This window comes from Theropithecus gelada, chromosome 15 (assembly GCF_003255815.1).
Source record: "Theropithecus gelada isolate Dixy chromosome 15, Tgel_1.0, whole genome shotgun sequence".
Taxonomy (NCBI): Eukaryota; Metazoa; Chordata; class Mammalia; order Primates; family Cercopithecidae; genus Theropithecus; species Theropithecus gelada.
This window is the reverse complement of record NC_037683.1, coordinates 43,746,671-43,817,941: the sequence shown is the minus strand read 5'-3', so window position 1 is coordinate 43,817,941 and position 71,271 is coordinate 43,746,671. Positions and strand designations below refer to the sequence as shown.

Sequence of the window (71,271 nt, the reverse complement as noted above, 5' to 3'; positions counted from 1 at the left end):
CAGGGTGTGGGGTGGGGGCAGAGCCTGGACAACCAGAAGGCAGGCTTCAGAGCATGATGATGGATGGACAACTTGGCACAAGAGAGGAGAGAAAGTTGGGTAACCTCATGTTTCTGGCTGCAGTCACCACGTGGGGGGTGGTGCCAGCCACTGCAACCACCCTGGAGGTTACACGTTTAGGGACACAGTGGGACTCTTACTTATTTATTCCTTTGTTTAACACATTTTATGGAATGTCGACTATGTGCTAGGAACTATTCTAGGGGCAGAGGATACAGCAGGAAACCAAAAAAAAAAAAAAAAAAAAATCCTGAACATCCTTTCTGATAGAAGAGACAGACCATATGAAAAATAGGTGAAATCGTTTGTCTGTCAGGAGGTGAAGAGTATTATGGAGAATAATAGTGCTGGGAAGGGAATCGGGAAGTGGGTGGGATGGAGTAGACATTGTAATTTTCAGTAAGGTGCTCAGAGGTCGTCTCACCGAAGAGATGACAAAGGAACTGAAAGAGACAGGAGCATGCCTGGAGGCTCCTGGAACACAGGAGAAGGCCAGGTGACTGGCATGGAGCTAGCCAGGTGGGAAAGTAGGACAGAGAAGTCACAGCCTGAGTGGGGGCAGAGGGCTAGTGTTTGGAGGTCACCGTGTGGATGGACTGATGAGGGCCTTTACTCTGAGGAAGGAGCCACCAGAGGTTTTTGAGCACAGCAGCGACATGCCATGACTTGTTTTGGGGCTAATCACTGGGGCTGCTATGGTGAGAACAGATTTTAAGGGGAGCAAAATCACTTGACCTTAAGAATGCCAACAAGGAGTGAGCAGAGAATGAGGAGGAGCAGGAGGAAGACCCAGGAGAGAGGAGGCAGGAAGTCAAGGAAGGTGGATACTTTCCAGGGGAGGGAGACCCCAGCAAAGCCTGAGGCTCCCCAGAGGTCAAGTAGGATGAGCACTGAGCAGTGTCCCTGCGGCAGCCACCAGGACTCCCTGTAGACCTTGGTAAGAGCAGTTGGTGGAGTTGGGCACAGAAGCCAGATCAGCCTGGGTTGAGAGTGTCACTTAATCCTCCCAAGCCCCAGTGATCTGTACATTAATCCTGGAGTTAGGAAGACCCTCAAGGGAAAACAAGAAGTCCTAGTATGAGGCCCTTTGAGAGCCTCTGGTGCATCCCACCTCACTTAGCTGGAAATGTGGACAGAGCAATTTGTCCCAGCCAAGGTTCTTCCCATGTGTATTAGCATAATGTTAGTTGCCACAATGAATAAACCCCAAATTTGAGGGTTCAATACAATGACGATTTAGTTTTGCTTATGTAACAATCTAATGCAGGTACCTGGCAAATTGGCATTTTCCTTCCACATGGAGATTCAGGGACACAGGTTCCTTTCATCTTGTAGTCCCACCGTCTACAATGGTTCCTAACCTTTTTTTTCTTTTTTATTTTTGAGACAGAGCCTTGCTCTGTTGCCCAGGTTGGAGTACAGTGGTGCAATCTTGACTCACTGCAACCTCTGCCTCCTGGGTTCAAGCAATTCTCCCTGCCTCAGCCTCCCGAGTAGCTGGGATTACAGTCGCCCACCACCATGCCTGACTAATTTTTGTATTTCACTATGTGGGCCAGGCTGGTCTCGAACTCCTGGCCTCAGGTGATTCCCCCACCTTGGCCTGTCAGAGTGCTGGGATTACAGGCGTGAACCACTGCGCCTGGCCTGTTCTTAACCACTTTTATGTTTTGTATTCCTTTGAAGAGCTAATTAAAGCAATAGACCTTTTCACCATGAAAAGGATGTACACGTGCACATGCACACAGTTTGCACGCTCTCAAGGAGTTCACAGAATCTGTGAATCTACCTGTAGAACCCCAAGGGGTCTAGGGATCCAGGTGAAGACTCCTGTCCGGGGCCTCAGAGACCTCCGTGTCAGCTGGCAAATGGGGAAGACAGTGCAGAAAAGGCACACTGACTTTTTGAAAGCCCTGGGCTCTGCATGGAACACATCACTTCTACTCACATTTCACCAGCTACAAGACCCAGCCTAGGTGCAAGAGGAGGCAGGAAGTATAGTCTGTGACAGGACAGTTCAACACTGTGGAAGACCCTAGATTTTGCTGGTAGCTCGCCCCGGTTCTGCCGCCTGTGGCACGTCCATGGAGATGTGCCAACAGGAGACTGCCTCTGACAAGGACGCTTTGTGAGTTTAATGCTCTCGTGGGCCATTTGCTGCCTCCCATCCAGCCGTGCTCATGCTGTTCCTTTTCCTTGGAGCCCTACTTAAGGGCCACCCCCTCCAGGACGGTTCCTCTGAACTTCTCATTTAAGCAATCTCACCCTTTGAGCTAACCTTTTGTGCTAACAGCTGTGGCAGCACATGCTCTCTTAGCCTCTGAAGAGGTCTCTGGGCACCCTTCATTTGGTCTTATGCTGAGGCAGCTCTCGTTGGTTGAAACGGATCTAATGTTTCTGTCCTGCTAGACTGTGCCTCACATACTCTGAGCATGTTTGATTTCTCTCCCAGCCCTCTGCCTCCAGCACACAGCCCTCCAAGATCTGTGCAGAACACACAGTGCGTGGCCATTCACACATGGGGCTCTCAGAGCAACAGGCCAGGGCAGGGATGCCCCCCTTCCCGGATTGAAGAGGAAATGGAGGCCGTAAGAGTTGATGGAAGTGACCCAGCCTTGCAGTCTGTGACAGGGCTTGACCTTGGTTCTGGGTCTTCCAACTCTAAAGCTAGTCCCCTTTCCACCCAAGCAAGAGCTGCCTACACCTTCAACCGCAGAGAGACAGGGGCACGCCCCCTGGCACCACAAGCAGCCTCTGTGCCGGAGCTGAGACTCCGAGGTCTGTGAGCAGTTGTAGACCCTTCGCTACCTGGCGATGCCTGGTGCACTGGATGAGCTCTGCAAATGTGTGTGATGCGTGGATTTATGCATGGAGGAAAGAGGGGAGACTGTTTTGCCACTCCCTAGTACTCAGGATTTTTACTCTTCCCTCAAGAATCAACCGTTCCCTAATATGGAGGGGAGATGCAGGCATGAGGAAGAGACAGCCACAGTGAAAGCCAACACAGACAAGTCTGCCTCCTTGGACCCACACACTTCTCACTGCTGGATGCAATGAGGCTGAACTCAAAAGGAGTCCCGGCTTCTAAAGGAGTTCACGTTCCAGGAGAGAGGTCAGCCCCAGGGAGCCAGAGCGTGGGCAAGTGTAGGTGTACAACTCAGCCCTGGGCGCTGGGCTTCCACGTTCTGAATTCATTAAACTGAGACACCAGAGCACTTCACTTTCCCTTAATTAATTAAAATATCACGGAATAATCATTGTCTGATTTAATGTTCAAGAAGCCCTGGTAAAGACTGGGAAGGAGGAAATTCATGAGCAGAGACTTTTAGTGTCGCTGGATCTGCCGTTCTTACTCATTTCTCCTGCACCATCCATCCCTGGAGGAGAGGGCGGGGCAGTGTTTTTAAAGATGTTGGAATTAATTTCACCATAAAACCTGAAAGAAAAACAAATCCACCTTAACTAAAAACTAGCCTTATTTGTATTTAAGGGGGAAAGCAGATACATTTGGGATTGAACATGGGCTGTGGAATTGTCTTCCTCAAGCCCAGTGGACAACAGAAGACAGAGATTCAGGCTGTCCACTGCTTACAGTAACAAGTTCAACCTCCTCTGTCAGCATTTACAGGTGTGGCCCAAAATGACCGCCGCCCACTACCACAGCTCTGAGCAGCAGCAACTGGCCATTCCTCCCTGTTCACAAACTACACTGCATTTCTCTACCCTGGCTCCTTTTTGCATGCTGTTTCCTTAGCCTGGAATCCCCCACACCCACTCCCGCCAGTTCAAATGCCTGCTTCCTCTTCTGGGAAGTCTTCCTTGATCTCCCTCTGCTCTAACCACAAAGCAGACACAGTGGGCTGCCAGGGATAGTGACCTCATCTCACCCATGCCTCCACTGGAGTCTGAGTTCGGGACCTGATTCTACTTACTTTCATATGGGAGGAATCCAGATGATTGCATCCATGATTTTCAGTGTCTTGTACCCGTCTGGCACCTGGAAATTGCTACCTAATGTGTGTGGGAGGGGGCAGAGCACATATCTCAGCAAGTGAATGAAGTACTAGAATGTTATACAGCAGGACACACACAGTCAAGGGCAGTAGTGTAAGATGATTAGGGCTGGTTAAAAATTGCGGGCAAGGTGAACGGTGGGGCCGTGATCATAGCCCAGGCGTGAGAGATAAGGAGGGTCTAGACTAAGTAGCTGAAGTGGGCATGCAGACAGGACGCATGAGGGATGATAAAGGAATACCAGTGGGACCTGCACCCACCTATACAGCATTCCTACAACAAAGACACCACAAAGACCGTCCTTAAAAACATTTATTTTCAGGGTGCAGAGGTCGTTACATCATGACATCTACAAAAACAGTAGAAAAACCCAGGTTTGGTGCGGGGAGGGGAGGGCATTGTGATTATGTCTGCAAATGCTAACAGCTGCGGCAGCAGATGCTCTCTTAGCCTCTGAAGAGGTCTCTGGGCTCTCACACTTGAAAAACCATGAGGTTGGAACAATCATGTTAATATGCCTTTTTGGTTTTGGTGAGAATTTCAGACAGTGTGACATTAATTATTTATCTGTCTTTGCACAGAATGATGATGCTAAAGCCAGCCCCATACAGTCTTGATGCTCAGTACTTCCAGCATGGGCTCTGTCCACCCTGCTCTCTGGGTCCACATCCAGCCCTTCAATTTTCACTAGGCAAATCTGAGAGGAGTCCACTGAGTTAGCAAAATGTGCTTATTAGCAGGTGTGGGATGTTCTACTACCTTCTTCAGAACCACAGCATCCCTGTTCCTTCTCACATCATTTCACTAAGGGTCCGACCAAATCGTCTCCCAACCACTCAAGACACAGAAGAATTAACTTCAGGCCCTCCCACATGGAAGTAAGTCAGTGCGTGGGGAAGGGAGGGGTGGGAGGTGCTGAGTGACAGGGCGATGTAATTAGCTGCAGGCCCTCCCACATGGAAGTAAGTCACAGTGCGTGCAGAAGGGAGGGGTGGGAGGTGCTGAGTGAGGAGGGGATGTAAGCAGGTCTCCTGGCAGCTCCAGACCCCCGTGGACAAGAGCAGCTTCCAGTGCCATCCATTTCAATTCTCATCTTCTGTTTTCAAAGAGAACTTCCAATGTTTTAAAGTTTGAAAACCACTCATCTAGTTTTATTCCCCTTTTACTCAAATAAGGACACTGAGGCACAGAAAGTGAAGGAGACTTGCTCAGGGTCACACAGCAAGCCAGGGATTAATATGCAAATGGATCTCATGTTTCCAGAATCCCAGGCCAGTCTCCTTCTGCTGCATAGTACAGAAGGTGATGCCATCCCAATATTTTAGATATGGAATGGCAGGCTTACAGGCGGAAAGTTCACTTCGAACGAGGACTCCAAAATGTAATGCACGATGTGAGCAGTATGAAAGGGTGCCTTAAAAGTTGGGAAGAGTCTCTGAAGCCTGTGGATTGGCAACATCTGCCTTTACATAGTTTTGAGATGACCCTGAGTAGCAGCACCGTGGAGTAGAAAAGTGACCAAGGAGGGCCAGGTGCCCTGAGTTCTGCTCCTCTTTCAGAGGCCTTCAGACCTTGGGCAAGTAGCTTTTCCTCTCAGAGCCTGGTTTCTTCATCTGCGAAAGGCAGCGACATTAACACCTGTCCTGCCCCCTCTCCCAGAGTTGGGATCAAGCTTTATGAACTTCAAGGACTGTACATAGTAAGGGATCTCAATTCTTTTTTTTTTTTTTTGAGATGGAGTCTCGCTCTGTCGCCCAGACTGGAGTGCAGTGGCCGGATCTCAGCTCACTGCAAGCTCCGCCTCCTGGGTTTACGCCATTCTCCTGCCTCAGCCTCCCGAGTAGCTGGGACTACAGGCGCCCGCCACCGCGCCCGGCTAGTTTTTTGTATTTTTAGTAGAGACGGGGTTTCACCGTATTAGCCAGGATGGTCTCGATCTCCTGACCTCGTGATCCACCCGTCTCGGCCTCCCAAAGTGCTGGGATTACAGGCTTGAGCCACTGCGCCCGGCCGGGATCTCAATTCTTATTTTAAAAATTGTAATAACCTAAGGATCTATTTTTTTAAGACAAGATAGCAAATATTCTCCTTTCTCTTTTCATTAAAAAAGAAAAAAAAAGAGAGCTTTATTCTTGGGTGAGGTCAAAATGTTTATGGGTAAAATATATTCGACTACAACCTAATTCCACAGTCTGGAGATAATGGCTAACCCCTCCTTTTTTTTTTTTTTTTTACAATTTGACCATCAGAAGCCTGGTCTCCACTGCTTCTAACCACCTGTTTAGAGAATGCTAGGCTAAGCCAGGCATAGTGGCTGATGCCTATAATCCCAGCACTTTGGGAGGCCAAGGCAGGAGGATCACTTGAGCACAGGAGTTTGAGACCAGCCTGGGCAACATAGGGAGACCCTGTCTCTACAAGAAAAAAAAAAAAATAGCTGGGTGTGGTGGGGCATGCCTGTGGTCCCAGCTACTCAGGAGGCTAAGGTGGGAGGATCACTTGAGCCCAGAAGGTGGAGGTTGCAGTGAGCCATGATCACACCACTGGGTGATAGAGCATGACCCTGTCTCAAAAAATTTTTTTAAAAAGAGAATGCTAGGCTAACAAATGGATGCTCTGGTCTCCAAAGATCCAGCCAAGGTGCTCCTGAGTCTGGTAAAGCATCCTACCTAAAACTAAGTTTCCTTAAAAGGGAAAAAGGTAGGAATAGGAGAGCTACAGCCAGCTGTCCACACCCTGGGGTAAAGCAATGGAATTTGTTTCTGAGGGAATACCATTTTAGAAGAACACTAAGACCACATCTCCTGTAATTTTTCCAAAGGGCCATCTTACTCTAGGATGGCAGGGCTAAAAGGGACATTGATAACATCCAGTTAAAACACCATACTCACAGATGAAGGGACCAGGGCCCAGAGGTGGGAAGGGACCTGTCCAGGTCACACAGCAAGTTACAGTCAGGCAGAGGACAACTGCGACCCTCATCCCTCCTTCTACAACGCACACTAAGTCACGGAGCACCACTAATAGGTCATAGACAAATGAGGTAAAGAGTCACAGCTGACACGAGCCCTTTAGAAATTGCAAACGTGCCAATCTGTGATCTGCCTGGAAAAGAGTAATTAAAAAAAGACTTCTCATGGAACAATTCATTTCAAAAGTATAAAAAAAGCCACATGCAAATCCGTTTCTCACTGTTTGCCCTGCTAAAAACTACACCTGCATACAAATCTAGTTTGCATCTAATTTTTAAAAACATACAAAAGGGGTCATCTACAAACACAGGTTTTCCAACTCTTCACGAAGCACAAAGATCCATTATTTGACTTTTCCATCATCCTATGATCAATGTTTCTAAGACCCTAGGAAGAAAAGGAGAAAAAGAATTAGCGAAAGTAAGCCTGCTCTGTTACAATCAACTACGTGTTACATGGAAGGTGGGGGAAATGATCCTTCACTTCAAATCTCTCCCCAGCAGGAAATGGTGCCAATGGAGAGTGAAGGGCCCTGTGGAGCCCCGAGAAATACTTTCAAGACCAAAAGCTGGACATTTCAGAGTGGCAGACTCCAGCTTAATAAGAAGAAGACCTTTTCAACCATTGGAAAATCCACAGATGGCTATCAGTGGTAGTGAGCTCTGTATCCCTGGAGGTACGCAAGCCAGAGCTGGCAATACTGTGTGTCACAGAAGGAACCCAAGACCCAGGCAGCAGTGATGGTCTTAAAATTCCACAATTTTTCATGGTATCCTTTTGATGTATTCACACCCCAGAATCATTTCTGCCTCAAAATATATGTGTATTTGAAAATTATAGAGATATATATTTAAAACTGGAAACATATCTATATAAAACAAGTCACATATCATCAGGAATACAATTTTAAGACCCAATCTCCTAACTCTTTGTTGAATTCCTATTTCACAGTTTTACATTTTCATATTTTTCTCCCCATTTCTAGGGCCTCTTAAGTACTCACATACACCCATCCTTCAACCCTAATGCCACCTCCTTGATGATTCTTCCTTCATTTTCCCCAGTTCTAAGCTGCTTTTTGTGCTTTAACATCTCCTCCCATTCCCTTAACATCGCATTCCTTGTATTATAATGATGTCCACTTTTTGTTTTTCTGTGATCCCCTACAGACCAGAAGTAAGGCCTGGCACACAGAAGGCGTGCAACAGTAGTGGCTAAAAGAGTAATATAACTAAAACCATGGCAAAATCCTCTTGCTTTTGAGAAACGCTATCAGACTTGTTTCTAATTTTTCCTGTTCTATTAAGCACCTGTTGATCAGTCTTGGTAATGGTGCCTGTTCACCACTGCTCCCCCATTCCTGTAAGAGGATCATGCAGGCCAGGTGCGGTGGCTCACACCTGTAATCCTAGCACTTTGGGAGGCCAAGGTGGGCGGATCATGAGGTCAGGAGATGGAGACCATCCTAGCTAACACCGTGAAACCCCATCTCTACTAAAAATACAAAAAAAAATAGCTGGGCGTGGTGGTGGGCCCCTGTAATCCCAGCTACTCGGGAGGCTGAGGCAGGAGAATGGTGTGAACCCAGGAGGCAGAGTTTGCTGTGAGCTGAGATCGCATCACTGCACTCCAGCCTGGGTGACAGAGTGAGACTCCATCTTAAAAAGAAAAAAAAAAAAAGGGATCAGGCAATCCTTGCCCTTTTGCCTCTGGCGAGTGAAGCGCACATCCTCCCACACACAGTCCCCACTGGGAATCCCAGACCTATTGATTGGTCTGTAAGTGGGCGGGGCACACATCACATCCCAGCAGAAACTTTAAATGCAATGGTGTGTGCAGCTTGGCCACAGAACGGACATGTTCCATACTGGAGCTGTTCCTCCAGCTGGGTCCTGAATGAGGGGGCACATGGGGCAGAGCCACAGCCAGCTCACAGCTATAACATGGAACATGAGCAAGTGATCAACGTCTATGGGTGTGAACCAGCAAGATTTTGGGATTTTTATGGAGCAAAAGCTGGCTTATAAAGTGATTCCTTTCCCGAATTCCCAGTTCACCTGTAGGCAGGGAACAGATGCAACCCCAGCTGTCAGCTGTGTGACTACCAACTAGGAGGGGTCACACAAAGGGGATGCGGAGATTCTCTCTGCCCCCACCCACAAGGGGATGTGTTGCGAAGCAGCATATAGTGTTGAGGACAGGAAGGCAAGGCCTGAGCCCCAGGAAGGAAGCTCAGGCGTCCTGAACAAGGAAGAGCTCCAGGAACACACAAAGGAAGCTCAGGCATCTTCTTTGCGGGAATATTTTCACACAGATGCGGTCACAATGACACTGTCTGCTACCTCTCTCAGTGCTCGTTCTAGAAGAATACAGAGGAAATATTCCCTCCAGCCCCAAAACACAACTGGTCTTTTCATCTCATGGACACACATCATGTTCACTGCTCTTGCCTTTGCATGCTAAGAAGCTCAGAGGGAGCTGTGTGCAGAATATACCAGAGATTCTACTGCTCATCTTAGTATGTTCCTAATCTTCTTTTGCTCTCTCCCTGGTTTCCTCCATTTATGTATTTTTCTTCCTTTTTCTTACAGGTCTTATAAGCCACTTCAAATATCTCATAACTTGGGTGTAAAATACTAAAAATGACTTAGAACATGTACATTTCTCCATCACATGCGGTCATCGGGAGCTGGGAAGCGGAAGCTCCTGTATTTACTCAGATCTAGAACCGTCACCGTGCTGTGGGACTCAGCCTCTCCCACCATGTTGGCTGCATGGCACTGGTACACACCCTCATCCTCCTTTCGTAGGGGGTTGATCTAGAAATACAACAGGCAAGTTTATACAGTTATATAAGGTACAGCAAAATGACTTCCTTAGTTCTTAATAAGTCTGCACACCTCCTCCTTTTCAGAATAAGGTAAAACTTGCTCTACTTCTCCCCTTGCCTTGGCTGCCAAGGAGCATGAAGGTAAATTTCCTTCCCAGGGACCCTCTTGAAAGGCACGCTCCCTACTGTGGCTGTCATCTGAATGATTCCTGCACATGCCTGCCATGTACTGCGAGCTACCTGTAAATGGTATACCATTTTGTATTAAAGGTGCAAGGTATAGATTATTTGGAAAATACCTCAAGTTAAAAAAAGAACAAAAATCTACTGACCAAAGAATTATCCACAAAGTATTCCCTATAGGGGCAGCCTCTACAAAATATCACCAGAGATAATCTCTTTGTCCCTGTCTTTTCTCCTAAGAAAATGGGGGAATGTGCTTGATTTGAAAAAAAACCACATAACCAATTGCATTCCCAATCTCTCAGCTGGGTGGAGAAGAGTCACCAAGCCTCCCAGAGCTGTGGGTGGAATGAGGAGGTTGTCCTTAGGGAGCACCCTGAGGATACTCACAGCCAGGTCCATAACCAGCTCGCTTCTCTTTTGCTTTCTGTTGTTACAACCAACCGCTTCCATCAATTACAAATCATGCTACGGACCACACACTGGGGTATGCACATCAGCTCGTTTTAAACTCATGCCAGTCATGGGGGAAGCGTGAGCATTATGGTCTTCTTTTTACAGGAGACTCACAGGTAAATCACAGACTGTCAGGGCCACAAAGGCCCTCAGAGGTCATTCAGTTTGAAGCCCTCTTTTAACAATAGTGGAAATGGAGGCTCAGAAAGGTACAGTGACTGACCCAACATGGACCCCTATCTCCTCATTCCATCACTCCTTCAAACATGTGGCATTCTTCATCTTAGTAAAAGTGCTGCGAGTGGCAGGAAAGAGCTCTGGAGGAGGACTTGAATGTGCCACCTTCCTCCTTTACCAGCGGGTGACTTTAGGCAGGTGTACTAGTTTCCTTGGGCTGCTGTAAGAAATCGCCACAAGCTGAGTGCCTTAAAACAAACACATTTATTATCTACAGTTTTAGAGGTCGGAAGCCCAAAGGGCTAAAATCAGTGGGCTAAAATCAAGGTGCCGGCAGGGCTGCGTTCTTTCTGAAGGCTCTCAGGAGACTCATTTTCTTGCCTTCTCCAGCTCCTAGTGGATGCTGGCACTCCTTGGCTGTGGCCCTTTCCAACATCATCAAAGCTAGAAATGGTGGGTCAAGTCCTCCTCACATCGAATCACTTCAGTCTGCCTCTGACTCTTCTGTTTCCCTCTTCCACACTTAAAGACCCACCTTTAAATTGGGCCACCCGGATAATCCAGGCTAATCTCTTTATCTTAAATCTCCTTATCTCAGCGGTTTAGCAACAACAACCTCCCTCCCACCACCTTGCCATGTAATGTCGTACGGTTCTGGGGGTGAGGACGTGGACATCACTGTGGGGCCATCACTCTGCCCCTGGCAGCAGATCACATGTGTTCCCAGCAGATCTGAAACCTGCCCTGCCTGCCTCACAGTTACTGGAGGGGCCAGTGAGAAATGGGTAAGAACAGCTTTGAAACATGTAATACGTTGTAGAAATATAAAGGATGGTTTTTAATGGTCAGTCAATAATATCCAATAATCCTAAACACTCACCAAAATCCAGGCCGTGGCCTCATGGTCGGAAGGGCCCCCTCGCACCTGGACAGCTATATTGACATGGTCCCCAGGCAGCTCCTCCAGCGCTTGGGTGCCCTCAGGGGACTGCATGACCTACAGGGGACAGGAACGCCAGGAAGGGCCTTAGAAAAAGCATTTCTGGATAAAAACCATCCCACAGGCTTTCTCACCCTCCTCCTTCCTCCTCCTCCCACTGACTCAAAGACTGAAACCCTAGCACTGCTCATTCCTATGCAAATGACATCAGTCATGTTTTAAACCTACTTGTACATATAGACAGCATGCTCTGCCAGACAGCAAAGACACAAACATCACCACTAGCCCACAGAAGGATTCAGAATTTCAACGCCCGTCTCAGGCCTGCTGACATTAAGGGGACAACATACACTGTGATCCTTGCCGGTCTCTCAAAAACTAGTCTTTAGAAGATTTGGACTTTAGAAGAATAGGACTGAGTCTTCTGCCATCAGCCAGGTCTGTCTGAAACACAGCCCTGAAGTGAAGCAGGATACACACACACATGGCCACCGCAGCTGATGCAGACTGGGTAAAAGCAGAGCTTTCTGGATCCTTAAGTGGCCAAGGGTGTAAATGGCACAGGAAGGGTTGCAATGTCCCTTTCTAAGGGGACAGCTTTGGGGTAGAAGTTTCGAGGCAGAGGAGTGGTATAGAAGATATCCTTTCTTCATCCTCTGGCCCACCTATAAAAGCATATATACAAACACATTTAAAAGAAAAACATTTTACCACTCACTTCTTTCTGTTTCTCCCTGTCTCTTTCACATACATACACACACACACACACACACACACACACACACACACACACACACACACGAGACGCATGAGTTCTTGGACAGAAATACCTTTCTCCACGTGATGACTGGGGTAGGCACAGCCCTCACTTCACAGGACAGGCCCACCTGCGCCCCAGTGACATTGTGAACACTTCGGGGAGGAACGACGACCACAGGAGCTAAGAGGAGGAGACAAGGGGATGCAACCTTTACCCTGTCAGGTTCCAGGCAATCCACCTCTGAATTTCCCTGCCCACTGACAGCCTGCTGGGATGTCCTGAAATGAGGGGAGCGGCACGTCACACTTGGGCAGGAATCCTAAAAGAGAGATTTCCTCAGACCTGGAGAGCTGCCTACCGATCTCCTGATCCATCTTTGTTTTACCAGTGGGGAAACAGGGGTCCAGCAGGGAAGGGCGACTTCCCAAAGTCCCCCAGCACCATCTGTGGCAGAGCTTGGGCCTCAGTGCTCCCTCCCAAGGCCTGTTCCAGGCTCCGGCTGCCATCTGCTATAGCTCAACCAGGAAGCACGGCAGCCGACTAGAGGGGCTGGTGTCACGCCACCAACGGCAGAGTCTTCTAACAGATGGGCCTTTCTCCTTCCGCGTGGAGGGCGTTAGGAAGAAGAATGCCAGGCAGAACAGCTGCACACACCCTGGAGCTCAACCCCCTGTGGTCCATTCAAGATGCCCATTTGCATGCACAGAGTAAAGACTCCACCAGGCTCCGCCACTCCCTCTGCCTCCCCATCCCCAGAAGCCGACCCAAGCCTGGGCAAATCAGGGAATCAGACAAATGTGGTTCTAGACTGCCAGAACATGATGGAGAGGAGAGGGGAGGTGTGGACTCTCTGGACAGGACCCGATGTTAGATGTTTCAAGCTGCTACTCCACACTCTGCCTTCCTCCCTGTGTCTGGCATCTGCTCTGCTCACGCTGGGCTGGAATAATCAAGGCTAGGCGTTTCTACCTGCTGTCACCTGCATTGGACAGCAACTCAGCCACCCCGGCATCCAGCACCACAGTGTGTTGGGCAAGGTGCAGTGTGGAGGCCTGGCCAGAGCATGCTCACACACAGCTGTCATCAATAAGGTGGGGATCACACCCCTGCTTCCTAGGGCAGTCGAGCTGATCTAACCATGGAATGACGGTGAAAAGTGTAAGTTAATGTAATATGCAAGTGAGGGCCAGGAGCAAACAGATGACTGGATGAACAAACACATGACAAATCAAGGAACAAACATGTTCATTTCCAGGTCATCAAACTGCAGAGTCTAGAACTCCTAGGGCTTTGCCTGGTGACTCAAGGACAGCCCTGTTGTTCTCCACAAGCCTGCACCTGCATAAGGCTGTAATACAAAAGGATGGCAAAGGGAGGAGACAGAAGGTAGGAGGAAGGAGGTGACGGACAGGGTCGCATCACACCCAAATGCACAGGAGGATCAGGGTACAGAAAGGAGACTAGTTTGGCCCCTCCAGACAGACTGGGAAGCAGACTCTGTCAAGCCAGTGCCAAAAAAACTCTCTGGAAAATCGCCTTAGAGCCATAGTCTCAAACTAGAGAGGCTTGTTAGCATCCTAATTCTCTGTGATTCTGTGTCTGGCCATGTATGACATGCTCACCCAGCCTCCATTTGCATGCCTCCAGGGATGGAGAACTCACCACCTATCAGGCCAGGCCATTCTGTCTTTGGAGGGCTCTACTGGTAAGAAAGTACATCCTCACCTAGAGCTAAAGCCTGTGACTCCCACCTGTTGACCCTGGGGCGGCCCTCTGGAGCCCCATAGCCCCTGGTTGTCCCAGCAGCCCACCAGGGAGTTGAATGCAGACTACCCTCCCCATCCCAGGCTGCTTTCCTCCTCTTCTATCTGATCCGCCCACTCCTTCAGCTGTGCCCATCTGAGGGCCCTCTGAAGGCTGGTGCCCAATCCATGTGCCTGAGTGTAGCCAAAGCCCCTGGAACCAAGATCCTAGATGTCTAACGTTGCCTGACAGCCACAGAGAGCCACAACACTGAGCTCTCTGGCAGGAGGCCCTATCTGAGATGACAAAGACAGTCTAATTTATTCACATTGTCCTGCCAGCGCCTCCCCAACCACACAAGTGCTGGGATGTTGCCTCCAGGGGAGCCCAAACCGGTGCTCCAGTGGCTCACTGTGGTGACAATCAGGAGGACCTGGATACCAAGGGGATGCTCAGTCAGCGTGGTTTACTTTTGTTCATGTAAAGTCATACATTTTAAATGTGATTTCATCAGTCCCTTCCAGGCCTAAATGAGTAAACCAGTAAATCACAATTCACCTCTCTCTCCTCATATTTCAGTCTCTCTCTCTCTTTCAACAACTACAGTTAAGAAAGACTGTCTTGGAAATACTGACTTCGTAACTGATTTTGTGGCAAAAAATACCAATTCTTTTACAAAAGAGGCCCTGCTTTTAAAGGGAGGTCAAAGCACATTAAAGGGACGTTTAAATTTTTATTTATTTATTTATTTATTTTTACATTTACATAAAGCACAATTCGTTCTTTCTGGTGTGCAGTTCTAGGTTCTGACAAATGGATACAGTCATAATTACCACTATAGCCAAGATACAGAACAGTTGTTCTGTGACCTCAAAAAATTTCATGTTGCTTGTGCCATAATAATCCGGTTCTAATTTTTTTTTTTTTTGAGGCAGGGTCTCATTCTGTCACTCAGACTGGAATGAAGTGGCACAATCATAGCTCACTGTAGTCTCGAACTCCAGGGCTCAAGCAATCCTCCTGCCTCAGCCTCTTGAGTAGCTGGGAATACAGGCATGCACTACCATGCCCAGCTAATGAAACAAATTTTTTTTTTTGTAGAGATGGGTCTTGCTATGTTGCTCAGGCTGGTCTTAAACTCCTGGCCTCTAACAATCCTCCCATCTTGGCCTTCCAAAGCTCTGGGAATACAGGCATGAGTCACTGTATTCCCAGCCCTGTTTTTAATTTTAACATATCTGATTTTAAATTTAAAATATCTTTATCCATAGTAGCTCTTTATAATAAATAATTATCACAGTACCAGTAATAACAGTAATTATACTATCAGCTAGCACAGCGCTCACTGTGTACTAAGCACTTTTCTGCCTACAGGTATTAACCTGTTTATCTCTCCAGCAATCTCACCCGCTGCCAGATGGTGGCGCTGCCCTGGGTTACCCAGCATTAAAGGGTGCAGAGTGAGGAGGCTATGAGCCCAGTGATCTGGCTCCAGATCTCAAGCTCTTCTGAACCACTGTGCTAACACCATCCTCCCTTTTCCTTAGAGGACCCTTCCATGTACACTACCCTTTAATCCTCACACCAGCTCTGTGAGGTAGCAGCTTCCATCCCCATTTTACAGATGAGAAAACCAAGACTGAGAAAGGTAAAGTGCCCAGAGAAACAGGGACTCAAACCCAGCACCATGATTCCATTCACTCCCACACTGGTTTCTGAAGTGGAACATTTGTTATCTGTATGGTCTCCGTTCCAGAGTAAGAGATGAGTTGCTTAGGCATTGTGTTGGGGGATCCCCAAGACAACTCTCCAGTTCAATGATTTCCTAGGAGGACTAGGAGGACTCACAGGACTCAGCATACAGTGGTACTCAGGCTGTGATCTATTACAGTGAAAGGATTTTCCCATCTGGCAAAATCAGTCAAGGGAAAAAGTCAGGGTGGGGGAAGCAGGCACAAGCTTCCAAGAGCCCTCCCCATGGCGTCACAAGCATGTGAAATGCTGTCTACCACAGAAGCTCAAGAGGGACTCGGTTCCCAGGGTTTTTACTGGGAGCTGGCCACAGGGGCACTCTCTGCCTAACTGAATACCTAAAGTCCACACTCTGAGAAGGAAAGCAGGGGTTCCGCATAAACCACATTGTTTGTACAGTTCAGGCACAGTGAGCCACTCTCATCAATTCTGAGAAGAGTGGAACCCCCCTGTAATCTAAGTCCCCAGATACCAGCCCAGGGCCAACCTTGCCAGCAAGCCTTTCTGAGGATATGGTCACAGGCCTGCCATGTTAGCTCTTTTCTATACAATAATGAAACATCCCAAACATCACCCCCAGGGAACAGCTCTTGTGAAGATAACCCCTAACATGAGCAATGTGTCCTTGACACCAGCAGGACATTTCTAGTTCCTACTATCCCCAAGGGCTCACTCCAGCATGGCACTGGAGCGCTCAATGTCATGGCTGCCACCACAGGCAGGAAGGACAGCGTGGCAGGCAGGGGTGGAAGAGTCCAGGTTCAAAGCCTTTCTCTGCCAGGTCTTAGCCTCAGTTTCTTCTTCTTTAAAATGGGCACAGGAATCTATTCCCTCCCCAGCCCACTCCCCAAAGGCTGCTGTGAGGAACAATTGCAAGACCCTTTACAAAATGTAAAAGACCTCTGCAGAGGGACTTGAGGACTCAGCAGGGTGTGCTGTCCCTAGGCAGTCTCCTCTAAAGCTCTTTGCCTGCATGAGACCCTCCTCTGGTCTCAGGTGACAGGCACCAGGAGCCATGACTACAGCCCTTACTCTGGGGAGCCAAGCACATACTCTTACTGTTGCCAGAGCCACCACACTGCTGGAGGAACCAGGGCTTTCCTTTCTGCTTGCCTTTCACAAGAATGATGTGGCTTGCAGGAGGGAGGATGGCTTCTAGCTAGCCCAGTCTGTGAATGTGGAAGCTTCATCCCCCTAGAGCTCTTCCTTGTTGATACTTGTTTCCTTCTGCTTGTGCCAGCAATAGCCCTAGAATTGCACAAATCCAACCATCCAAGGGCTAACCAGAAGGTAAGACAGTCACCCAGATGCACATGGTCACAGGAGACAGTACTGTGGGGTGAGCAAAAACAGTACCAGAGGGAGACTCAAATGCCCAGGGATCTGGCTGCCGACCACTTGAGCTAGGGCAAGTTGTTAATCATTTCCTTTTTATCTGCAAATGAAGATAATGACCACAGCCTCCTATCCTTGGGGTGAAGGGAGAAAATGGATGTGACTGCGTTATTAACTGTGTGGATCTGTACAAATGAAAGGGATCAATATTATTATTATAGCGTGTGGTGCTTTGTCCCCCTACCTCGTCAATTATATCGGTCATTGATGGCTGGAATGAAAAAATCTTCCCAAATGCCTCTGAGATTTCTTTAAAGTTAATGGTGCTAGGGAAAGAAAGAATATCAAGTCATCCCCCAGGACCCTATCTGCTTGTATTAAAAAGCACACAACCAAAGATTTTAATAATCAATGCACTGAACAGCCCTGATAATTTATGCTAATAGTCACGTTATGATGTGGAACGAGAAACAGCTTAATCCTGCTCCCTGCAGTCTCCGCCTCAGATCTCCTCCCTCGGCATGAAAGGGTTTTGAGCACAAACCCCCTTCTTTGTCCCTCTCACGAAGTGGCATTTGCTGCCTCTCCTGGTTACCTGGTAACACATATTAGCACAGACCTAGGTTTCTAAGTGGAGCTGGAATTTCAACCAAGGTGTATTTTCTAAGATTCAGGGTCTCAGGAGCTCACTGAAGCTGCCAGGGCTCAATGCCCTGCTGTCTTGCCGTCTGTAGGATCCCAACCCTTTCCCAATGCTAACAAATAGGGCACACACACTGAACAGTCCAGCCTTTAAAGTAATGAGAGCAATCATCATCATCATAATACTAAGGCCATACCACCTTACCAGTGAGAAGCTCAACCAATAATTCAGAATGTATTGAAGACCCAAGTATGAATAATTCTTACTGTTGGAAATTGTTTTTGCATCCTTCTTCTAATTTTGTTTTTGTATTTTTAGTACAGACAGGGTTTCACTGTGTTAGCCAGGATGGTCTCGATCTCCTACCTTGTAATCCACCCGCCTTGGCCTCCCAAAGTGCTGGGATTACAGGCGTGTGCCACCGTGCCTGGCCTGCCTGGCTATTTTCAGAGGGTCGCCGCACAGCTAGTCTGCTAGCAACCTGATCAGTAAGGTGCTGTGCACCCACCACGCTTGAATCTTGGGGGTTTCTCAATCTGGGTCCACCTTCCTGTTTTTCCCAAGGTTCGTCACTTGTCCCTCTATTTAGCACTGGGCTATAGCTCCTGAGAGAAGCCTTGAAGGATGGGGAGAGCATCCCAAGGCTGGCAAGGGGGAGGCACAGCATGAACTGAGGCTCAGAAGTGGGAACCCTTTGGTGGGTGTGCAAGTAGGCCCATGGGGCCGAGGCCTGGTAGGATGGTTGGGAAAGGAGAGGACACCCCAGAGTAGTTTGGGGTAGGCCATTGCAAGCCTTGGGTGCCAGGCCGAAGGCGGAAGTTTCATTCTGCACTTTGGGAGACTGAGGTGGGAGGATTGCTTGAGGCCAGGAGTTCAAGGATAGCCTGGGCAACACAACAAGATCCTGTCTCTACAAAAAATTCTAAAAATTAGCTGGGCAAGATGGCATGTGCCTATAGTCCCAGCTACTTGGAAGGCTGGGGCAGGAGGGTTCCTTCAGCCCAGGATCACAGTGAGCTGTGATCAAGCCATTGTACTCCGCCTGGGAGACACAGTGAGACCCTATCTCAAAAAAAAAAAAAAAAAAAAAAAAAGATGGATGCAAAAGCAATTTCCAACAGTAAGAATTATTCATATGCGAGTCTTCCATACATGTGTGTGGATCAAAGGATCACTCTCATTATGTGGCAGTTTGGGGCGCTTCAGGGCATAGGAGGAAAGGGCAGAATTTAAGCCTGAAAACTGCTTCCCCAGGCTCCTGAGAGGCACGTATAAGGACCCTCATACACTGTCAGCAACACAATAAATACTTCCCGAGGCCTCATTCCATGAAATCTAGGTGCTTGGGTTCCAAAGGAGTCAGGAGGGGTGATTTTCTTGCCAATATTGAAGCAGAACAGCCCTGCTCTGACTCACAGTCTGTTTCCCTTCAACCGGGGTCCCCAGGGGCATTGTTAAAAAATGCTCCCACTGTGTCTTCTGAATAAAAGATGGCTTTAGGGCAGCACAGAATGAGCTGCTGCCTGGGCTAGGAAACATCCCCTGTCCAAACCTTCATGCTTTATCTGGACACAAGGGCAGAGGCCACACAAGCACTTCAGGACAGACAGTGACAGGCAAACAGTGCCCGGTTCTGTGGTGGATGACACAAAGGCTGATGCAGAAGAAGGGCTGAACCCCGGGGAGGCCTGACGCCTGTCGCTAATGAGATCATGAAAAGCAGTTCTGAGTTGCTTCCGTGTGGCCCCACGAACATCTTTATTCCCTGGGTCTGTGCCTGGGGTGGGCGTCAGAGCCCGTAGATCAGAGTGGAGGGGCTGTCACATTTACTTGTCATTTGGTAATTTTCAGTGAATTAGGGGTATGGAGTTTCCATCTGCCATCTGGCCTCACTCTGGTAACCATGGTAACCACCATCTGCCTGACTTAATACTACCAAGTCCTATGCCGAAAGAGCACTGGACAGGGTGTTGGGACCAGGGAGCTGGTCATCCTTTACTGGTCACCCTGGACAAGGGCTCTGACCTTACTGGGTCTCAGTCTCTTTCTCTGTATAACAGCAGATTTGGTCTGAATGTCTTTAAGGTGCCTTTCTCTTAGGAAGAGAATGCCACTCTGGGGAGAAATTATCTAAGACCATCAGCACCACTTATAGTCTAGGGACCTGGTCAGCATTTCTTATGTCTCCTGCATATGGAGTTAAAGTGTTACCTGTCTGGAGACAAAGAGAATTGCCTGTGAATTAACTGCTGAGGAAAGCAGATTATAAAAACGAGTGATAGGAACTAGCAAAAGGAAAGAGGACTGCTTAAGTGCCACATGGCGGAGACAAACTGTTCCAAGTGAGAGGGACCTCAACAATGACTCCGCTGGGGCTGATATGGCCAGAGAGGAGAAGGGGCCTGTCCAGGGCCACTCAGGGAGCCAGCGGCAGCACAGATGCACCCCCAGCCAGCTCTGTCCTCCATGGGGAGCTTCAGCTAGGAACAGTCAATGGTGACTTTCCTGTGCTCAACTGGCCACACACTGGTTTTACATTTCCCAGGACAGGAGGCTTCCTGCCCCATCTCCAACAACCCATTGTGTCTCCTGGACTTGGGTACATCTACCTGAACTACTTGAGGGGAAAGACTACTAGATCCTTCTTAAGGCTTGGGAAGAACCCCACCCCAAGCTTCTTTCTTGAAGCTAAGTCATTATATTGTCTTAGGCCCTAAAGTCTGGACTTGGTCTCTGGGCTCAGGCCAGAATTATTTCCCAGAAGCCTGAACCCCAGGCTGAAACCTAGGCTCCTTGGGACTCACTGGTCGCCGTCTCACTCACCCTAAACTCTTCACTGCCCACTCCAGACAGAGTACACAGGGGCACTTCTCCAATACCTAATGGGCGGGATACGCTCATGCTTAGGAAGCCGGTAAAGCAGTACTAATGTTTTGGTTTCTTTTTGTTTGGTTTTCAAAAGGTACATAAAGAGAGTGGGCAACTATAGCACACAGAGATGATTTTACTTTGATGTTAATGAAGCTTAAGTTTCTAAGTCCCTAACATTTCATAATAAGTTTCGAAGTCCCTAGCAGTTCTATTCCTTTACTTAAGACAGGATTCTCCAAATTATATATGTTTTAGACCCTCGAAACCTGGGTCTGCCCCTAATAGCACCACAAGATCTTTTCAGATCTTACGTTTCCAGAGGTCTTACTTTTCCTGGGTGGAGCTCCCTCAGCATCCCAGCTCAGCCCCATCCCACACCTGGGGCCCTGGTGCTCTGGTGCTATGGCCTGGTGACTCCTGATTCCCCAGTCTGGAACTCATCCTCCTCCCGCATCTTCAACTTCCCTTCCTCCCCATTCAAACAATCCACCTAGCGCTGGATACCTGGGAACTCTGATCCCCCTCCTCAACTCCCAGTCTCCTGCCCGGCAAACATACCATGCCTACAAATAAGTGACTGCATCAGCAGGTACTTACGTACCAAAAGGGGTAGCAGGCTCACCAAAAATTCGACTAGCAAAAATTCGACTAGCACGGTGAGTGGCGTCTCCAAGGATTCTCGTCCCAGTCTCTCTGAGCACAAGGAGAGATACGAAATACTGCTCTCTAAAGGGAAACTGAGTCCCAGGCAGAGCCGTCCACCACTGGGCAGGGGGATCCTTCGCTCCACACCCCAGAGGTTGGAATCCCCCCTTCTCTACCCACCCGATCCCCGACCCCGACTCACCGAACTCGCAAGGGCCGTCGCGTGCCTTGTGCAGGTGACCGGGGTGCGCGCGGGGCTTGTGCCGGGCGCGCAGGCGCAGCGCGCAGACACTGGGGTAGGAGCGACCGTCAGAGCCGCAGACGGTGCCGCGCTGCGCGCACACGCAGAGCCCAGTGCCCTCGGGCGCCGCCCCCGCGGCCCGGCTCGCGCACACCAGGCCGGGGCCACAGCGCGTGCCGGCTCGGCCCCCGCAGCTCGCGCCCTCGGCTCCCAGGCAGCGAGAGCAGCAGCCGCACTCATCGCGCGCCGAGATCCCGGGCGCCGGGCAGGGCGCGGGCGCCGGGCAGCGCTCCGGCCGGCACAGACCACACTCGGGGCGCCGGCCACCCGCGTCGCGGATCCCGAGGCTTGGTGACAGCGGCGGCAGCAGAAGCAGCAGCGGCAAGAGCAGCGACAAGCGCGGCATGGCTTGCTCCGGGACAGCGGCGACGCCTCTGCTTCGCGCTCCGCTCCGCGCCCGCCAAGCAGCCACCGCTCCCGCCCCGCGGCCGCTGATTGGCCGGGCCTGCACCGCGGGGCGCCCGCAAACCGCTGCTCCAGCCCGGAACCCGCGCGGTGCCCGCGGCCCGGGGCTCCGAGGTGGAGGGGCGCCCCGAGAGCAGCTCCCTGACCTCCGACTGGACTCTTGAGGGAACCGAGACCCAGTCGGGGGAGAACTTGCCCGAGGTCGCTGTGGTAGAGTCAGGATTGGATAACGGTACAGTCTCCGGATCCAAGGCTGGTTCCAGATAGTATGCCCGTAAATCCTCCCAGAAGGATGCGCTGTTTTATTTAATTTTATTTTGCATTCGGTAGTTTAAGAAGTTTTATTTTATAAAGAGAATATATGTTTTAAAATGTATATTTTACATATACATCTAAGGATGAAAAGAGGGGTTTCCCTACCACCTTGTATCACCATCCTCCAACTCGACTCCCAGAGGCCACTCTTGCTATTGGGTTTTTGTGTATCTTTGCAGAAATTTTCTCTATGCCTTTAAAAGCATATGTGCCTATAAAAGCCCTTTCCTTTAAAACACACACACACTGTTTCTCTCCCACACACACGGAGTAGCGTGCCATATACATAGTCTGCACTTGGTTTTTCCACTTAACAATATTTCACAGTTTCCCCACCTCTTGTCATCTCTGAAACTGAGTTTCTTGTACAATCAACGGGAGCATAGTTCATTGGTTCTGTGAGTGTGTTTCTTAATGCTACGTAAAGTCATGGTGCATCTCCGTCCACAGTGACTTTGTTATGATGAGATATGGTGATATGTTTTGGAGTTCATATAGAGTGGCATTTCCACAGGGTTTAGTTGCAGTTACTTAACCAGTTGTTTTCCATCCTTCGGTTAATACGAATAATGCTTTGATGAAGTCTCTGTGCACAAGGGTCAGTGTACCTGTGGATTAGTGGGGAATGCATGTTGGAAAGACGCAGGTTCTTGTAGTCAGTTACTCATGCCGCCGTCGTGCCTTCTCTGGGCCAGGCTCTGTGCACACCATCCTGCCTGAGTCCTGGCAGGACACCCAGATGAGAAACCTAAGAGAGTCTTGGCTGCTGGGATTTGATGTGTTGCCAGGTAAAGGCATTGAATGGAGGGAGGGACTCACTGACCAGGTTTTATGGGAGACTTTTCCTGCCTTTACTGGCCACCTCTCATTTGTCTTGTGCTCTATTGTTTTTTCTTTGCTGAACTCCTAGAGATGGAGAAAGCCTCTTGCAGCCTGGGAAGACCAGCTACAGCATTCTTGGGTGGAGTTCATTTTGTTTTCAAGCCTAGTTCCTTCCCAGTTTGCAGTCTTCTTATTCCTAAAAAGGAACCTCTTCTGAAGCCACTTTATGTGGTGGTCAGAGGAGGGCCATCTGCCTGGTCGACGCTGGGCCTTACCTTACAGTCAGCCACACAGAGCAGGGGTGGTCAGGCACCATGAAGGGGTGGTGGTAAGGAATAAATATAACAATGTTGCTAATGCACTCAGCGCAGCTCTCAGAATGTATTAACGATGACTTTCAACCTGAAGGCTGCTGTCTTTACCAGGAGTGGCCTTTTAAAGTGCTCTCACCCCTTGACCTCTCTGTGCTCTTCTAGGAATCTCTCCTAAAAAAAAAGATCACTATGTGTGAAGATTTCATCCTGGAGTTGGTCACTACAGCCACAAAAAAAACAAAAAAAAACAAAAAAAAAAAAACAAAACGGAAACGACCTTAATGCCCACTGAGAGGCAATCATTAAATAAATTATGGTGCGTCTAACAATAGAGGATTATGTAGGCATTAAAAATTAGAAAGAAGATATGGGTTAATAGAAATGCAAACATGTTTATAATACATTGTTTAGTAAAATAGCAAATTAAAAAGTACACATCTAATGTAATGGCATACTTGTAAATATGTGAATGTGTAAACATGCAAGAATTTAAGATTATTTAATGATGTGAAGGGAACACTTTTTTTTTTTTTTTTTAAAGAAATGATACCTCATTCTGCTCCCCAGGTTGGAATGGAATGTCATGATCATAGCTCACTGCAGCCTCGAACTCCTGAGCCTCAAACCATTCTCCCTCGCTCAGCTTCCTGAGTGGCTAGACTACAGATCAGCACTACCATGCCTGGCTAATTTAAACAATTTTTTTTTTTTTTTCAGAGGTGGGGTCTCACTATGAGAAGGAAACACTTAACAAAGCTGGATTTGCAAACAAAAGAGATGAGCGAACTCCATGCTGCTTTTCAGGACAACTTTGCTGGTAAGTTCAAACTTTCTAATGGTTCATAGTTGTTCAAAGAGAGATTAGGCTGCCCCAGAGATAGTGAGGTCCTTGTCAAAGAAGGAGTTTAAGAATGAGTCTTGGCAAGGAGCATTGAGGGGGTCAGAATTAGGGGTCAGGGGAGTTGATGTTTGATTACCTCGAACTGAGCCACCATTCCCATAGTACAGTGCCTGACCCTGAGACCTGGACTGGACAAAACATGGTCATGATTGAGAAATAAATGTGTATAAAAATGATTTGCCTCCTTTTTATGCAGACATTAAAGGAGCGGTAAGTGAACGGTGTCATTATAATAAAGTTAATGTGTGCTTAATGCAGGTTAGGATACACAATCTCACAAAGGCACATTTACATATGATCTACATTCCTTTTAAATGGTAGGGAGAGTATTAGGTATGCATAATGACTCTTTGGGAATTAAATCAGAAGACTCATTTTCCAACACTGAGCCTGTGGCATCAAAGCCCCTGTATCTGGGTGGAGAAAACATTCCCAAGCTTTGAAGGTGATCAGTCTTGTCTATTTCCTTTTAAAATTGCCCGCAAGCCCATAGCCCAGCAGAGGCTTTTGTGCTCTTTCATCTCTCTGGTTCCCAGGGTACCAGTTAACACTGTGGGCCACACCTGTGGGCCCCCTAAGATGATGGGAGAAAGTAGGGACAAATTCTCCCAGTTGGGAAGGGGGTTGAGGTGCCTCTGTTGTCTGCCAGGTGGAGAAATCCCATGCACCCGGGTAAGTAATTAGGCAACAAGAATGGGTGTGATTTTCTTCCTCTTCAGCTTCCAGCCTGAACACAAACACAACACAGGGAAGACTAGTCAATCCCCCATTCAGAGCAGATGTATGCCCACCCAGCAGCTGCTGAAGTGGGTATGAATGTCCCATTCATTTATTCCTCCCTTGAACGTAGAGATAAATGGCAGATGTTCTCTGTCCTTGGAGAGCTTCCAGCACAGAGGAAGAGGACAGGAGCTCAGTTGAGCAAAGGCCACTCCATAAATAGGCCATGGATTTGAACCTCAAGCTTTCACAGTTAGGGCAATCATAGATAGTCTTTCTCCAAGCTAAGGGAAGGTGAAAGCCCTTTCTCCAGACCTCTGGTGGGCCATTACAGAGCAGCAGGCAAGGTGGGTGTCCAGAGGGAAGTTCCATAAATGACAGATGGGATTTTTAGGGAGACAGATTTCACTTCAATATTGCGTGCAAGGGGGTGTAGCAAGATGTAGAACTCTGCAAAGATGGGAATTCAGATACTGAGCAGACAAAAAAGAATGATAGAGGATTTGCTGTCCTGCTGTAAACCACTATATAACTTTGACAAATTAAAGAAAACAGCTATGGACAGGTACTGGACAGTGTTCTAACACAGGGCTGTGATCCTTGAGAGTGTCAGGGGGCACACAATGTGAGCCCCACATCTACCCAAACTTTCTTCCTGGGGACACTTTCCAGGCCACTGTGCAGGGAGGTGGAGGCCAAGCAGTCTCACTGGACAGAAGAGGTAGACATCAGAATTCAAGACTTAGGCAGAGATTTGGGGATCTAGGACAGAAAATGAGGAACCACAGAGAGGGAGTCCCACAGGTCTTAGACCTTTGGCTGACCCTGTACTGCACAAGTACAGGGCAAGACTTGAGGGCAGTTGCTGGGAGGTGAGAGCTGAGCAGAGATTTGGGGCTCACACCGTCCTGATGAGATTTTAGAGTTCAGGCCCAACCAGAATGAACCGCCCCAGCCCCCCTGGGGTTCTTTCTCCAAGCTCAGTGACACTAGCATCAGCCAAGTGGTTGCAGAGGTCTGAGTTTGAGCTCCAAGGACCCCTCCTGTATGCATCTAAGTTTTAGTCATTCCAACCATTTCCATTGTTCTCCTAGCCCTAATAGTGGTAGCTGCTTCACAGTTGCTACCTCCAAGTTGCCTAATTAATAATAATTCTTCTTCTTCCTTCTTCCTTCTTTCTTCTTTCTTCTTCTTCTTTTTTTTTTTTTTTTTTTTTTTTTTTTTTGAAACAGGGTCTGGCTCTGTCATCCAGGCTGGAATGCAGCAGCATGATCTTCACTTATTGCAACTTCTGCCTCCTGTGCTCAAACTATCCTCCTGCCTCAGCCTCCTCAGTAGCTGGGACTACAGGCATGTGCCACTATGCCTGGCTAATTTTTGGGTTTTTTTATAGAGACAAGATTTTGCCATGTTGTCGAGCCTGGTCTTGAACTCCTGAACTCAAGTGATCTGCCCACCGCAGCCTCCCAAAGTGCTCAGATTACAGGCATGAGCCACTGTGCCCAGCCAATAATTCTTTTTTTTTTTAATTATTATTTTTTGAGACACCCGGGCTGGAGTACAGTGGTGCTATCTTGGCTCACTGCAACCTCTACCTCCTGGATTCAAGCAATTCTCCTGCCTCAGCCTCTCGAGTAGCTGGGACTATAGGTGTGTGCCATCATGCCCTGCTGATTTTTGTATTTTTAGTAGAGACAGAGTTTTGCCATGTTGGCTAGGCTGGTCTCGAACTCCTGACCTCAGGTGATCCACCACCCTCGACCTCCCAAAGTGCTGGGATTACAGGCATGGGCCACCATGCCTGGCCCAATAATTCTTTATATTACATACCATTTGTAGGCTTGGCACAGTGGCTCACGCCTGTAATCCCTGCACCTTGGGAGGCCAAGCTAGAAGGATTGTGCCAGGAGTTCAACAGACTGGGCAACACAGTGAGACCTCTTTTCTACTAGCAAAAACTTATAAAGTTTGCTGGGCATGGTGGTACATGCCTCCAGCTACTCAGGAGGCTGAGGTGGGTGGATCACTTGAGCCTTGGAGTTCAAGACTGCACTGAGCTGTGATCAGGCCACTGTACTCCAGCCTGGGAAACAGAGCTGTTGCTTGCCTGAAAAAGATAAAAAAAGGGAAATGAATTCTATTTGTCATCTGACTAGGCCTGAGTGATCCAGCTAATAGAACCAGGAGTGGTCCCAGGAAATAACTCTCAAAGATGGGTCATAATCAGAGAACTAGAAAGCTTAACTACAAATATGCTTCAAAAATAATACAAATTATTTATTTAAATGATAAATGAGAATACGTTTCTTGCAACTACAGGGTCAATATTGCTGAAAATGACACAAAAAAATGTAATTGTGTGTGTTGCATGATTATAAGTTGAAGTCACAGGCTTGCCAGTCTCTTATGTGAAAGTTAGGGAATGAGAACCTGAGACTTGGAATGGGGAAATCGGGGTAGACTCAGATGAAGCTGAGAATCCTGAACCCTTGAGTCATTCTGAGCTTCCTTTGCCAATGGAAGCAGCTTGCCTGTCATGTCTGAGAAGACTCTCTTTCCCTTGCTTAAGGACTCTGTGTTAAGATCACCCAAGGCAGTTGCCTTGCAAGGGATACCTTTTCTCCTCTGGCTTGTGGCCACTAGACTCTCAACTGACATCAGAACTGTAGGCAGTTGAGTAGGGCACATACAAGATTTGCCCTGGGAAGATTTAGCTTCTGTACCAAAAAAAAAAAAAAGGCAAGATTTTGCTACATGACATTGTAGAAACCTGGAGAATATATGCATGAATAGATTCTTAGGGTATTAGACCAAGGAAGGCAGAATAGAATTTAGCATCAAGTCAAATTTATTGATACAAGTGCACTGATCAGAGATTCTGGATTCAATGTGTTAATTTGTGCAGGGGGAAAAGGCTCTACAGTTTACTTAGCTGCTTGAGTGGAACGGGGATTCAAAGGTGGCCTGTATTTAAAGATACTGAGATGCCAGAACATCCTTGGTGTGTTGTAGGGGATGGGATAAAAAGGCTTAGGGAGATGTTGGAATCGATTTGTTGTAGACAACTCGCACACTCACCTACCCAACCAACCACTACATTCTCCAGGGGGGCCCAGAGGACATTCCCTTCACTATGACATTGGGAAATTCATTAATGAGGGGACCACTACTGTCCTTGAAGACTTGGTGGTGGCTCTCCTCTTTTGGCCACATGTGAAGATAAGAGATGCTGCCACTGAGCTGGGCTCCTTAATCCACTGGGAATCATGGGATCCCAGAATAGCAGAGGCCAAGTGGTAGCATCCAACTGCCAAGGGCAGAGCAGGGCACATACATTGTAATCGGCAGTAAGATGGTGAGCATCACTGTGTTTTGACTCACAGGAATCTTGGCATTGGCTAGTTGTCACAGTGTCCCTAGGACTGAAAGAGATGGGCATCCTACTAAAATACTGTGTGCTCCATATAACAGGGAAAACTCCACACCTGGTGTCCAGAGCCTGTTTTGAATCACCACAGTGGAGAGCCAGAATTTCTTGTCCCATTTTCAGACCTAGTATTAACCCAGAGCCTCTTCTTTGAAAGGATGGCGGGGTCCCCTTAAAGAAGGACTCTTTACAAATGTATCCTATAAACCATCCTGTAAGCCCCTCCCCAGAGGGACCTCTGACCATTTACGAGAGTGACCCACCATAGCCCACAGTTAAAGTTGGGGCATACAGCGCTCAGGGCCCAAGTTCAGATCACAGAGCACACATCCTGTGGTTACTTCCCCACTTCCTAAATAGAATAGTTGCACTTGGCAACCAGCAAAATCCCAACATCAGCTCTGTGACACAAAGTGGAAGCCCCTGGAACTTCCTTTCTGACCAGGAGGGTAAAATATCTGCTGCCAGTTTCCTCACAAATAATTGACAAAGAGTTCATCTTGCCAATGGGAGAATTCACTTTCTTAGAAGGCAGCACAGCCTAGTCTCATAGGAGGAAAGCACTTGCCCCCTTTTACATGCCTTTGGCCCTTTTCCTTTCAAAATAATAATGTGCCATTATTGTGCTAAGAGCATTTGATTGCTTTCTGATCCAGATCAACAAAAAAATTACACAGCAAGTCCTTATTTAACACCGTGGATAGGTTCTTGGAAACTGACTTTAAGTGAGACAACGTATAACAAAACCAATTTTATGTAGGCTAATTAATACAGGCAAGAGGTTGAGTTCCTATGGCATATTTCTGGTTATAAAAACATTACCACACTTCTAAATAAAAACCCCAAAGACTTCTAATCATAAACATTAAAATGAATGTGAACATTTAAGAAAGGTTAATAAGAACAAGGTAATTATTTACTCAGGGTAGCGAAGGGCTGAACCGTATCTGAGCAACTCAGTGCCCAAGGCAGGAACAGACCATGACCAACACAGGGCGCACTCACGCACACCCACAGTCACTCACACTGGGACCGTGCAGACACTCCAGTTCCCCTCACTGGTGCACATCTTCAGGCATCCCACACAGACATCAGGATAATGTGCAAACTTCACACAGACAGTGGTCCTGGCTGGAGGTGGTTTCCTTTTTTCTCATCAATGTTGTAAAAAAAATCACATTGAATGTGACAGCTTTATTCAAGGATCTGCTATAGCTTTTCCCCCCACTTATTCTCAAATTTCTCCCGTATTGGGGAGGGGTACAAGTCTCAGTTCATCTTTCCATGTCACATCCCTAATCTGTAGATTCGCTGATGCATTGACTCATTTGTTCTTCATCCAGCAAGCTCTCAGAAGGCTCACTCTACACCTAGCCTGTGTTGGACACTGGGGAGTAGCTGAGGAAGCCATGCTCTGTGTGCTCAAGAAGGTGGCCCAGGTAGGGTGGATAGGGAAGCAATTGTAGTGCAATGAATGTTACTATTGAAGAGTATTCAGGGAAAAAGAGAGTCAAGGAGACCTCCTGGACAAAGCACTTCCTAAATTAAATCTCAGAGAGCCCATAGGTGTTGGCCTGGAAGGATGATAGAGAGGCGGAATCCACCTGGAGGGAACAGTGTATGGGAAGGCGTGAGGACCAGAGAGAGAACAGCACAGTAAAGAGCAGGAGCAAGCTCAGCACAGCTGCAGTGCTGTGTGGGGTGTGGAGACATTGGAGGGGAAGCCTGAGAGGTCAGTAAGAGCCAGACCACCAGTCTTTCCCAGCCAGCTGAGAAGCTTGGAAATAGTGCAACCTAGGCTTGGCCATGGTAGAGCAGGCCTGTATTACTTTCTGACAGATGGACACTTCACAGGTGGAGGGGAAGGGGACAGCACATACCCACCAGGGGCCAGAGGATGAGCCTTTTGGAGAGTCCTTCTGGTTCTCCTTTCCTCTGTCTCACAGGTGGGAATGCAGTGGTGCAATCATAGCTCACTGGAGCCTTGAACTTCAAGACTCAAGCAATCCTCCCACCTTGGCCTCCCAAAGTGTTGGGATTATAGGTGTGAGCCACTGCACCTGGCCCTTCCTGGGGCTTCTATCCAAATGTAAGGTTTGTGCTGGGACCACCCGTAGGAAATTGCCACCTTGTGGGTAATGCGGGAATTACAGATCTAGAAATGACAATGTTCCTTATTTCTCAATTCAATATGTATTTCCTAATAATTACAAGCTGCAGTGCTGGAATAAGGAGCCATCTATCAGATGGAGAGAATAGAAATGCGTACAGAAGTCACTGAATGTTCAGAGGTATGCCTGAAGCAATAGGTTGGTGAGGGAGGACATTGAAAGCTTCAGAGATGACACCTGCACTGAGTTGGGTAAAAAGTGGTCTTTAGGGGCCATATTCACTTTCCATCCTGCAGCACGGGATAGGAAAGGACTCACGCAAGGTCACACAGCTCTTCAGGGTGGGGCCGGGGCCAGCACCCAAGTTTCTGGGTATCTCAGCCCCGAGCTCTTTCTTATATATGGTTGGCCTTCAGTTTAAATGGATCCCACTCCTGGTGCTCTAGAAATGGCTTTTGCAGAATCTGATCTTCTGCTCCTGACTATTCCCAGGCCCCGTCATGGTAATTGGTCACAGCCAGCTTTCTGATGCAGTAATCTCTTCCTTTGTGATCTGCATTCTGTCTATGTGAAACTGCAAAACACTAAAACTCTCCCTAGGGTGAATACTGTGCTGCAGCCAGGATCTTGTCCTCCCTGGGAAGAAGAAACAAGGTGTGTCCCAAGAACATTTATCCTCAGGGACTAGCATAGTCCTTGATATGTAGGTACTTTGTAAATATTTGTGATATGAATGAATGAGTGAAGACAGGAGAGGTGGGTAGGCCTGAGAGGTTAGTCCCAGCTCTCCTGTGGGCTTATCCAGAGTTGAGTCTTCTCTAGAATAGTCTGGAAAGATTAGTTGGGGACAGATTACAAAGGTCACTGAATGCCCAGCTAAAAAGATTGGCTTTCTTCTACTAGCAGAGGGGAAGCAAACCTGTTAGAGAACAGGGAAGGAGCAGGATCAGAATATAGGTTGGTTTCATTCCTTGTCAAAGAGAGAAAAATAGTCCCAAGTCAAAACTCATATCTGTCCCAGAAAGCCATTGATATTACTTTGTGAACCCAAAAATATCGGAGACAGGTTTCCATCAATTTAGAAAGTTTATTTTGCCAGGATTAAGGACACACCTGTGACACAGCCTCAGGAGGTGCTGACAACATGTGCCCAAGGTGGTCGGGGCACAGCTTGCTTTTATACACTTCAGGGAGAGATGAGACGTCAATCAATACGTGTAAGAAGTACATTGGTTCTGTCTGGTGTGGTGGGACAACCCGAAGTGGGGGCTTCTAGGTCGTAGGTAGATAAGAGACAAATGATTGCATTCTTTTGAGTCTCTGATTAAGCTTTCCCTAAATACACAGTTTATGTGTGAGAGGAAGGTAGAGGAATAGTCACTTGTCCCTTAGTCTGGCTCAGTGAATCTGCACTTTTACATAAACAATAGGGCAGAGGAAGCCATCAGATGTGCATTTGTCTCGGGTGAACAAAGGGATAACTTTGAGTTCTGTCTGTCCTTTGTATGGCACGTGTGAAGATAAGCCATCAATTTACATACCAAGGTGAAATTCGACAGAACTGTTTAGGGTAAAGACCTTGAGGCCCATGAAGAATTTCCTTGTGGGTAAATTATGAGAAAGGTATGTAGCTCTTTTTTTTTTTTTAATTGAAACTTTGTAGCTATCTTATTTAGAAATAAAATGGGAAGTAGGTTTGCCTGACTTAGTTCCCAGCTTGACTTTCCCCTTTAGCTTAGTGAGGGTCCAAGATTGATTTTCCATTCACAACTTAATGAAGAAATTGCACTAGGTCTTCTAGATATCTGAGTTCTTTTGTTTCTAATTTCTACTTCTGGTTTGGTTTCTATTTCTAGTTTCTAGTTTCTATTGCTAGTTCTTAATTTAATAATTAAGCCATGTCTCTAGAGAATAACTAGAAGCTGGCCTGTAATAAGCTTACAACACTCAGGAAACAAGCACAACCTTTGTGATACACTGTTGAATTTCCTTCTGTGACATCACCCAGGCTGTGAACCCTACTACATATAGGGTCCCAGTACAGTAACTCTTCCTAACCTGGGTCTGCTGTAGTCAGTAATCTCTTTCCTCACTCTCTGCCAACTGCGGCACATTGCATAACTCCTGGAAAAAAGTCTGTAGTGGAGTGCTACAGGGCTCTGTTCTAGTCAATGTTTTTATTGGTAACCTAGATGAACTCAGAGAGAGTATTCAAATGCCCCCAAAGAAATTAATATACATTGGATAGGAAAAACAATATTCAAAAAGGCTTGTGTAGCTTAGCATGGTGAAGAGAAATCAAATGTTGAAATGTTCTGGAGATACACGTCAAGTTCTCTGTTTGAGTTCAATGCAAAAATAAGAAAGCCCAAGAGAAGCGAAATGAAATCTATCATGCTGGTTTCAAAAGGGTCCAAGTCTGGAGCATGGCAGCCCCTCAGAAGTGAGTCTTTACTACTATAAACCAAATATTCCAGAATTTTGCATTTTAAAACCAATGTCCAGAATTTAAGCATTTTAAAACCAATGTCTTAGTTTTTTTTTCCCCACTTTAAGGTGGCTGCCTTTCCAATGTCCCCAGAACGGTTGGTGACAACTCAATCATGATTCTTCCTTAATGGTATGAAGAGAGGAATTGTAAAATTGTGAGGAAACTTGTCATGATCATCCAAGAATTTAAAATATCCATTTGAAGTCTGGGAAATGGAGCCAGGAAGCACATTGCGGATGGGCACTCCTGGAAGTGATAGCATCTCTGTGTACCTAGAAGGAGAAGAGCTTTGCAATTATTTTCTATGAACCATCTGACAGAGATGTATCAAGAACTGCTTCTTTCAGTGAAGGAGACAGCCTGGTTTCAGAGGAAATACATTTACAGTGTTTCTTTGCTTTTAGACATCCAGCAAAAGAGGTATGTTGTACTCAATCTTTGTATTTCTCTTTCTCTTTTGTTTTTCTTTCATCATTTTCATTTTGAGAATAAGTATGTATGGAGCCTCCCCTGTATCCCAGACATCATGCTGAATCAGATCTAGCTGTGGCTTCCCAGCCACTCTGGCCTAGAAGGGGGCTGTGACTTTGTGACTGTGTGCCCAATACCTGGCACGTAGTCGGCTCCCAATGATAGCTAATGTTCACTGAGTGCTTACTGTCTGTCAGGCACCCTGCTAAGTATTCTATGTCTACTAGCTCATTTCAGCCCCACTGTCCATAAGGTTGGTATAGCTTGTCTTAGATAAAACTGAGGCTCAGAGAGGTGAACAATGAAATTTGCCTGAGGTTACACAGCTGAGAAATGATGGAGTTGGCCCTCAAGTCCACACTTGGAACCACTGCACCTATTTCTCCATAAGTGTGTGTTGAATGAACAAATAAACATATGACATAAAAGGATGTAGGTCAAGCCCAGACAGAAGATTGCATCATGACAATCAGAAGATACTTCATGGCAGATTCTGCTTGAGGCAGGACTTAATGAACAAGAGCGATGCAGATCAGTAGAGGTGGGAGGAGCCGCCCCAGGCAGGAGTGAAGAGGTCAGGGTTGGCAAACACAAATGGCCTGAGTTTGTCAGTTACGGTGTCTGTTCACTGCCTCCATGACTCTCTCCCACTCCACCATGGCTGATTCGATCTGGGGTGTTATGGACCAAACCATGTCTGCCTCCCAAATTCCTGTGTTGAAGCCCTAACTCCCAGTACCTTAGAATGTAACTGTATTTGGAGATAGGACATTTATAGAGGTAATTACATCAAAATGAAGCTTTATCCTTAAAATAAAGGATGGACCATGTGGTGCTTGCAAGTCCTCTACATTCTGTGCTGTGTCTGCTATGGTAACACCAGCTGCTAGAACAAATAAGCCCCACTCTTCACCAGCTTATTGCAATAGAACTTTGCTTCTTGCTCATACACTAGTCTGTGAGAGGACAGCCTGTGTAGAAGACAGTTTTGTCTGCATGGTGATTCATGGACCCAGATGCCTTCCATCCTGTAATTCTATATCCTTTAGAGCCTTAGAGTCCAACCAACAGATGGGGAAGGAGAAGGTGGGAAAGACACGCTTGTTCCTTGGCCATCTTGGCATAGAAGTGACACACATCACTTTGGCTCACACTCCATGGGTGAGACCTAGTCCATGTCTGTCCCTAGATGCCAGGGTGGCTGGGGAGTATGGCCTGGGATGAAAATATCCTTACTTTATGGAAAGGGAGCAGGAACACCTGGTGGACAGCTAGCAGGTCCACCATGTGGTTGGAATTCAGTTCTGAACTTGTCTCCAGCCTCTTCTCCCCACAAATGGGCTGCCTTGTTTCCAAGAGAATCTAGGAGCCAGTGTTCCTAGTGTATTGCCTTAAGGCAGAGTCCTAGTTTATTGCCTGTAATAATTTTTACACCTGACCAAAGGGGCCATGGCTGCTCGGCAAAGCTCCGACAGCTCAGGGGGATGGTGCCCACAGCAGGAGCTTGAAAGGGCCAGCAAGAGTCCAGGAGAGAGGAAATAGGAGTGTAAGTCCTACGTCTGCAGCATGAGAAGGGGAGCTGAATAGTCAGCAGTGTTCTGGAATGAGGAAGCAGGCTGCCTGCTTGCTTTCATTTCTTAGGTAAATATTTGCTAGAAGTTTGCCTTTTCTCTGAGTTTTTCGGTGCTGTGACGAGAACTGGGCAGAACATCAGCTCATCAGAAGCAGTGACATCCAAGAGCCCTGAGAAACCCGAAGAGAAGTTTTTGAGAGAAGCCTCCTTTGCCAACGCGTTGCCCACCAGGGCTGCACGTGGTACCCCCACTCCAAGATGCTTTCCAAAAACACCAGGTAAGCTTTAAGAGGCAGATCTGAGACAAGTCATGCTGCATAGCTGCATGTTCCTAGCAACTGCCTTCTGTGATGCTGGTGATTAATGAAAACCGGGAGAAAGGCATGTTTTAGCTAATTCATAGATAAGCTGGCATGGAGGAAATAACATAGATAGGTTACTTGGTCAGTGAATAGATTTCCTTTCATCTTCAGTTCAGAGACAGAGTGGAGTGGGCAGAGCCCAGATGTGTTGTTAGGGGGCCTGGGCTCAAATCCTGGAGTTTCCTCATCTCTGAATCAGGTGTGATACCCCCTGCCTTACCTAAACCACAGCTTTGTGAAGATCATATGAGAACAAGAATGTGAAAGGATTCGAGATCCATAAAGTCCTGCCCTGATGGCAGGAATTAAGAATTCTTATTCTAACCTTCAAATGTTTTAGATCCAAGAACTGAAAGCCTACTCCAAAATATAACAAAAAATCCAACCATCACCTTCTGGCGTCACAGTATCTGTTTAGAACTGTGGAGGATCAAAGAGGGAAATGAGCCATGAAAACACCAACAAGAATAAGAGTCACTTGGGAAAGGAGATACCCAGAATCCCACCCACGGGAAGAGGGAGGGAGCCTGAGCGCAGTGAATGGAAAAGACCTGAGGCCGGAAACAGACCAGAGGGACGGCTTGTAGGACTGGTGGACAGGGAGCACAGGAGGCAGCCAGAGGTGGGCAAAGACTGAAACTGGAAGGTCTGAGAGCATTATTCCTTTTCCCCCTCTCTCCAGCTGGCCCCTTGGGCTGGGAGAAGGGAAAGGCTAAGAGGACAATTTTTAGGAAGATCCCTCTGGTCACAGGATGGAAAATGGGTAGGAGATAGGAGCCTGGGCAGGAGGCTACTGAGACAGTCCAGACAAAGGGGGCAGTGGCCGAGACGAAGGTGGTGGCTTTCGGGGTGGAGAGATGTGTCTGGATTTGGCAGGGATTGGGAGGAAGGAGTAGAGGATGACTTTGGGTCCCTGACTTGGATGAATGGGTCTGGGGTAGTGCCATTCCTGAGATGAGGATGCCAGGGGAGGAGCAGGAAGTTGGGGTGTTCAGATGGGACATGTTGGACTGGGATGTTCAGATGGGACGTGTTGGACTGGGGTGCCCATGGGACATCCAGAGACAGATAACCAGGAGGCTGACAATTGGCCCTGTGGTCTGGCATTAGAGGGAAAGTCCAGGATGGACCCAGAGAATTTGGCCTACCGTTTGGTGCCAGCTGTGCCTCTTGGGCCCTTGATGTTCCTTTGAAGTCAGCACCATGCCCCTGAGAGCTTCTCCCCATCCGTCTCAGGGCCCCCTCTCCATCACGGTCCTCTTCCTGGGTATGGCTCAGCTGGTCAGGGCCCTTCTCACAGGGCAGGACCCAGCCTGAGCATGTAGTTCTGATTGGTCTACCAGTGAGGGGTGGGGAAGGGGTGTTGCTGTCCCCACTAAGGACCCTAGAAACCTTTATCAATGTTTTAATGTCATTGTAGTGCCTGAATATGTTTCCTCTTTGGAAAATATAAGAGGGGTTCAAACTCCAGCTCTGCCAGCATCTAGCTAAGTGACTTTGGGCTTTTAGTTAACCTCTAAAGCCTCAGTTTTCTCATCCATGAAGCGGGAATACTAGTACGTGTTACACAGGTTGTGAAGGGTTAAGTGAGACAATAACTATAAGAACCTTATCCAAATGCCCAGCACACAACTCACATTCAACACACAATGGCTATTATTATTGTTACTTTTATTAAGTGAAAAGAAATGAAAATGAATATGACTTTATTAGACAGTTAAGAAAGGAAGGAGGTAGAGAAGAAAAAGTTTTTGTCTTCTTCAACAACCAAGTTTTTTGGTGGTAGCATTCTCTGAACTTTTCAGACATGCATGAAAACACCCCCATGCACATTTTCTAAAGCAGGGCACCAGCCAGAGCTGACCATTCCTAGACATACAGCAAGGTCAAAATGAATGGAGAAGTCAAAGCAAAGACAAAGAGAACAGAGATTTGAACATACAGAGAAGAAAGAGAGAGGCTCCGGGATAAAGTGAAATAAAAACAGGGTGTTTATGTGTGGGCTTGATTGCAGAACTTTTCCCTGATTCTCAGAAGGTCATAGAAAGTGGCAGACACAGAGACAAGCCAACACAGAGAGAGAGAAAGGCAGGGAGCTGCATGTGATGCTCTGAGGGGCTGTCAGAGGCAGGCCTGCAGGGGAAAAGGAGAAACTGGGAAACAACCAGAAAGACAGTCAGCAAGCTTATGTGGGTTTATGGTAGCCATGGACTTCCTCTTATTTTATTTTAAAAATTTAAGCTTTTTATTATGGAAATATACAAACCCATACAAAAGAAAAGAGAATAGTATCATGAACCGCCAGCTTCAACAATTGTCAACACATGGCCAATCTTGTAGCACTGATACTCCCCCATCCCCTCCTCCTCTCCTAGGCAGCCTATTATTTCATCATGAATTTCATTTTGTGTTTTTGTTTGAGACAGAGTCTCACTCTGTCACCCAGGCTGGAGTACAGTGGTGCAATCACAGCTCACTGCAGCCTTGGTCTCCCTGGTCCAGGTGAGCCCCCCCACCTCAGCCTCCTGAGTAGCTGGAACCATAGACATGCACCTCTAAGCCCAGCTAAGCTTTTTATTTTTTGTAGAGATGGGGGGGTCTCCCTATGTTTCCCTGGTTGGTCTCAAACTCCTGGGCTCAAGCGATCCTCCTCCATCAGCCTCCCAAAGTGCTGGGATTATAGGCTTGAGCCACCATGCCCTGCCTGGATTTCATTTTTGAAAAGAATTCTGCTTTCTCCGTGGAATTCTTAAAGTGGTGTACAAGTGATCTCGTACAGAAGTTTGTTCTCAAACCTCCACAAGCCCCTGCCATTCTCTTGTTTTGATTCTGAGAGAGCCCAGACTGCCCTGGCCATAGGAGCTGAAAATTACATTGAAATCAGAACTTAGCAGTCAGAGAGTTCTTTTATGATCATCCAGATTGTTAGCATTCAATGCCTGGCTCCCCAACTTGCTAGCTGTGTAAGTTGTACAATATTCTGGATCTTTCAGTGCCTCAGTTTCCTCATCTGTGAAATGGAGTGATAATGTACCTTTCCCATAGGGCTGTTGTGAGGATGAAACAAGGTGGTAAACATACTAAATGTTTAAAACAAAGCTTGGCACATAGTAGACCCTTGAGGGATGTTAGCTTTCCATTCACTAGTTTAGGAAACATGAGTGAATGCCAACTGGTGCCAGAGGTATGGGCAGGAGCTGGGCACAGGGAGCTGAATGAGAAGGGCCTCTGCCCTCGAAGAGCTCCCCATTCAGTGGGGGACACAGACCTATGAAAAGTTAGCTCCAAATAGTGGACTGGTGGCTGTGACACTGGGCCGTGTTCCAAGCAGTCCATCCTATCCCCTCAATTCAGAAGTGAGCAAACAGAGACCTAGGGGTCCCCTGAGCCTAAGGAGCCACAGTGGTTAGCAGCAGAGCTGGGATGGGCTCAAAGTGGATTTCCCTGACTGGGCCTCTTCACATGAAGGCTTCAAAGGAGGTCGGTGGCCCAGGAGGGCACCTGGCCCATGCTGGGCAAAGGTGCTGGGCTTTGGGTCAGTCTTCCTGCAGTAGGGAAGGGTAAGATTGGTCATGGGGCCAGGCGTGGGCAGCCATTCTGGTTACTGGTTAACCAGGTGGGGACTGCAATGCACTGCATGGTCAGGGGCCCAAAGGTAGTGGAGTCCTTGGCACTTTCCGCCCTAGCAGAAGGCCAGGGATGCCAGCCTGGCTGAGCACAACCATGCATAGCACTGGACTAGGGCTGGCGGATGGAAGGCAGAGCCTGTGGGGAATGGGAGAGGTTGCCACTGCTTACCAGATGCTCTGGGGACAGAGAAGCAGACAGGGTCCAGGCTCCGAGGAGGTAGAAACGCAACCAGTGACAGTCCCCTTTCAGTTCTGTGAAAGGAAAAACACCTTTCTTTTGTCAGAGTTGTCCAAAAGTGGGGAAAAGACAGAATAAGTACAACTGATCTGATACAGAAGTTTGTTCTCAAACCTCCACAAGCCCCTGCCATTCTCTTGTCTTGATTCTGAGTAGTTGAATAAAACTACTCTTTGGGCACAAGTCCAGGCACTTGATTCTCATTGTATCTCATCCACACAGAGCCCTGGAAGGGGGACACTGGATCCATTTTCAGGACGAGAAGAGTAAGACCCAAAGAAGGGCATGGCTCGCCCACAGTCACACAGCTGGCGTGTGGTGGAGCTGGGACTCACTCTCATGGTCTTCCTGGCTCCAAAGCCCACACTTTTCCACTGAGCCTGGCTGACTCAGCAAGATGGCAGGGTTGGCCTGGGAGGTACAGGGTTCCTACCCTTGAAAGTGCCCAAATGGAGCTTCAGGGCTGCCCTGTGGGGAGGGAGAGTGGCAGAGAGTACAGAGGCATTCACACTTCCCATGGGTGGATGCTAGTCTGTGATTCCACTACTTGGAGTGGATGAGGGGCCAGGAGGCAGCTCAGCCCAATGCAGGCCAAGTACACACAGTGCAGAGTGTATGTCTCCCTGGCACCCGCCCTTCCTGCATTCTTTCCTTCTTTCCTTCACTCACTTATTCATTCAGCAAGCACTTACTTGGATTTATTATGTACCTTCCCTGAAGTCTAGAAGCTCAGCGTAGGAGTTGGGTAAGGGACAGTTGGAATTCACAGTTGAATAAAACGTGTTTCTAGCTTTTGAAAAGTTCATAACTGGAAAGTGAGAGATGAGACGTGAAAAATAGCATGAAGAAGATTTGAGGAGTGCTAGAGAGGACCCTCAGCCAAGTTCAGTGGGGCTGGGGGAGGAGAAGTGGGAGGGAGGAGGGAATGACTTTGGGTCAGGGAGGAGTGAGGAGGAGGGCCCAGAGAGGCAATAAGATCTGAGCTAAAGTTTCCACATGACCTCATTTGCTGTTTACACATCTGAGCAGGTCGCAGTGTTTAGGATCCTGCAGTGTGAAGACACATATTTGCAGAATGCATCAGAGGCCTTCATGGACAGATGGCCCCCTAGCAATCATCTGATAGTCAAGTTTGTGTTTTCTTTTTCCAAACACTTGGTTGCAACCCATTAGTGGGCTGTAAAATCAATTCAGTGTTTATGACCAGCGTTGTACAAAATGGAATGGGACAGAGTACAAATGACTTGAACCAAATTAGGACTACCAAAGGGCACTGAGCATAGTAAGGGTATTGTTTTGTGAAAATTCGTTAAACATGCATGCGCAGAAGTTTGTTAAACACGCATGTGTGCACACACACATCTCAACTGGGTCATAGTTGTAACTATGAGTAGTGTGTTATATATGTAACACATACAACTGTGACTTGTAGTTAAAAAATTTTGTCTGGTCCAATGTCCTCATTTTACAAAGTAGAGAAAAAGGATTTGTGCAATGCAGAGCGTAGGGAGAAGAGCATAGGGTGGGGCACTGGCTTTCTCCTGAGTTCTTTTATTTAACCTTGTTGTCTTTCCTCTAAAGCATAGTTAATATTGACCTTGGTCCTAGAAACTCTGACTTCTTCATTATTTTAGGAAATGCCAGAGCCAAGGTCACTTGTGCCCAGTGGTATACTGGGAAATATATCATAACTGGATCTTGAAAAAGTATGCATATGTATATATAAGCTTATTATAAATTATACTGATATAATACATTTTACATAATTGACAAATAAAAAATATACAATATCTTTATTGCAAATTCCATTCAGCCAATTAATTCTCATAGAATGCTTTCCTTAATTTCTGCTGAATTCATCTGTAGCCAAGCTATGATTGCAGTTGATGAGTGAACATAGTTTCAACATGATTACTGGTTGATATTTTTATTTACATTAATGAGTAAGACAAATGGGAAAGAACAAAGACTAGATGTAAGTCAGGACTTGTTTGCTGATTGTCAGGAGTTACTTTGCTGAGTGGGGTAAACGTTTTTGAATTCTGGAAGAATATTTTCTCAATTATTTCTGCTATGCACTCTGTAATAGCTACAAACATATGTTTTTAAATCTGCAGTATTAATATTTTCTCTGTCACTTTACAGGCAATCTACAAAACAATAAATCAAGCCCTGATTTGTAGTGTTTGCCTATTGCCATGATATAAACATTCCCATCATGGCTGATGTCAAGCGAGATGATGTCACTGAATATGGAGTTGGAAAGCGATGCACAACAGCACATCATAACAGTGTTTACATTATACAGATGTAATAAGAGCATATCCCAAGAGCATAGATGGTAGTAAAAGGTAGCAAAACAATTGGAAAGTGATGAGTTTTGTTGTTTAGAGACAGGGTCTCACTGTGTTGCCCAGGCTGGTGTCAAACTCCTGGGCTCAAGAAGTCGTCCTGCCTCAGCCTCCTGAGTATCTGGGACTATCAGTGCCCACCACTGTGCCCAGCTTGAAGAGATGAGTTTTGAGTTTTTTTAATCTTTGTTTATAATATAACTTATTTGCTTATAGGTTTATATAACTTAATTTTTAAAAACAATGGTGGTGCTTCACAACTGGCTTGCAGAATTCCTTACAGTATGACAATTGGTTCCTCCCATTTGGCACAAGCCAGCCTCAGCACCTCTACATCTACCTCAGACCTCCAAGGCAGGATTCTGGGGAATGAACAAGGGGATTCATGGGATTCACGAAAGTAGGGCAGGGCTGGTGCAGAATCAGATATCCCAAAGTACACATGGCTGCATTGCGGAAGGCATCACATGGATGCACACTCACATGCACTCTGCACACACCCCTTCCTCCTTCCCTAACCCACTCTGCACTGAGAAGTGGGAACCATTTCTTCTGTGCCCACAAGGTGGTCAGCGCCCTGCTCAATGAGCACAATTGGGTACCTCAAAAGTCCTGGGCAACTGATGCTTCTGATCTCTGCTCCTCTCTGGGCCTCAGTTCCCTGGGAGAGAGTCCCATGGAATTAATCACCATTCCCTGAGCCACTTGCCAGGCACTTGACTGGTCTCTGAGGACAGAGGTGAGTTGGTCGCAGCCTGGAAAACCGGGAAACTCTGGAGCTCCAAGAAACCACCTGAGTGAGCCAAGGACTGGGGCAGAGGAGGGAGAGGTGAAGGGGAGCCTGACTCCCACACTTGCTTCCTCTTGGGTAAATCATCACACCTCGCCTGGCTTCAGTTCCTCATTTTAAAAAAGGGCTGATACAACTTACCTCATAAGATTCTAGTAAAGGTTGAGTTAGGTAATATAAAATAGCAGAGTGCCTGGGACATAGGGACACAATAAAGTGACGTCAATCAATGAAAGCTACTATCATAGGTTGAACTTACTACTACAGAGTGATCATGTTAGCACCAAAAAAAGCAGAAGGATGTGGGAGACCCCCCCAACAGATGATCAGTGGCACATGTTGGAGAATGGAGGGAGGAATAGAGATAACTGTGTTCTAGAAGCAGCACGTAGGTGTATGTCGCTTTTCAGATTGGCCCTCATTTTATCATTTAAAATACAAATTTAATTGACACATTGTAATTCTACATATTTATGGAACACAATTTAATGTTTTGGTTTATGCATATGCTGTACAATGATCAAATCTGGATAGTTAGTATACCTATTGTCTTATACATTTATCATTTATTTATGTTGAGAACATTAAAAACCTCTGCTTCAGCTATTTTGTAGTATACAATACCTTACTGCTAACTATAGTTACCCTACTGTGCAATAGAACACCAGAATTTATTAATCTTATTTAATTATCACTTTGTAACCATTCACCAACTTCTCCCCACTCTTCCTTCTCCCATTCCCTCCGGGTTTCTAGTAACTACTGTTCTACTTCTGTATCACCTTTTTAAAAGATTCTGCATGTGAGTAAGATCATTTGGTATTTGTCTTTCTGTGTCTGGCTCATTTCACTTAACATAATGTCCTCTGGGCTCATGCATGTTGCTGCAAATGATAGGATTTCATTCTTTTTTATGGCTAAATAGTATTCCACTGTGTATGTACCACAATTTCTTTATCCATTCATTTGTTGTTGAACACATGGGTTGATTCTGTACCTTGGCTATTGTGAATAGTGCTGTGGTAAACATGGGAGTGCAAATACTTTTTTGATATACTGATTTCATTTTCTTTGGATAAATACCCATACTGGGGATTGCTGGATTTATATGGTAGGTCTAGTTTCAATTTTTTTGAGGAACTTCTATACTATTTTCCATAATGGCTGTACTAATTTACATCCCCACCAAAAGTGTGTTCTAATTTACATTTTCTTTGGATAAATACTCATACTGGGGATTGCTGGATTATATGGTAGTTCTAGTTTCAACTTTTTTGAGGAACTTCTATACTGTTTTCCATAATGGCTGTACTAATTTACATCTCCACCAAAAGTAAATGTTCTCTTTTCTTCACATTCTCACCACCACTTGTTTTGCTTTGTCTTTTTGAATAGCCATTCTAACCGTAGTGAGGTAGTATCTCATTGTGGTTTTGATTTGCGTTTCCCTAATGATTAGTGATGTTGAAATTTTTCATGTTGGCCATTTGCATGTCTTCTTTCGAGAAATGGCTATTAAGGTCTTTAGCCCATTTTTTAGTTGGGTTAAATAACTAGTTGTGCTGTTGAGTTGTTTAAGTTGCTTATATATTCTGGATATTAACTCCTTGTCAGATAGTAGGTTGTCTTGTCACTCTGTCAGTCATTTCCTTCACTGCACAAAACCTTTTTAGTTTGGTGTAATCCCGTTTCTCGTTTTTGCTTTTGTTGCCTGTGGTTTTGAGGGTTTATTTTAAAAATCCTTGCCCAGCCTGATTTCATCAAGCATTTCCCTGATGTTCTAGTAGTTTCATAGTTTTAGGTTTTACATTTAAGTCTTTAATCCATTTTGATTTGATTTTTGTATGTGGTGAGAGGTAGTGGGGGTGTCTATTCTCATTTTTCTGCATGTGGATATCCAATGTTTCCAGCCCCGTTTATTGAAGAGAGTGTCCTTTCCCCAATGTGTGTTCATGGCACTTTTGTGAAAAATCAGTTAGTTGTAGATTCATTAATTAATTTCTGGGCTGTCTGTTCTGTGCCATTGTTCTACGTGCCTGTTTTTATGCCAACACCATGCTGTTTTGGTTACTATAGCTTTGTATTAGTAGTATATTTTAAAGTCAAATTGTGTGATGCCTCCAGATTTATTCAGGATTGCTTTGGCTATTTGGAGATTTTTGTGATTCCATATACATATTAAAATTGTTTTTTACATTTCTGTGAAGAATATTATTGGTGTTTTGATAGGGATTGCATTAAATCTGTAGATTGCTTTGGGTATTTTATGGCTATTTTAACAATATTAATTATTTCAATTTATGAACATAGAACATCTTTCTATTTATTTGTGTCCTCTTTAATTTCTTTTATCAATATTTTAGTTTCCAGTGTAGAGATCTTTCACCTCACTGGTGAAGTTTATTCCTAGGGTTTTGTTTTGTTTTGTTTTTTCTCTCTCTTTCTTTCTTTTTTCCTTCCTTCCTTCCCTCCTTCCTTCCTTTCTTCCTTCTTTCCTTCCTTTCTTCTTCCTTCCTTTCTTCCCTTCCTCCCTCCCTCCCTCCCTTCCTTCCTTCCTTTCTTTCTTGTATAGCAATGATATTTATTTTTACATTTTGATTTTGCCTCCTGACACTTTATTGAATTCATTTCTTAGTTCTAATATAGTTTTTTGTCAAGTCTTTAAGATTTTCTAGATACAAGATTATGTCATCTGCAGATAGGAACAATTTGACTTCCTCCTTTCTAATATGAATGCCTTTTATTTTTTTTCTTGCTTAATTATTCTGGTCAGGACTTCCAGTACTATGTTGAATAGAAGTGGTGAAAGTGGGCATCCTTGTCTTATTCCTGATCTTAGAGAAAAATCTTTCAACTTTCCCCCATTCAGTATTATGTTAGCTGTGGGCTTGTCATACATGGCCTTTATTGGATTGAGGTACATATATTCTATGCCTAATTTGTTGAGAGTTTTTATTTTGAAGGGATATTGAATTTTGTCAAATGCTTTTTCAGCATTTAATGAAGTGATCATGTGGTTTTTGTCTGTCTTTCTGTTAATGTGGCATATCACATGTATTGAAATGCATTTGTTGAACCATCTTTGCATCCCTGGGATGACTCTCACTTGATCATAGTGAATGATATTTTTAATGTGCTGTTGAATTTGGTTTGTCAGTACCTTGCTGAGAATTTTTACATCTATGTTTATCAGAGATATTGGCCTGTAGTTTTGTTTTATTATGTGCCCTCATCTGGTTTTGGAATCAGCGTAATGCTGGCCTTGTAAAATGCATTTGGAACTATTCCCCTCTCCTCAGTTCTCTGGAATAGTTTGAGAAGAATTGATATTAGCTTTTCTTTAAATGTCTGATAGAATTTAGCAGTAGAGCCATTGGGTCAAGGGCTTTTTGTGATGAAAGACTTTTTATTACTGATTCAATTTTCTCACTTGTTTCTCCTCTATTCAGGTTTTGTATTTCTTCATAATTTAACCTTGGGGTGTTGTATGTGTCTAGGCATTTATCCTTTTCTTTTATGTTTTCAAATTTGTTTACATATAGTTGTTATTCATGAGTCTCTTATGATCCTTTGTATTTCTGTGGTGTTAGTTGTAATGTATCCTTTTTCATCTCTGACTTTATTTGCATCTTCTCCCTTTATTGTTAGTCTAGCTAAAGATTTGTTGATCTTGTTTATCTTTTCAGAAAAAAGAACTCTTTTTTGCTAATTTTTAAAAAATTGCGCTTTTTTTGGCCTGGTGTGGTGGCTGATGCCTGTAATCCCATCACGTTGGGAAGCTGAGGCAGGTGGATCACCTGAGGTCAGGAGTTGGAGACCAGCCTGGGCAACATGGTGAAACCCCGTCTCTACTAAAAATACAAAAATTAGCTGGGCATGGTGGTGGAAGCCTGTAATTCCACCTACTGGGGAGGTTGAGGCATGAGGATCACTTGAACCTGGGAGGCAGAGGTTGCAGTGAGCTGAGATCACACCACTGCACTCCAGTCTGGGTGACGGAGCAAAACTCCATCACAAAAAGAAATAAACAATAAATGAAATAAAAATTGCTTTTCTTGGCCTTGTTTCATTTATTTCTGCCCTCAACTTTATTACTTTCTTATTTCTACCAATTTGGGGTTTGGTTTGTTCCTGTTTTTCTAGTTCCTTGAGGTGTGTCATTAGGTTATTAGAAATCTTTCTTCTTTTTTAATGTAGATGTTTATGGCTATACACTTCCCCCTTAGAACTGCTTTTGCTGTGTCCCATTGGTTTTGGTACAATGTGTTTCCACTCTTATTTTTCCTCAATAAATTTTAAAATTCCCTCTTTAATTTATTCATTGACCTGGTGGTTATTTGGAAGCATGTTTTTAAATTTCCATACATTTGTACTTCTGTTGCAGTGTTCCTTCTGTTATTGATTTCTAGTTTTTATATCATTGTGGTCAATAAGAAAATTCTTGAAATAATTTCAATCATCTTGCATTTGTTAAGACCTATTCTGTGACCTAATACATACATGATCTATCCTGGAGAATGTTCCATGTTCCAGAGAAGAATGTGTATTCTGCAGTGCTGGGTGGAATGTTCTGTACATGTCTGTTAAGTCCATTTAGTCTATGTGCAGTTTAAGTCTGATGTTTCATGTTTCTTGTTTTTTGTTTGATTGTTGTTTTTTATTGTTTCTTTGTTTTATAGAGGCAGGGTCTTTCTCTGTTGTCCAGGCTGGAGTGCAGTGATGTGATCATAGGTCACTCCTGGGCACAGGTGATCCTCCTGCCTCAGGCTTCTGAGTAGCTGAAACTACAGGCATGTGCCACCGAGATCAGCTAATTTTTAAAAATTTTTATAGAGAAGAGGTCTTGCTATGTTGCCCAGGCTAATCTTGAACTCCTGGCCTCAAGTGATCCTCCTGCCTTGGACTGCCAAAGCATTGGGATTATAGGCATAAGCCACCATGCCTGGCCTAAGTCCAATGTTTCTTTCTTGATTTTCTGTCTAGATGATCTGTCCATTGTTGAAAGGGGGATGCTGAAGTACCCTACTGTTATTGTATTACAATCTATCTCTCCTTTTAGATCTAATAATATTCATTTATATTATATTAGGGTGCTTCATGATATAGTATTCATAATATTATATATTCATTATATATTAGGGTGCTTCAGTGTTGAGTGTATATATATTTACAGTTGTTAATCCACTTGTTGAATTGATTCCTTTATCATTAATGACCTCCCTTGTTGCTTTTTATAGTTTTTAACTTAAAGTCTATTTTATCTGATAAAATGTCTATCTCTTTTATCCTTTATCAGGAGTATGAGTACTCTTGCTCACTTTTGGTGTCTGTTTGCATGAAATATCTTTTTCCATTCCTTTACTTTCAGTCTATGCTTGTCTACCAGTGAGGCTCATCTCTTATAGGCAGCTTATAGTTGAGTGTTGTTTTTAAATCCATTCAAGAGCTTACTTTAAATTGGATAATTTAATCCATTTATATTCACAGTTATTATTGATAAGTAGGATGTACTCCTGCCATTTGATTGTTTTCTGGCTGTTTTGTAGATTCTTTTTTCCTTTCTTCCTCTCTTACTGTTTACCTTTGGTTCAGTGGTTTTCTGTGGTATTAAGCTTTGTTTACTTTCTTTTTCTTGTTTGTGTGTCTGTTTTAATTTTCTTTTTTTTTTTTTTCATAGTTATTGCGAGGCTAATGCGGAGTCTTGTAGTTATAATAGACAACTTTAAGCTGATAATAATTTAACTTTGGTTGCATAAAAATACTCCATACTATTTTTCTCCTTCCACAATTTATATTTTCATTGCCTTAATTTGCATCTTTATTGCATGTTCCTTAGCCACTAATTGTAGCTCTTATTGACCATTTGAATTTTACTTTTCATACTAAAGAAATGAAAGATTTACATAGCACCATTATAACACTGGGGTAGTATCAGTTTGATTATGAATGTACCTCTACTGGTTATTGATTTTTAGCTTCCAGTTGCAGCACTCCTTTAAGCATTCCTTGTAAGGCTGGTTCCCCCAGTTTTTGCTTATCTGGGAAGGTCTTTATTTCTCTTTCATTTCTGAAGGATGATAGTTTTGCTAGATATAGTGTTCTTGGTTAACAGGGGTTTTGTTTTGTTTTGTTTTTCAGCACTTTGACTATTTCATCCCATTCTTTCCTTACCTGCAGGGTTTCTGCTGAGAAATATGCAGTCTAATGGAGATTCCCTTATATGTGACGTGATGCTTTTGTCTTACAGCTTTTAGAATTATTTCTTTGTCTTTGATTTTTGGCCATTTGATTATAATGTGCCTCAGAGAGGATCTTTTCAGGTTGAATCTAATTGGGGATCTTTGTGCTTCCTGGATCTAAATGTCCATGCGTCTCCCAAAACTTGTAAACGTTTCAGCTATTATTTTGTCAAATAAGTTTTCTGTGCCTTTGTTTATCTCTTATCCCTCTGACATTTCTATAGTACAGATATTTGTTTGCTTAATGATTTCCCTTAAGTCTCATAGACTTTCTTCATTCCTTTTATTCAGGTTCAGAAATGTATATATTTTTTACTTACAAATATTCATCTGACCAAAATTCAGTATAACCTTTATTGAACACTTAACAATTGTTTTGTATTTAAAATAACATTTCATTCAAACTTTATATAGTTCAGTAAGGTTTTTATACAGCAAGCAATGCTTAAAACCTGCAAAATCTGTAGAAAAGAGATTTTCACACAAAATAAGAAAATAAAATATATACACACATGTACATGGCCCATGTACATGTGCGTGCACGCGCACACACACACACACACACCTGTGTGTTCACACAGACATATTCATTCTCACTCACAAAGTGAATATGTCTGCAGCATAGGCAAAAGACTGTAGGTCCAAAGGAAAATGATTGATTGTTCTAATAAAGAGTCCATGTAGCTAAGAAAAAACTAAAACAAAACACAGTAATCTTCTGAGGAAATTACTACTTCAAAAAATTGTTCTCAAGGTGAATTTGAGATCTAAGCCTACTAAATTACTTTTGCACAACAGCTCCCTGTAGTCCAAGGCAACTTGTGCAAATAGAAGGAATCAAATGAAAGTAGTTTCTGTACTTTCTTAAACAAGGATGTAGGATGCTCACAGGTGCCTAGGGGCACTCTCATCATGCTGCAGGGCCATTTTTGCCTTGTCACAAAGGTCTGAATCTGGTGGCCGACTCAGTTTGTGTAGAATATCTATGATGCCCATGTCTCATAATTTATCCTGGCATTCTTGTGAACCTTCCTCTTCATTCCATAAGAGGTTTGATATACAAAACATCACTGGAAGCTGCAGTTTGACATGTGAATGGTCCATGTAATATTTGATTTTCTGAAGGATATCATCATTGGTCATAATAGATTATTTTGCTGTTGTCTCATGTTCTATGTTGGCTAAGATGCACGATATCTACTCTTTGATCTTAAAGTTAGGTTCCCCTTCTAGAATAAGGATGACAGCTTGCATAATTTTCTTTCCATGAGTACTCATCATTTTATTATATGAGGCCAGGTCAAGAGGAGATTTCTAAGAAGTCCCAATGTCTTCATCAGCACATTAAAATCTGAATCTGATAATAACCAGAATAGCTGTTCAGTACTCAAGCTTTGTAACATGTCTGCTTTTATTTTTTGTTCAGCCTGAAATGCCATATTCATTAAAGCCCAAATTCTGCTCACTCACAAAGCAGGATTTTCACTCTGGGTTAATCCACAAAGTAGCTTTACAACTTCTGATTTTAAAATTGACTCTTTCCTTGGAGATAATTCAAGAAGATTACATACCATGGAAGATGCTACTACTAGGATTTCATCTGGTACGTTTTGTAAAACCTTCATTAAAGGTTTTTACAGAATGTGATCCTAGAAACTGTTTTGAAGCTGCTGCATAGATCTCGATAAATGGTGCATACATCTGACAGCAGGTAACTGCACCTTGACACTAGACTCAGACAAGCCAGTCACAGTTCAGTCCATCATATTTTCAGTCTCAAGACTTTTCTTCTGAATGTCTTCATCATTTGCTCCATGAGAGTTGTAGAGATTGAATGCAGCCTGGCAGAGTTCATGAGCATGTTTTAAATCATGATCAAGCCTTTTAATATCAGTGATGGCACTCAACGAGTTGGGATACTTGAAATAGTCAGCAAACATGGCAATGAGGTGATCAGTTATGCTAGCGATTCTCTGTACCTCAATATCTGGTTCAATCAGATAGGCAAGTGTCTCAGCTCCTTTAACTCTCTCCTCTAGTAGTCTCTTCTTACTGCACATTTGAACCAAATAAGGCAATGTCCTTAATACAGTTGTTATCTGTCTGAATTGCTCCAGCTGTACACGTTAAACATTTTGCTGAAGTAAACTGTATCTCAATATGCTTATCCCTCTGTAACATCTTCACAAAAATCTGTGATAACAATTCTCCATCAACCAAAACATTTACCAGGGTAAAACTGAGAAACATTTCAGTGCTTGCATTTGAACTTTGTAGAAGAGTGAGCTTAGTAGGTGAGCAATATTCTTAACTGCACCATGGCTAAATAAAATTGTTTGATGATGTGGCCCTTTACAGCAGTGTGAGACGATCTGACAGAGGTACTCCTGAATATAGTGGAACCTGCTAAGCAGTGCCTTGAGGTGCAGTATCACTGTGGCATCTGTAAACAGTAGCTCCTTTGGAGTGACAGGACTGGAGAATTCCAGTAACTTTCATTCATGGTCCAAAAGGAAGCTCATGCAGATTGGGGTCTCCAACAGGCACACCATCTTGAGCCTTCCCGCTTGGCTGCTCTCATTCTTTTTTATTCTCATTTTCTTTTATTTTTATTCTCATTTTCTTTTCTGACTAGATTATTTCAAAAGATCTGTCTTAAAGTTTCAGAATTCTTTTTCCTCCTTTCTCTTGTTATCCTCCTTTTTTTCCTCTTCCTCCTTCTCCTGTGGTCCGTTGCCAGCCCCATTCTGCTTCCACTTCTTGTACTGTGGGTATTGAGCACATCCTGAGTGCTCCTACAGTCTGCGGCCATGTTGGTTGATGCCTTTACTCTGATCTAGTCCCAGTTGCTCTCTATCTTTCAGGGTCTTCTGGTAATTTCCATGTCCCTGATAGAGCCCCTTCTTGCTTTCTAGTATGGTTATGTGTTTTCTCTCTCTTTCTTTCTCTCTCTCTCCTTCTCCTTCCCTTCCTTCCTCCCTCCCTCCCTCCTTTCTTTTTCTTTCCTTCTTTCTCTCTCTCTTTCTTTCTTTCTTTCTTTCTTTCTTTCTTTCTTTCTTTCTTTCTTTCTTTCTTTCTTTCCTTCCTTCCTTCCTTCCTTCTTTCTTTCTTTCTTTCTCTCTCTCTCTTTCTTTCTCTCTCTCTTTCTTTCTTTCTTCCTTTCTTTCTTTCCTTCTTTCCTTCTTTCTTTCTTCTTTCTTTCTCCCTTCTTTCCTTCTCTATTTCTTTCCTGTCATTTTGAGGGTTTTGTATGGGGTGGGGAGACTGGAATATATGCTCTGTTTACCTCCCTAAAAGCAGAAATCTGACTTTTACAGTTCTGTCACATACCTGACAGTTTGGGTCTCACCCACCCCCTCCCCACAACTTATCAGATATTTCAGATTCATGGTTAGACATAACTGTGGAGCACTGGCGTTTTAAAGACGTACTGGGGAATATGCCATGCTTGTGGAATCCCCAGAGGAGTCCTCTTCTCTGAGACGTCTGAGGGAACAGTAGGTGCTGGCTAGGGAAAGAAGGTCAGCAGTTGGCTGGTGGATGCTGTAGGAGCTGGGAAAAGCATGAGCAAAAATGTGGACATATATGATAGAGTGTGCTGTGGTGGCTTTGTGAAGATCAGAGCAGAAAGAACAAAGTGTGGTGGGAGTCCCAGAAAGAGGCATCTCTTTGAAGAGAAGCCATAACACTACTGCCATATGTTTTAGACATGAGACAATGACAGTCCTGTCCCACAGATAATGGGGGCTGGAGAGAACAGAGTCTGCAGCCTGTAGTCCAGTAGTCTCTCTCCTGGCCCAACAGCCCAGCAGCGGCTCAGGTGTGAGCTGATGTTTCTTGACCTTGACCAATGCTAATTTCTTGTGAAGGATGCTTTAGCCCTTCCAAGGCTCTGGGAGAGTGGGAAGAACCCTGATTAGGTGTTTACATGGTCATATGTCTCCCTTAAAATATGAAAAAGTAAGACATTTTATAGTATTACTTTAAAAGCATGCCAAAGTTTTATAAGCTTTGAGCCCCACAGAACTGAATTCTGCCCCTAAATGAAGGACTTAGTTCCAGTTAGCAGAGAAGTTGGTTAATAATCAAGCTGGAGAAAAAAATACGAAAGATTATTCCACTTAGGGAAGACACACTACAGGTGAGCAGCCTTGGCTCTGAGAAAGTGAAGTTTAAAATGATCAGATGGTCTTAGCGGATGGTCTTAGGCCAAACTTCTTGACAGTGATGTTCAAGGCTAAAGGATGAATGACAACAGCAATGACTGATGATATGTATGTGATGTTTTTGGCCATTTTGCAGGACCAGGCAGTTAAATGGCACCTGTACCAGCTCGGTGGACATGGAGCTCTTCCTTCATTACTCCCTCATCCCATCAGTAAGTAAAGGCAGGGGAAGAATGAGGACAGGAAAGGGCAGCTAGGCTGCTGCCAAACACAGACTCCCAAAGAGACCTGAATAGGTCAGAGGAGAGAGATCAGCTGAGTTTCCTTCTAAAATTTCTTATACTGTGTACCAAAAATATGGGAGAAGAAGGCTTTGCGGGCCCAAGAATCAGGCCTCTGGACTTTTAGGAGAGTCAAACAGGCTTTTCCAATGAAGTAATGATGGCTCTGAGGTCAGTTGGAAGATACAGTTAAGGATATCGCAGACAGAAGGGGAGAGCACATGTAGAGGCTCTGGGGATGGAGGGAGAAGGCAGAGTGGGAAGAGCTGAGAAGTTCAGCCATGGCTGGGGTGAAGAATTGAGGCAGAGAGGTCTGGGGAGGTGGGTGGGGCAGGCCAGGCAGAGCACTATGGGGCTCTGTGTTAAGTTTTGCCTTCATTCTAAGTACAGTAGGAAATAATGGAAGTGTTTCCAGCATGAAGGTGGCGTGATCAGGTTTATGTTTTTAAATGATCTCTCTGGTTGCAATGTGGAGATCGAGTTGGAGGTGGGGAAGAGATGAGGCAGGAAGACCAATTGGGAGACTTGCAGGGATCCAGGTGAGACGTGATTTTATCACATCCTAGATGATGATGTCAACTCCAGAAGTTCAGGAGGTGAAAACAATAGGAATTGTAATGGGCTGGATAGGAAGGTTAGGGAGAGGGGGAGGTTGAGGATGACTTAGGTTTCTAACTTGCGCAACTGAAAGGATGATGTTAGCTGCCATTTACTCATTAAGGAACATTAGAAGAGATCCAGGTTTGAGGCAGATATAAGACATACTTGGCCAGGCACAGCGGCTCATGCCTGTAATCCCAGCACTTTGGGAGGCCGAGGCAGGCAGATCACTTGTGTCTAGGAGTTTGAGAACAAGATGGGCAACATGGCAAAACCTCGTCTCTACAAAAATTAGCTGGGGGTGGTGGCACATGCCTGTGGTCCCAGCTGCTTAGGAGGCTGAGGTGGGAGGATCAGCTGAGCCTGGGAGTTTGAGGCTGCAGTCAGCCGTGATTGTGCTACTGCACTCCAGCCTGGGTGACAAAGTGAGACCCTGTCTCAAAAAAAAAGACGCATACTGAAGCTTTTGATAAAAGCTTTGAGAAGCTTTCAATACATTAAAAAGAAATATCAACTGTGTAGTTGGTTAAATAGTTTTGAGCTCATGGACAAAGTTGGGGCTGGAGATTCAAATTTAAGTCTTCTGGGTATTTATTGTCATTAAAACAAGGACATGAGGCTAGGCACAATGGCTCACCCTGTAATCCCAGTGCTTTGGGAGGCCACGGTGGGAGGATCACTTGAGGTCAGGACTTTGAGACCGGCCTGGGCGACATAAATGAGATCACCAGAGAAGATCAGGTAAGATGAGTAGCCCTTGGACTGAGCTATAAGGAACTCTGGAGCGAGGGCTGGGGTAAAGAGTGATCCAGCAGAGGATGCTGAGAAATAGTGGGGAAAAATCAAGAAAGCATGGTTGGTGAAGGCCTAGGGAAAAGAGTACTCAAAGAGGAGGGAATGATCAACACTGTAGAATGCTGCTGAGAGTTCAAGCTAGATTTGGACTTCAAGTATACGTGGGACCAAGCCACAAAACGATCATCAATGACTTTGGCCATAGCTGTTTCAGCAGAGCGATGAGGGTAGAAGCCAGGTTTGGGGTTGAGGAGCCAGTGAGAGGTAAGGGAATGGAGACACAAGTGTAGACAATTCTCAAGAAGTTTCTGATAAAGGCAGGAGAGAGAAAGAGCATCACGTTTGTGAGAACATGACTGAATCCACAGAAAAGGAGCAAAGAAGGCTTTGCAACCTGGTAGTTATTACTGCCTTTTGACAGATGAGGAAACTGAGGTACAGGAAAGTTAAATCTCCCTCTCAACTAGGATGTGAGAGAGACCAGATTTGAACCTACATCTGTTCAGGGCAACAAAAAGGAAAACTCAGTACAGAACATTCTGGTAGCTCAAGGATACATGCAGTCAGCCCACTGGCTCTGGAGTTTGAGGTATCACTAATGTTCTATGCACTCTGCTAACCCACACATTTGTTTTCAGGGAGGGCTCAGAGGCCATGCTGAGGATGAACATGCCCACTAACTCTCATCTTCTCTTCTTACAGCTCTTCATCATTTTGATCTTGTCCTTCCTCCAAAGACGAGAGCATCGTAGACAGAGAGATGATACCTCTTACCTGCTGGGGAACCGCTTTGGCATTATCATGTGAGTTGAGTCAACCCCTACAGCTTAGGGTACCCTGTGGTTGGAGCCAATGCCAATTATGAAGTCAGATAGCTACCAGGACCTCTCCTCCACCTCTATCCCACTGTGCACAGCCCTGCCTCTCCATGCCCCAACCCAACCAAAGCTCTCGGAGTTCAGAATTAGTTTCCAAGCCGTTGCAGCTATCAGCACCCAGGGCTGCTCAAAGATGCTTAAATCATCTCACAGAGACTCAGCCTACTATGGAAAAGACCTTCCCACACTTGAGACTATGGCTACCTCAGGAGGCAGGAAGGAGAGAGCTCCCTGTGACTGGAGACAGCAAAGCTTCTTGTTAGGATGGCACCATGGGTCTTCCACCAGGAGAGCTTTCAGAGCTTTTCTAGCTCTGCCATTTTGAGTCTCTGCAGCTCATATCACATTCTTCCTTGAGTTCTGATTGTTCGTATCTCTGTTTCATCACTTCTTGTCATCATCTTCATCATCATGCAGTTAACATTTATTGCACACCGTCTGTGACCCAAGCACTGAACCATTTGCTTTGCCTACATTATTCTAACAAATCCTCTTGCCAATCTAGCATGGTAGAAGTTGTTATCCTCATGCAAGGAATGAGAAAACTCAAGCTCAGAGAGGTTAAGTGACCTACCCACAGCCACGCAGCTAACAAGTGACAAGAGCTTTAGCCCAGATCAGCCTTATATTCTTTTGAATCCCTCCAGTGTTATAACTTGAGTAGGCTCAAGCCGTGGACATGCTGAGGTCTCAGCCAAGGGCTCTGGAGAAGAGCGAGAAAGCACAGATGTCAGAACTGAGGCAAGGGGTGACCTGAGCTGCAGGTGAAAGATTCATTCTGGATACCACCCATTGGGGCAGTCCACACTTTCCAAGCTGCCAGGTCTGAGACCCAAGCGTTGAGGCATAGAAAGAGACCGAACTGGTGGATAAAGACCTTCAGTTCTGCCCTAGGCATTTAACATGTAGGGGCTGGCACAGGACTTTATAAAAAGTAGGAGGTCCATAGCAGTTACATTCAACTACTTTGAATTACATTGATAATGACACAATTGACTTGCTCCCTGGCTGCTTTCCCATCTAAACCCCTGCTTGTCTGATAATTTTGGCCCACTATCTTCTCTGAGCAATAACCCCTCACATGTGTGTGACACTCTGCAGATGATAAAGCAGTTCGTCATTTGCTGTCCACAATGACTGTGATAGGGGCAGAGTAGGGTATTCTATCTTGGTTTTAAAGATGAGGAAACTGAGTCTCACATAGCTCTTAAGTACTATAGCTGGGATCTTGATTACAATTTGATTCAATTAAACAAAATGCACGTCCACAAACCTGCACTAAGCGCCTACTCTTTCCAAGGTCCAGTGCTAGGTCCCCACCCCAAAGGGGTTTATAGTTTCCTAAACAAGTGGAGAGCCACAGTTATAGGGAAGCAGGAATTCTAAGTCAGAGAGGAAATAATATGACAGACATAGACCCTGTCTCAAAAGGGTCTGGTGTGGTGGCGCCTACCTGTAGTCCCAGGTACTTGGGAGGCTAAGGTGGGAGGATCGCTTGAGCTCAGGAGGTTGAGGCTGCAGTGAGCCAAAATTACACCATTATACTCCAGCCTGGGTAACAGAGGTATGCTGAACAGGGGCATGAACTTAATGCTGAGGGGACACAGATGGGGTAGCCTCACTGGCAGTGGGTGAACAGGGAGGTTTCCTGGAAGGTGTGCTCCTTCTGCTGAGCCTTAAAGGTGAGGGTGAGTGAGTGAGCCAATGGGACTCCCTGCCTGCAGTGCCTGGCTCTCCCTTCCCTCCTGAGTTTTCATTAAGGCCCATTTAAATGGCCCTTTTCATTCAAAGAGACCTTTTTCTTCCCCCAAATGCAATTGTTTCCTCTGACCTTTACAAAGCTGTCTTGGTTAGAAGAAACAGATATTCACTCAAGCTTGTTTACATTAAAGGAAGAGAAAGGATTTTTTTATTTTTTATTTATTTATTTGGTTTTTTTTGAGACGGGCTCTAGCTCTGTCAGCCAGCTTGGAGTATAATGACATAATTTTGGCTCACTGCAGCCTCAACCTCTTGGGCCCAGGCCATCCTCCCAGCTTAACCTCCCGAGTACCTGGGACTACAGGTGGGCACCACAACACCCGGCTAATTTTTGTGTTTTGTAGAAACAGGATTTCTTGTTGTTTCATGTTGCCCAGTCTGGTCTCAAGCTTCTGGGTTCAAGCAATTCGCCTATCTTGGCCTCCCAAAGTGCTGGGATTGCAGATGTGAGCCACTGTACCTGGTGACAAAGGATTTCTTTTTTTCTTTTTCTTTTCTTTTTTTTTTTTTTTTTTTTTTTTTACAAAGTTAGAGGTCTCACATAAACCAATAGAACAGGCCTCATGGGAACTGGATCTCTTGAGATGGGAATCTGTGGGAGACTGATTTTTCTCTCTCTCTTTCTGCCCCTCTGTGTCACTGGTGCCTCCTCAGCATCATTCTGCCATTTTCCCCTCTGACTTAGAATCTCTGCTTCCCTGTAACCTTGGCTCTCCTCTGGCATTGGCTGTGATCCCAGCTTTTTATGACTTTCCAGACAAGTACTTTAACAGCTAACTTGTTCATGTCCTTAGGGTCACAGATTCAAAATATAAGATCAGACATCTGATCAGTCCATCCAAAGACAGGCCCACAGTCTAGTCAACTGTGGCTAGGAGGGCATGATTATGTAGGGGAGGCAAAATTATCTCTCTTAATATTTTCAGCTGGGCCTGATAATTAAATTGACGTAAGACAATAGGAGAAAAGTATACACATTTATTTAATGTAAGTTTTATGTGACACAGGAGCACTTATGGTGAAGTGAAGACCCAAACATACAGTTAGAGTTGAATACGTACACATGGAATTAGACAAAGGATAGTTAAGTTGTGAAAAAGTAACTAAGTTGTGTGGGGAGACTAGAAGACAAGAGTTATTTAAATAAAGTCTGTACCAAATTCTCTTGGCCTCAACTTCCTGTCCCTGATGATAAGAATGTTATTTTCTTTCTGTATAGGGAGAGCATTTTTTGCATAGAAATTTCATCTCCTGTTTTTAAGAAATAGCATGAGGGTCAAAGTGATCTTCTTGTACCTGCTGTTTTTTAAACGTCTTTAACTCAAAATAGCTGATATGCCAGAGTGACATATTTTAGGGTGCCTATTATTTACTTCTTCAAGCACAGACATAGCAAACAATACCTAGACCCTCATCGGGGATATTAGAAGGAAGAATTCTCATAGAATGTGGCTGTATGAGGGCAGGCTTCCCCAAATCTCTCATACATACATCTTGTTTTGGTCCTTGAGTCATTCTGTCTGTGTCTCTTATAGATGAAACTCATTCCATTTTGCTTTCAAGGCTTCTGGTGTCCTTGCTTGTATCTCCTGCTTGTCTTGGAGCTCCTCCAGAGGAAGAGTTTTGTCCTCCTTACTTCACTACCCTGAACTCATGCTTACCCCTAGGCCTGGCACAGCGGGCCCCATGAAATGTCAGTTGCAATGAGCAGCTGACTATTCAATAATCCCTCCTCAGGGTGGGATCGCTACTTTGGCAATGATCTGTGGGAATGGCTCAGAGCCACCTTCTGACCTCACAAACTGTTTCTGTTGTTTGCAGGCCTCTGGACTTCGTGGGCACTTTCAGTAACCGATGGTCCTATGGAATCGCCTTTGGGGCCACAGCTAATAAGGTCATGTTTTTGTTCTCAGAAGGCTACCAGCCCCTGCAGATCCCGCAGTGGGCCCAAGGTACTAGGGCTGCCTCACACCTGCTGGAAACTACATCATGGAAATTCTTGCTCTCAGAGACCACATGGCCCACGCTCTCTGGGATTAGGGGCTAAACTCTGTGAATGGTCATGTTCTTGCCAGCCTGTTACTTGCCCAAGGTCAACACCTAGCCCACAAATCTTCGAAGCTTCTTTGTGGGGCTTTCCCCCAGTTACATTCAGAGGTCCTTTAGATATGATGTATCAAGTCTTAGGAAGTATGTTCTTCCTCACCTACCTGCCAAAAGCTCTCCTGTGTCATAACCATGGCTGCCTTCTTGATATTGATGAGCCCTATTCCTCCTCAAATAACAATGCTTCTGTTTTTGGCCATTTGTCTGAGGTGTCATCTTTCCCCATGCCTCATGCTCCCTCTGAAGGAGTGTAACTCTAAGCTACAAGTTCACTTTTCCTTTATACAATCATTCTCAAACCTCTCTGTCCAGTACAGTTTCCTCTCATGGGCTCCAAGCCTATATGATCAAATGCCCACTAACAGGTCATTAGTCTTTAAGAAAATGCAAATGAAAACCAAAATAATATGTCATTACACACCTCTTAGAAGTACACAGTTTGAGAAGTTTTGGCAAATGTTTACATCAATGAAACCATCACCACAATCAGGATAAGGAATCTCAGAGATTTCCTCGTTCCCCTTTGTAATCTCCCCTTTCGTCCCCTCTTATGTCACTGCCCTCATTTACAAGCAACCACTAATCTACTTAGTTTGCATTTTCCAGAATTTTGTATAAATGGAATCATACAGAATGTACTTTTCTTTGGTCTGGCTTCTTTCAGTCAGCATAGCTATTTTGAGATTCATACACATGTAACATGTGTTAGTAGTTTATCCTTTTTTTCTTGCTGAGTAGTATTCCACTATATAAATTGACTACAGTTTATCCATTCACTTCTTGAGTAATATCTGATTTATTTCCACTTTTGGCCATTGCAAATAAAACTGCTGTGAACGTTTGTGTACAAGTCTTTTCATGCACCCAATTTGCCTTGAGTAAATATCTATGAGTAGAATGTTTGGATTACACAGGCCATATAGTAGATCATACTTTTAAAGGCTGAATTACATAGATCATATAGTAGATCATACTTTTAAAGAAACTGTCAAACTGCTTTCCAAAGTGATTGTACCACTTTAGATTATCCCCATCAGTATGAGAGTTCCAGTTTCTCCAACATTGGTACAGTCTAAATTAAATTTTAGTTTCTAAATTAAAAAATTTTAATTTTTTAAATTTTAAATTTTCTAAGGAGTGTATAGTGGTTTCTTATTGTGGTTTTAATTTGCATTTTTATAGCAACTAATGCTGTTGAGCATATTTTTATGTGCTTGTTTGCTATTTCTATACCTCCTTTGATGAAGCTTCTATTCAAATCATTTGCCTATTTTCAAAAATTGGGTTTTTTGCTTTCTTTTTAGTGAGTTTTGAGAGTTTTAAAAATATATTTTGGGTATGAGACCATTATCATACACATATATGAATTGCAAATATTTTCTCCCAATCTGTGGCTCGAATTTTCTTCCTCCTAACAAACTCCTTTGAGGAGCTGACATTACTTTTGATGAAATCCAATTGACTCATTTTTTTTCTTTTGTGGCTCATGCTTATGGTGTCATATAAGAAATATTTTTCCTAACATAAGATCACGTAGATATTCTCCTATATTTTTTCCAGAGTTTTATAGCCTCAAATTTTGCTTTGAGGTCTGCAATACATTTTGAGCTAATTTTTTTTTTTTTTTTGCATATAGTGTATAGGAGGAGGTGTGGATTGAAGTTTTTTTTTTTTGTTGTTGTTGTTTTTTTTTTGTTTGTTTGTTTTGCATTTGGATTGCCAAATAAAAAGTATTCTAGCACTATTTGCTACAAAAGTCTGTCCTTGGTCCACTGATATGCCTCTGCACCTTTGTTGAAAAGCAATTGGTCACATATGTATGGGTCTATTCTCAGACTCTCTATTTTCTCCTATTGATCTATGTGTCTATCTTTGCACCAATACCATACTGTCTTCATTATTATAGATTTATAATAAGTCTTGAAATCAGGTGGTATTAGTTCTTCAGATACATTTTTATTTCAAAGTTGTTTTTGCTATTCTAGATTCTTTGCATTTCTACATGAATTTTAGAATAAATTTGTCAATTTATACAAATAATGCTGAAATTGGGATTACATCATTTGCACATCTTTAGATCCGTTTTGGGAAAACTTATTTTAACAATCATGAGTCTTCTGACCCATAAACACAATATATATCGCCTTTTGTTTAGAGTTCATTACTTTCTCTCAGCAATGTTTTGTAGTTTTCAGTGAATAGATCTTTCACATCTTCTGTCAGATTTATATTTGTTTTATATTTTTATTGTTCATTGCTAATATATAGAAATTGATTTTTGTATGTTGATCTTATATTCTACAACCTTGCTAAACCTACTTAGTAGTTCCAGTAGCTTTTTTCTGTAGATTGTATAGTATTTTGTACATACTACATCATATTATCTGTGAGTAAAAGCAGTAGTTTTATTCATTCTTTTCCAATATAGAGGTCTTTTATTTTATTGTTATTGTTTTTCTTAATTGCAGAGGGTGAAATTTCCAATACAATGCTCAGTACAAGTGATCCGACCAAGCATCCTTCTCTTGTTCCTCATATTAGTGAGAAAGCTTGTTTTCTAAAAAACACCGATTTTGAACAATTATATTACTATGTGTCTAATTTTCTTGATGTTTCTCATGATTGGGGTTTTGTTGATCTATGCATTTTGATTTTCCTCAAATTTATAAAAATTTTGGGCATGGTGAGGCGGCTCCTGGCTGTAATCCCAGCACTTTGGGAGGCTGAGGCAGGAGGATTCTTGAGCCCAGAGTTTTGGGACCAGCCTGGGCAACATACTGAGATCTCATCTCTACAATAATAAAAATAAAATTAGCTGGGCATGGTGGCACATACCTGTATTCCCCGCTACTTGGAAAGCTGAGGCAGGAGGAGCACCTGAGCCTGGATTGTCAAAGCTGCAGGGAGCCATGATTGTGCCACTGCATTCCAGCCTGGGCTACAGAGCAAGACCCTGTAGGAAGGAAGGAAGGCCAGTCTGAGTGACCTTCCTTCTGTAATCCCAGCACTTTGGGAGGCTGAGGTGGGTGGATCACTTGAGGTTAGGAGTTCAAGACCAGCGTGGCCAACATGGTGAAATGCCGTCTCTACTAAAAATACAAAAAAATTAGCCAGCTGTGGTGGCATGCACCTGTAGTTCCAGCTTCTTGGGAGGCTGAGGCAGGAGAATCACTTGAACCCAGGAGGCAGAGGTTGCAGTGAGCCCAGAGTGCACCACTGCACTCCAGCCTGGGTGACAGAGCAAGTCTGTGTCTCAAAAAAAAAAAAGGAAGGAGGAAAGGAAGGAAGGAAGGAAGGAAGGAGGGAGGGAGGGAGGGAGGGAAGGAAGGAAGGAAGGAGGGAAGGAAGTAGAAAGAAAAAGAGAGACAGAGAAAGAAAAGAAAAGAAAGGAAGGGAGGAGAAATTTTGGCCATTATTTCTTTAAATATTTTTTCTCTCTTTTTCCCTCCTGAGGACTACAATTTTAGGGCATTGGAGTTGTTGCATAATTGATGCTCTGTTCCTTTAAAAAAAATTGTAGTAAAATATATATAACATAAATTTTTCATTTCAATCATTTTTAAGTATACAACCCAGTGGCATTAATTACATTCACAATTTTGTGCAACCATTCCAAATATCTATTTTCAAAACCTTTCATCACTCCAAACATTATTAAGCAATAACTCCTCTTTCCTCTTCTCCTCAGACCCTGGTGTAGTAGTACATTCTCATGCTGCTATAAAGAAATACCTGAGACTGGGTAATTTGTAAAGGAAAGAGGTTTAATTGACTCACAGTTCTGCAGGGCTGGGGAAGCCTCAGGACACTTACAATCATGGCAGAAGGCGAAGCAAACAGCAAACATGTCCTTCTTCACATGGTGGCAGGAGAGAGAATGAGAGCCAAGCAAAGGGGGAGGCCCTTTATAAAACTGTCAGATCTCGTGAGAACTTACTCACTATAGTGAGAATAGTATGGGGGAAAATCGCCCTCCCATGATTCAGTTACCTTCCACTGGATTCCTCCACCACACATGAGGACTATGGGAACTACAATTCAAGATGAGATTTGGGTGGGGACACAGCCAAACCATATCACCCTGATAAGCTCTAATACACTTTCTATCTCTGTGAATTTGCCTCTTTGAGACATTTCTTTTAATGTTTGTACTTTGTGTCTGGCTTTCTTTCACTTAGCATAATATTTTCAAGAATCATTCATGTTGTAGCATGGATCAGAACCTCATTCCTTTTTACGGCTGATATACTGCATTATACTATGGCTAATAATCCATTTATCTGTTGATGAGCACTTGGGTTGTTTTCATCTTTTGGCTATTGTTAATAATGTTGTAGTGAACATTGATACACAGGTATCTGTGTCCCCATTTTAAATTCTTTTGGTTATATACCTGAGAGTGGAATTGCTGGGTCACTTGCTAAGTCAAATCTATGCTTACCTTTTTGAGGAATTGGCACACTGCTTTTCACCATGGCTGCACCATTTTATATTTTTGCTAGCAATGTGCAAGTGTTCCAATTTCACCACATCCTAGCCAACACTTACTGTTTTATTTCTCTCTCTCTCTGTGTGTGTGTGTGTGTGTGTGTTGATTATAACCATCCTAATAGGTGTGCATAGCATCTCATTATTGTCTTGATTCATTTCCCTAATGACTAGTGATGCTGAGCATCTTTTTATGTGCTTATTGGTCATTTGTATATCTTGTCTGGGGACTTGTCTATTCAAGTCCTGGCCATCTTTTTACTGAGTTGTTTATCTTTTTGATGTTGAGTTGTAGTTCTTTATATATTCTGTATATCAAATCCTTATCTGATATATGATTTGCAAATGCTTTCTTATTCTGTAGGTTTTCTTTTCACTTTCTTGATAATGTCCTTTAATACATAAAAGTTTTAAATTTTGAGGAAGTCCAAATTTTGCTTGTGCTTTTGATGTCATGAAGTTTTTCAGTCTGGCTGGTGAGAACAGGCACTATCCTGGCGCTGTGTGACTTGCAGACATGTTTACCTCTAATCTTTTCAAGTGGTTCTTTCCTACACAACCCTGCTGGTCAGCACTCAGCTGAAGACTCAGGGGAACCATCTACAGATATCTGTCTCCCAGAACTCTCTCTTTGTGCAGCTCCCTCCTCTCCAGTACTATCTCCTGCGAATTCTAGCTGTCTTTGTCTTCCCAGAGTCTCAGTTCTGTCCCCTCAACTCAGGCAAACTGCAGGGCTCTGCCTGGGTTTCCCCTGCCTGTACTGCATTCTGCATTAAGGTAGGGAAACTGTGGGGCTCACCTTGTTTGTTTCCTGTCCTTCAGTGATCATTGTCCTCTGCTGCCTGAAGTCCAGTGTCTTGAAAGCAGTTGTTTTATATATTTTGTCTGGTTTTTGTTTCAGGGGGAAGTGTAAATATAGTGTGTGTTTTATTTTCATGTGCTCTTCATATATTCAGGATACCAATTTTCTGTTTGTTTTACTTTGGTCTTCATTTCTAAAATGATTTTTTTCTTGTATTTCTAATTTTTTTCCTGAGTTATCTAACCTGTCATCAAATCTTTCTTTTCTTTAATCACTTCCTTTTTTAGTTTTTCAAATTCTGATTTATAGATTATTTGTTCATAGATGCTATCATTTTCTTAATTTTTTTAGCTTATATTGAAATATTAGATTACAGTTTCCATCTGTCTTACAGGCCCCTTTCTGGAGTGGTTTTGTGATCTCTAGTGATATTTTTCTGCTCCTTATCCTTTTTTTAAATAATAACTTTGAATTTTTTTTTTTTTTTGAGATGGAGTGTTACTCTGTTGCCCAGGCTGGAGCGCAGTGGCATGATCTCAGCTCACTGCAACCTCTGCCTCCCAGGTTCAAGCGATTTTCCTGCCTCAGTCCCCCGATAACTGGGACTACAGGTACCCATCTGTGCCTCATTTTTAAGTGAAATAAGTTTTCTTATAAATTCAAAAAGGAAGGCTGGGTCAGACATTATTTCTTGTTTTATGGCTTTAGAGTTTCCTTTTTTGTTTTCACAATGTGACTATATCTCTGTCTTTATCTATCTATCTATGTATCTATCTATCTCATTATCATTATTAGTTATCTATCATCTACCTAATATCTGTCTATCATCCATCCATCTACTATCATCTATCTACTACATACCTATCTATCTATCTATCCATCCATCTCCTCATACTTTCTGAGTCTGCCTGTCGTTTCCACCCTTGTCCACACCTTATTTCCCAGCTACTCCTCATTTTGGATTCCACTGCCATTAATTTATGCTCAATAAAGGGCTTTGTCCTGGGAGGGGCCTTAGGTTATTAGTATAGGAATTTCCTGGGGTTCAGACAACTCCAGCATCTTTAGATCCTACTAAGGTCTGCTTACACTCACCTATGAATCGTGGCCTTCAGCTGCATTTTCTCGTTAGTATCTGCTGCAAATTTTGAGTTCTTCAGCTCTTGGGCCTTCAGAACCCCTGTTGCCTTTCTTCCACTTCCTCTTACTCAGACATTGACATCAAATGGGCCTTGTCACCTAGATTTGTTGCAGATGTTGTCTGTAAGTCTTTAGTTTTGTCTTTCTAGCTGCTCTGATTCTATGGGGAGAATTCAGAGAGATTAGAATGTTTTGCTGCTGCAACTGCTATCCTCACCGCAATTATTGTTTTTGTATTGATCTTTCCTGCCAGCCCTCCAGCACTCACATTCACGTATGTACCGACCAGCCAATTATCTCCCATCCTTTGATGTCCTTCCTTCCCTACTTCTCTCCATTGTACAGTCTCCTGCTTATGTTGCATTGCCTCCAGGAAGCCTTCCCTGATACCTCAAGTGAGGTCAGTGGCTTCATCTTTTGTGTCCTCGCAATAGGCTGAATGTCCCTACCTTAGAGGTCATTTCATGCCACTGACTTTCCCACCTGTCTCCCCTGTTGGACTGTCAGCATCTCAAAGCAAGAACCTTGTCCATTCCTCCTGTCCCGAGTTCCTGGCCCAGGAGTCAGCTCAGAGTAGACACTTTGAAAGTATCTAATCATCATGCATGATTAGATTATACTGGATGCTGTTAGTCCATCTCAGAGCTAGTTAGTGGCAGGATTAACATGACTGTTCCCTTATATGTAAAGTGTGCTGTAGTTAACAAGCAGCTTTGCACATACCATAACCCCTCTCTCTGAGTCTGGTGAACTTGCAGTCACTATTTTTGATTGTTCATTTGTCTGTTTGTTTATGTAGTCTGTCTGTATCTATCACACTGTGAGCTTACCAAGTACAGGGACCAATTCTCCTTCATGTCAACAGTAAGCCCAGTGCCTGGCTCCAAATAGGGACCAGGAAGGGCCTGTTGTGTGAACGAATGAAAGGCATTCCTGCTGGCCCTAAGCTGGGGCTGTTCCTGACTGGAGGTCAGCATGAGGTACCACAGCTTCCCTGGGACTCCCCTGGACCCAGTGGTAAGAGAAGCTCACAGCATCTCTGGCCCTGTCTTCCCAGCCTTTGAGCTTCTGATTGGAGGCATTGAAGTCGGCCTGTCCCACTTCCCCTTCTTTGCCTGCCTCTCGTCGGAGTTCCAGCTGGTCAGCTCCATCCTGGGCTTCTGCTACTCTCTGATCTGGTAAGATGGTCTCTGCCTGCCCCCACTCCCCCGACTTCTTGTGTGTGACTGAACTCTGGGCACAGGGCTGGAGGTAATCTGAGAGCTCCTCTTGGGGGACACCTTTGCCCAGAACTGAGGCCCAGGGAGGGCAGGAGTGACTTGTCCAAGTTCCCATTGTGGGGACTGCATTGGAGGCTTCAGAAGGCCAGGCTGGCATTCTATCTGCTTCACACAAGGCTACTTGTGATTAGAATGTTTCTAGAAGTCAGGGATTTAGGAAAACTCATTTCTTTTTTTTTTCCAAATAAATTATAATTTTATTTTATTTATTTCTATTTCAATAGCTTTTGGGGTACAAGTGGTTTTTGATTACGAGGATGAATTGTATCATGGTGAAGTCTGAGATTTTAGTGCACCCGTCAGCCTAGTAGAGGACACTATACCTGATCTGTGGCTTTTTATCCTTCTCCCTGCTCCCACTCTTCCCGCTTCTGAGTCTCCAGAGTCCGTGATACCACTCTGTATGCCTTTGCGCACCCACAGCTTAGCTCCTACTTAGAAGTAAGACGATGGTATTTGGTTTTCCATTCCTGAGGAAAACTCATTTCTGTTAGCTGCTGGGGGCCCCACTGGAAGACTCAGGAGCCCTTTTCAAGGTTTCTCATCAATGCTGCCATGGCTTCTCTTGGGAGCCTTGGAGGAAGTTCCCGTGCCTTAGCTGAGCATTCAGGGCCATCACAGTCTGGCCTCTCCTTTTCCCTCCATTCCCCAACAGTGTCTAGCACACACCTCCAGCCATACAAGACTCCTACATTCCTTCATCCATCCACTTATTCATTCAACAACCATTACATCCCTGCTATGAGCCAGGAAATACACTGGAGAACAAGACAGACTTGCGTGAACCAGGTGTTCTGGCCTCTTTGTCTGTATGTCCCCATTCCCTCTGTGGGTCATGTCTAGGGATAAGTGTACACTCCTGCTTCGAGGACAATCACTCCCACCAGATGGAAGTTTCTTGACCTTCATGTTGAGCTCTGTGCCCTCAGTGCCGGGCACCAGACTTGGCACAGAGCTGGCACCAGAGAACAGTTGTTGACTGAAAACGCCTCCAACAATTCTACTCTCCAGCTGTGGAGACTCATTTCCTTGTTCCCAACTCCTTTGCTGGGCTCTTTCCCCCATCCAGCATTTTCTATGAGGCTGGGATTCTCCCACTTAGAGATGACAGGCAGGGGCCTCCCAAGCAACTGACATACCAGTGGCTACAATCATAAAGTTTGTAAGTGATCTGCCTTATAGAAATTTAAATGGAGGGTATCCAGGGTTAGATGTGGCATAATATCATCTCATCAGCCTCTGACAGACATTTGCCCAGGAGAGAACAGGGTAGTGGGAATCGCTCAGCAGCTTGGGCATCATGGGAGTACGGCCCAAGCTGGAACAGAACCAGGAGTGTATGTGGGGGCGGGGGTGGGGTAAAGTGTCAAGGCTCATGACTTTGGAGCAGTCTACAAACAGATCACATAGAGGTAGGAAGAGCCTTGGCCATGGAGTCAGGAGACCTGGGTCTGCCCATGCCCGTGTGTGACTTTGGATAAATCCCTTGCCAAGCCTGGACTTCCAGGTCCCACCTGAATGATGAGGGAAGGGAGGATAAACTCTCTAAGGGCCTCCTGCTCTGCGATCATGGATTCCAAGACTATGTCCTCCATGAGGGCAGGTGAATGAATGAATTTAGTGTGCGCCTACTTTAGCACAAGCAGGGTGGCTCATCCAGGAGAGATGTCCATGGAGGCCTGGGCATTAGCTCTCCCGAGAGGGACAGGTAGGTGTGGGTAGGTGGGATCTGAGCCATTTTCATAGGGGCTGCTCCTGGGGCTGTGCTGGGAGGGAACCCCAGGACCCCCAACTCTGTTTCTGTTCCTGCAGGTTTGCTGTCACCGTTCTTCAAGTTTCACAGTGTCCCCATGGGCAGGTGAGTCTCCGTTGGCCTTTTTTGGGGTTTTCAGTCCTATCACCATGGTCAACTTGCTGTGTGATCTTGAACAAGCCTCTGTCACTTCTGGGGCTCCACTTCCTCATTTGCATAAAAAGGTAGTTGTTGTTGTTCATGATGCTTCCATTTGTAGAGCACCCCATGTTCATCAAGGTGTGCATTCACAGAGAGGTGTGTTCTCCTTTACTCCTCACAGCAGCCCTGCAAGGGTGGGAAGTTCATCAAACCTAGTTCACAGGTGGGGAACTAGTATATTAAGTGAGGCTCAAGTACATTAAGTCACTCATAGGAAGCAGTGGAATTGGGTATTGAGGCCAGGTCTGGCTGACTCCAAAGTCCATTTCTTTTCACTCTCTACGGCTCCAGTCTCTTTTTCTATAAAGTGGAAGACTTGGACCAGATGAGCCCCTTCCAACTTTGCCATGCATTGTCCTCAGAGTTGGTGGGAACTGGTTCATCTCCTTAGCCCTGGACCCCGGAAAAGGAGCGAGTTGAAAGAGGGATGTCACAGTGCACCTAGAAAGGCTACCAGGCAGGTTGTGGGGAGCCCAAGAAAGCCACCTGGGCCGGGAGTGCATATATGCAGACCTTTATGTTTGGTATGACCTCAATTTTTAGTACATATAGATATATAGATGCAAGACATAGAAGTGTTGACAGTGGTCATATCTAGCCATAAGCATAAATTGGAGAGGAGGATCAAGGGAAGACATGAGCCCTGCATCTCAGCATATCTCCATCCTGCACTTTAACATCACAACGTCAAACCCCAGTTTCCCATGGGAGGAAATATGACTCTGGAAATGTAAAAAACATGAAACCAACCAGTAAAGTGTAAGAGATAAGTCACAACATTACTTGTTTTGAGACAGTGGAAAACCATCTTTTTCATCAAAATAAAACTAAAAACACAGAAATCCAATAAGTACCATCTTGAGAGAACTGTTACTCTTTCCCTCAGCTTGTGTTGCTCTCAGCCTTATGGCAATTATGAGTTATTTCTTCTTCTCTACCTCCATCCTTCCATTTCTTCCTCTCTTTGTTTCTCCTTCTCCCTCTCAGTCCCTCTCCCTCTCCCTCTCCGCCTCCTCCTCCCATCTACCTACCCACCTCTGGTTCTCTCACTCATATATTTTCCAAAAGGAGTACTCATTAATAGCTTCCTAATAAGGAAAAAATACCTTGAAAACTAGTTTTGTTTTGAGACAGGGTCTTGCTCTGTCACCCAGACTGGAAAGCTAGCTTTATAAAATAAAATGGGGGTGCCGAGACTTGAATCCAGGGTTGCTGTGCTCCAAGTTCACTGCCCATTCTGATAACGGGGGTTTTGGGGGTCAGGGATTGGCCACTGACTCACAAGCCTGAGAGAGGGGGCCTTGCTGGAGCAAGCTGGGGCAGGCAGAGTCCTGCAGCTTCAGCAGGTGGCTTGGCCCCATCTGCCTGGAGCCACATTGTGGTCTGCTTCTGTTGCAGTTTGTGGGGAAGTATGAGACCCTCATGTTTTACTGGCCCTCGCTGCTGTGCCTCGCCTTCCTGCTGGGCCGCTTCCTGCATATGTTTGTCAAGGCTCTGAGGGTGCACCTCGGCTGGGAGTTCCAGGTGGTGAGTACTAAGTATGAGCACTGCATGTACTGATGGGTTTAATCCCTACAACAGCCAGAGAGGCAGGTACTGTTACTACACCTCACATTCTGAATTCAGAAACTTGGATGCAGACAGGTGAGTTGAGTTGCCTGAGGTCACCCAGCTGTGAACCCTGAAAATCTGAGACAGGTCTAAGTTAATTTAGAAAGTTTATTTTGTCAAAGTTGAAGACACATGCCCATGACAGAGCCTCATGAGGTCCTGACAACATGTGCCCAGTGTGGTCAGAGCACAGTTTGGTTTTATATATTTTAGGGAGACATGAGACATCAATCAACATATGTAAGATGAACGTTGGTTCAGTCTGGAAAGGTGGGACAACTGGAAGAGGCTTCCGGGTCATAGGTAGATGAGAGTTTTTGAGTTTCTGATTAGCCTTTCCAAAGGAGTTGATCAGATATGCATTTGTCTCAGTGAGCAGAGGGGTGGCTTTGAATAGAGTGGAAGGCAGATTTGCCCTAAGCAGTTCCCAGTTTGACTTTTCCCTTTAGCTTAGTAATTTTGGGGACCCAAGATATTTTCCTTTCACATGGCTAACCTGTAGCAGAGCCAGAAGTGGAATCTAGACAGTTCAGTTGTGGAGCCTCTTCCTTAACCACTGTCAAACATA

General features: G+C 44.8%; 2 protein-coding genes and 1 pseudogene across 2 annotated transcripts; 1 reads left to right on the top strand and 2 right to left on the bottom strand.

The window, feature by feature from the left end:
- Positions 1 to 6,513: 6,513 nt before the first annotated feature.
- On the bottom strand, positions 6,514 to 22,099 carry IGFBPL1 (insulin like growth factor binding protein like 1). Its single transcript, XM_025360321.1, has 5 exons — positions 21,584 to 22,099; positions 12,463 to 12,572; positions 11,573 to 11,689; positions 9,707 to 9,865; positions 6,514 to 7,433 (listed from the first exon to the last, which is right to left on the bottom strand). Exons 1-4 carry the CDS (start codon positions 22,026 to 22,028, stop codon positions 9,716 to 9,718), a joined length of 822 nt encoding a protein of 273 aa, XP_025216106.1. The 5' UTR covers positions 22,029 to 22,099; the 3' UTR covers positions 6,514 to 7,433; positions 9,707 to 9,715.
- A 13,280-nt stretch (positions 22,100 to 35,379) lies between these two features.
- Positions 35,380 to 59,500, top strand: LOC112607971 (stimulated by retinoic acid gene 6 protein-like). The gene is made up of 4 exons (XM_025359440.1): positions 35,380 to 35,510; positions 53,144 to 53,219; positions 55,386 to 55,486; positions 59,144 to 59,500. Exons 1-4 carry the CDS (start codon positions 35,491 to 35,493, stop codon positions 59,367 to 59,369), a joined length of 423 nt encoding a protein of 140 aa, XP_025215225.1. The 5' UTR covers positions 35,380 to 35,490; the 3' UTR covers positions 59,370 to 59,500.
- On the bottom strand, positions 50,153 to 53,136 carry LOC112608519 (annotated as a pseudogene).
- Positions 59,501 to 71,271: the final 11,771 nt, after the last annotated feature.

Coding starts and splice junctions, on each gene's coding strand:
- IGFBPL1 (XM_025360321.1), bottom strand. CDS start 22,028: ATGCCGCGCTTGTCGCTGCTCTTGCCGCTGCTGCTTCTGCTGCCGCCG. Junction 12,573..21,583: donor CGACGGCCCTTGCGAGTTCG/GTGAGTCGGGGT, acceptor TCCTCCTCTTAG/CTCCTGTGGTCGTCGTTCCT. Junction 9,866..11,572: donor AGGCCACGGCCTGGATTTTG/GTGAGTGTTTAG, acceptor TTGTATTTCTAG/ATCAACCCCCTACGAAAGGA.
- LOC112607971 (XM_025359440.1), top strand. CDS start 35,491: ATGCTTTCCAAAAACACCAG. Junction 35,511..53,143: donor ATGCTTTCCAAAAACACCAG/GTAAGCTTTAAG, acceptor GCCATTTTGCAG/GACCAGGCAGTTAAATGGCA. Junction 55,487..59,143: donor AACCGCTTTGGCATTATCAT/GTGAGTTGAGTC, acceptor TGTTGTTTGCAG/GCCTCTGGACTTCGTGGGCA.